This window comes from Elaeis guineensis, chromosome 7 (genome assembly GCF_000442705.2).
Source record: "Elaeis guineensis isolate ETL-2024a chromosome 7, EG11, whole genome shotgun sequence".
Classification (NCBI taxonomy): domain Eukaryota; kingdom Viridiplantae; phylum Streptophyta; class Magnoliopsida; order Arecales; family Arecaceae; genus Elaeis; species Elaeis guineensis.
Window position 1 is genome coordinate 91,319,484 of NC_025999.2, and position 56,858 is coordinate 91,376,341.

At 40.6% G+C, this 56,858-nt stretch overlaps 4 protein-coding genes across 4 annotated transcripts; 1 reads left to right on the forward strand and 3 right to left on the reverse strand.

The window, feature by feature from the left end:
• The first annotated feature begins 6,647 nt into the window (after positions 1 to 6,647).
• On the forward strand, positions 6,648 to 9,557 carry LOC105048476 (G-type lectin S-receptor-like serine/threonine-protein kinase At1g34300). Its single transcript, XM_010927781.4, has one exon. It carries the CDS (start codon positions 6,855 to 6,857, stop codon positions 9,228 to 9,230), a length of 2,376 nt encoding a protein of 791 aa, XP_010926083.1. The 5' UTR covers positions 6,648 to 6,854; the 3' UTR covers positions 9,231 to 9,557.
• Positions 9,558 to 19,529: 9,972 nt separating this feature from the next.
• Positions 19,530 to 26,783, reverse strand: LOC105048477 (protein RGF1 INDUCIBLE TRANSCRIPTION FACTOR 1). Its single transcript, XM_010927783.4, has 6 exons — positions 25,488 to 26,783; positions 25,099 to 25,369; positions 21,880 to 22,474; positions 20,875 to 21,183; positions 20,241 to 20,387; positions 19,530 to 20,062 (listed from the first exon to the last, which is right to left on the reverse strand). Exons 3-6 carry the CDS (start codon positions 21,880 to 21,882, stop codon positions 19,847 to 19,849), a joined length of 675 nt encoding a protein of 224 aa, XP_010926085.1. The 5' UTR covers positions 21,883 to 22,474; positions 25,099 to 25,369; positions 25,488 to 26,783; the 3' UTR covers positions 19,530 to 19,846.
• A 13,970-nt stretch (positions 26,784 to 40,753) lies between these two features.
• LOC105048478 (probable methyltransferase At1g29790) lies at positions 40,754 to 43,554 on the reverse strand. The gene has a single exon (XM_073260174.1). The coding sequence runs from the start codon at positions 43,552 to 43,554 to the stop codon at positions 42,403 to 42,405; it is 1,152 nt and encodes a 383-aa protein (XP_073116275.1). The 3' UTR covers positions 40,754 to 42,402.
• Positions 43,555 to 47,139: 3,585 nt separating this feature from the next.
• Positions 47,140 to 50,361, reverse strand: LOC140859040 (protein POLLEN DEFECTIVE IN GUIDANCE 1-like; the record flags this gene model as incomplete). Its single annotated transcript, XM_073260175.1, has 4 exons — positions 47,140 to 47,686; positions 47,777 to 47,845; positions 50,016 to 50,138; positions 50,254 to 50,361. Coding segments are annotated over 4 exons (501 nt in total), but the record flags the coding sequence as incomplete, so codon positions are not given.
• Between the last annotated feature and the right edge of the window lie 6,497 nt (positions 50,362 to 56,858).

A 56,858-nucleotide genomic window follows, 5' to 3' on the forward strand; every position in this document is an offset into this window, starting at 1 on the left:
AAATATTACATTATCATAAAAAATTTATTCTTGATCCGATTAGAAAGCGTAAGTTTTACTTACTGGGCTAGTGTAGCTCATATTCTTTTTGTTTTCTTTTTGTTTGAACAGAGGAATAAGGTTAGGATCGGTAAAAAGAATTCAGATTTGGAGATCTGCGATGCAAGCTTGAAAATTTTGTAGATGAGGTTTAGATATATAATGATAGTAAATAATTATAGATTTTGAGATATGGATTTGTATTTGATTTTGGATTTAGATGCTCTGAACCAATATTGGTTTAATTATCTGATGAATAAAGAAATTGAATCTTTTATTTGATGGATTTTAAATGATTATGATGGATTGGTTTCGTGTTATCGTGGGCTCTATCCCTCGGTAGCATGGTCGTATTATATTTCCGATTTGGAGCGTGACATATAGAGCCTGTAAGAAGAGAAGAGGCCTGTAAATTGACATTTATCATATCTCGAGATAAAAGAGAGGCAATATTGTCAGAAGTGAAAGCCGTTGAACGAGGTCCCTTTCAAACGATAGAACCATTAAGTAGGAACTAAGGGCTAGCCAACATAGCTGTTGCTTGCTGTTTGTATGTGGTAGGCCCTAGTCAACTACTGCCCTATCATCTCTTTAGCTTATCTCTTGTCAATGCTAGCATCTTTTGATAAATGATGCCATTCTTGGCTCACAAAATGAAGCTCCATCTCTATTCATTAGTTCCATGCTAAGATGTAGAATTGAATCAAGAGATCTTCAATTTGATTATTTTTATTTTTATTTTTATTTTCCACATTGCAATTCTTTTTAGTGAGAACTTGCTGTAAAGACTCCAGGGGAATGCATTATAAGGACTCAAAAGAATTTCCTGGTCCGGCAATTTTTTTTGGAGCAAATGGAAAAAGGAACTCCTAGTGCTTCTTAGTTATTTGTCTCTTTTTCGATCGAATGAATAGGACCCAACAATAAATGCTTCAATATTCAAGGATCGAATTCCCCCGCCAATCACTACCGTGGTTCTTAACCTTGACTGCTAGCTTATTAGACATTTCATTGCACAAGCAAAGTACTACTTGTGAATTTTCTAAAGTAGATGAAATAGGAGTTGTGATGACGGAATGTGAAAGAATAAAGTTTAAAAATGAAATGATGAGATTTTAACAGGAAATATGAGGTTTGATGTTGCGAAATACGTGTTGTTGGTTGGTAAGCAGTGGGGAGCGAGGTTTTTCCATGCCAAGTAGGGATAACGCCATGGTATGCACTCAAATGTAGGAGTCACCCTTCATTAACAAGCATGCATTTTTGCATTAGTGTTTGTGGTCCTTGATGAATCATAACGAATTGTAGATTTCCATGATCATATATCTGTCATGTCTCAAATCCAGAATATAATACGGTCATGCTATCAAAAGATCCAGCCCTCGATAATATGAAGCCTATTAATCATAATCAACTGAAATCCATCATAAATAAAATATAATAAAAGATTCGATTCCATAATACATCAAATAATTAAACCAAGATCGGTTTAGAGCATCTAAATCCAAAATCAAATACCAAACCCATATCTCAAAATTCATAAATAGTCAAATACAAATTCATGATTACTTAATAGACTAAGTTCAACTATAAAATTTGCAAGCTTGCTATGCAGATCTCCAAGCCTGAATCTTTCTCGGTCCTAACCTTATTTCTCTATAAAAAAAAAAAAAAGATATGAGGTATGATAGCTCAGTAAGTAGAACCCATGCTTTCTTATTGGATCAAGTATAAAATTTTTTATGATAATACAATATTTAAAAAATGATAGATATTACAAAAATAAATATTTTACAGAGCATATAATAAAATAAATCATAAATCAATCATGCATATATAAATCATGAACATTTCATAAACATGATTCGTAAATTATTCTTGTCAGGTATTCATATCATATTTCAAAATATTGCTCACAGACATTCATATTAAGATCACTATTATATCTGTGACAGGGCTATGTTTCTTAATCGATAGAGTTTTTATTTCGTGTGCCAACTTTATACTCATTGACGGGACTATGTTTCTTATGGATACTAGCTCCGGGTGTCGACCTTCCTATAGAAATTTATTCATAGCTATTTGAGAGCCTTTGAAATCTTTATATCTTTTTCTTAAAATATATATATATACATAGATAGAAAAACGATAAAATTCATGCTTCATAAATATGCTATTTTCATAAAACATATTTATGGAATCAATGATTATAATAAAATATATTTTTTTATATTACATATGCTGATCCTTATTTTATAAAAAATATGATTTCATCAACAAAAAGTCATATGCATGAAAAATATGAAAATTTAAAAATAAATAAGGAGCGCAAGATCCACTTACCTTGTTCGCTCTAGATCTTCAGACTTTGTTAGAAGAATTGGCTAATCCAATTAAAATATTAAAAATATAATTAATTTTTTATTTGATAAATTTAATAATTAAATCATAAAAAAAATTGTTGATTGGATGGTTAGTCCAATAAGCTATCCGGACATTAAAATAATTCAAGGCCTCCTAGCTGAAGATCAGATCTAAGCAACTCGATCAAGAAATTATGGAGTACAGATTGGATCAAGATTAAGATTGATCAAGAGAGTTCATCAATAGTGAGTTTTAAAAGATCTAAACATGGTTAGGATGGATTGACATGCGGCACATATATCAAAACGATTTTAGATTATTTTGTCGAAGTCAATATGGATCCCTAAAAGAGAAAGATATGACTCGATAAGAGATCCATAGATCTTCTTAGAGAAAAAAAGTAGGCGAAGAGAGAGAAAATTGAGAGAGAATCTTCGTATTCCTCAATGAAGAATTTACGATCAAGATCATCAAAGATCATATCATAGTGACTTCATAGGGATTAATGGTGATCAGATCTATAAATATATGATAAGGGACAGAGTAGAATCGACAAACTATATAGATATCAAAGCAAGTCTGGATCTCTTTGAAAAGATCATCTTAGGTTTATACTGACACCTATAGATTAAATAGAGAGAGAAAGAGAGTAGAGAGAGAAATTTTAGAGAGAGAAGGAGAGAGAAATTTTCTTTCTCCTTTTTTTTTTCTTTTCTTCTTTTTCCTTTTCTTTTCTTTTTTTTTTTTTGGCCAAACATGGAGGAATATGGGTAGGGGTTGGCGGTTCTTGGTCGGAAGACTAGCAGCGGACGGTGGTAGCAGGCGGCCAACGGTGATGGGACAAATGATAGCTAATGGCGAGGATTGGCCGGCGAAGAAGATCATGGGAAAATCATGAAAAATAGGGGATCCAGAGGTTTTTCTTCATTTTTTTTAGGCCATTGGCTGCTCGCCAGCAACCATGGCTTTACTGTGGAGGCTCATGGAAGGCCAAGGTGACGAGCCATGGGTGCGGCCCCAAGTGCAGCGGCATCGATGGCCGAAAAAAGAGAGAGAGGGCTTGATCAAAATAGGAAAAAACATGATCTTCTTCTTTAGTGGCTTTTTCGATGAATCTGACGGCCGATGGCTATGCGTAATAACACAAGAAGAAGGAAAAGAAGGAGAGGGAGAAGGGTCAGGCTTATCTCGGGCTCTGATGACATCTCCGACGAGAATTTTGAATGGGCATAAAGATGGCATCCACGGCTTCAACAGAAGAAACCAAAGAAGACGGATAGGAAAAAAGGCCGGTGTTCATCGTGAACAACTTTGGAGGAGGGAGGGAATTTATAGGGTGGAGAGGAGGCCGAATTCTTTTCGGATTTGCCTTCCTCTCTGATGGATTTGCACAGAAGAAGACTCCTGCTAGGGGTGTTTAATATATATATTTTTTTGTTTATTATTATTATTTTTGTTTTTTTTTAATATCCCAAGATTTGTGCAAGGGGGTGGGGGTTTTTGGAGCTGGTATCACAGTACTTGTGGTGAGCAACAAGCATTTTAATTGGTGGCGATGCTATCTAGCTGCGAGGTTTTGCATCCGCGAGGCGTTTTGCTAGGAAGGATTAAAGCTTGGCTTGGATGCATGCAGCTCGAGATCCAGGCAATACTACAAAGGTGATGTCTCAGCACATATCACTCATTCCCAAGTTCCTGTCTTCTGTCCATTTAGTCTCCGGTCCTCACCTTCTTCATATTTGCTAGGTTAAGAAGGTTGTTGAAGAAGGTTGACTTAGAATTAAAACACCTGGCTCAAAATCAAACACAAAAAAGCAGTTGATATGGTCAGACCGGAGAAAAATAGACGTGTTTCTAACTCGTGAACTGTGAGGACTGGTTCCAAAGTCTACGCCTATAACCAGTAGTTCTCTTTGTTTTTTTTTTTCCTTAGTCGGATGAGAGTTGGACTTTAAAATGAGAACAAGATTTTAAAATGAGAAAAAAATAAGTGACTTCCATTCTAACAGTTTGATTAGAAGGAGTTTCATTTTTATTTTAATTTTGAAAGAAATAAAAATCTTCCCATTTCCCCAAATTCAATTTCTTCTCTCCTTTAGTATTCAAATTCTATTTCGATTCCAGTATCAAATGCGTGGGATGATATGAACATTTCGATTTCTATTTCAATTTCGATTTTAATCATGAATCAAATGCACCGCCGATTGACTTACAAATTAACTAAAACGTGCCGCTTGAGTTATCCCCAAATTTTGATTATGCTTTCAAACCATGTGAGCACAAAACCACGGATGAATGACCACCACCTTAGAAGACCGGTTGTAATCTATCCACCCAACATAATTTCTCTTAAGTGTGTTTACTTTGAGGGAGTAAGGCTCTAGAATAGAAATGAATATGAGTAATTCTTATTCTAACCATTTGATTGCAAGAAGTTTCATTCTCATTCTAATTTCAAAAAAATATAAGAATACTCCAATCCTTGAAAATCTAATCCCAATTCTTATTCTAAATATTCAAATTTCATTTTGATTCCGGTTCCAACCATGAACCAAATATATTGAAGAATATGGTTATTCTAATTTTCTTTCTAATCCATCCCAATTTTGATTCAGATTTTAAGTTGAATAGTCAATCAAATGCACCATAAGCCACAAACGCATGGTCTCCACCGTAGATGACAGGTGCCAACACGTCATATGGTCCACACCGAGTTATATGTGGATGTAGTTTCAAAACTGGACAACTCATTAAATTAACCCTTTGGAATCTCTAGAAAAGGAGACCAATTCTTTCGTTGACCCTGCAGAGATCGGTGCAGAACGGCAAGACCAAATTGAAACCAACCACAGCATGACACAAACCAAATCTGAACGTTAGCAGCCTGGCATCGCACAAGGAGATCCACGCTGCACCGATTTGCTGTGACTCACCGAACAGCGGATCAGCCCGTATGTGTGATCTTTCCCCGTCAAAGCATAAGATAGAACCAAATGGCCCATATGTCCGTTTCCGCTGGGCGTTAGAGACAAGGCAGTGGGTTTCCCACTTGCCCGATCGCCGTCGTAGTACAGTCACACCCCTTGCAAGATTTTTTCGCGCAGGCCCTCAACCACGTATTCCCCTCCTCCATGGGACTGGTGCGTTTGAGAAGTTATAATGAAGTGTGAGACAAGACCTTCGAAAAATCAATAGCACCGAGCACCAATAACAAGCAATAGAAGTTGATATGGAGAGAGAAATTTCACTTCGGTTCAGTCGGTGCATGGATGTGATGTCTCGGACGTGGCTGATCTTTGGTTATGATCTATCCGAATTACTTTCCCAACTACCCCAACCTCATATTTTTAATAAATTTTATTTTTGAACTGCTACCCAAATTGCGCGGGCTAGAGAATCCATGATCACTGAGATAATAAATAAATATCATCAGATACAACAAAAGATAACAAACATATCTCGCACAGAAGATAACAAATACATGTTACCAGATAAGATATGAGATAACAATCATATCTCACTAAATAAAACAGGAGATGCGCCCCATAAGATAAAGAATAACAATCTGATTCTCCTTCCTCCTCATGCATCACAGTTTGTATCTATAAATAAAGATCTATAGGAGACCTCTAAATATACTCTCAATGCTCCCACATTCACTCATTCCCTGCTTCTGATTTTTTGACTTGAATGTCAGAGAGTCTCCATCAGAGCCAATTTTGATTAGGGATTTATTTTGCAAATTCAATCATCGTTTGTTAGTACTAGCCACATCTATTCTCCAACCTAGCCGATCTCAAGAGACCAGTGGCAATAGATTCATCACCACCAACAAGACTATTTCTTACTAATCTATAAGCCATAAGTAATTTCTACATAAATCATAAACAATTCAAGTAAATTCCATCCAATTTTGAGCTTTCAGTAGACCATCCAAAATCATGTTTAGAAGAATCATTTGGCCGCTGATTAAATACATAACTGATATGATATCAAAAGAGATGCTCTTGATACACAATGCTATCACAAGCCACCCTAATATTGCTTTCCCTAGTTGAAAGGATACTTCTATTAACAATTTTATGAATACTATTAAAAACTAAATATTCTTCAACCAAACCATAAGTACAGCCACATTTCGACGGTCACTTGAAGCTATCTAGCAACGCAATTGCTAAGGTTGCCCTATGGGAAGGTAAGAACACGGATGAAAGGGTTGGGAAGGTAAATTCGCTGGGGGTAGTTCGACCGCGACGTCAACGGGCCGGTCCTCCCCGCCATGGGGGCGGCTGACCAATACATATCCCCATTCCATGGTCTTCTCTCTTTTTGGGTTTAAGTTCCATGGTTTTCTCTTCGTCGCAGAAAAAAGCCCATGGTCTCCTCGTCCACCAATTAATATTAATTTCTGAGGGTATAAGAAGCCAGCAGCTTCATCAAAACGCTAAACCATGGCTCCTCTTCCGGTTCCCATCCTTATCCTCTCCGTCCTCCTCCTCCTCAGCTTCCATCCACCAGCCAAAGCCCAAAAGCTGATTAATTACTTCTCCGCTGCTAATTCCCCCTGGTTTCCCTCAAACAACAGCATCCTCGTCTCCCCGAAACAAACCTTCGCTGCCGGCTTCATCAACTCCTCTTCCGACAGCTACTTCTTCGGGGTGTGGGTCCAACAGTCATCTAATAAAACTGTGGTCTGGTCTCTGAACCGCCCCAGACCGGTCGGCAACTCATCTTGCCTCGCCATCTCCCCCTCCGGCGTCCTCTCCCTTAATGACTCCTCCGGCAGCAATCTCTGGAAGAAAGCCGTCGGAGGTTCCCGGCTGGTCCTCCAAGAGACCGGCGAGCTGCGCTTCGGCAAGTGGACCAGCTTTGACTCCCCCACCGACACCGTCCTCACCAACCAGCCGCTACCTCCGAACCGTACAACGCTGAGATCCGGCAACTACCAGCTCGTAAACGCAACGAGCCTCGTCTTCAATGGCGCCGACACATTCTGGGCGGCGACCGACGTCATCCGCAACCTCTCATCCGACGGGCACCTGCTCATGGACAATGCGCAAAATTACATCATGGCAGACATGGGACTGTCGGTGCTCCGAAGGCTTACTCTGGACGTCGACGGCAACCTCAGGGTCTATAGCCTTGGAAGGCACGGCCAGTGGGACGTGGTCTGGCAGGCGATCCTGGAGCTCTGCACCATCCATGGCACCTGCGGGGTCAATGCCATCTGCGAGCCCCTCGGGTCGAACGGCACAACCTGCTCCTGCCCACCGGGCTACGAAAAGTCCAGCAACCTCAGGGACTGCCAAAGGAAAATACCAAGCCTGGTGCAGAGCCAATTTTTGCGGCTGGACTTTGTGAGCTTCCGTGACCGGCCCGGCACGGACGACCCGAAACCGACACCGCTCAATTTAGAGACCTGCAAGTCGAGATGCCTGGACAACGCCAGCTGCGTCGCGTTCAGCTACAAATATACCGGCCAGCAGGATTGCGTCATCCTCCACAACCAGCTCATCGATGGGTACTGGTCGCCGGCGACGGAGCTCGCAACATTCCTCCGGGTGTCGAGCTCTGAGACAGACGTGTCCAACTTCACGGCGATGATTTCCATGATCGAGACGGTGTGCCCGGTCCGGGTCAGCCTCCCCGTCCCTCCCAAGGCGTCCAAGACCACCGCCAGGAACGTGTCAATTATTGCCACCCTGTTCACCCTGGAGCTCCTTGCCGGGATACTGTCCTTCTGGGCCTTCCTTCGCAAGTACTCCAAGTACAGGGACATGGCCCGGACCTTCGGGTTGGAACTCCTGCCCGGAGGAGGGCCCAAGCGGTTCTCCTATGCCGAGCTGAAGGCCGCCACCAATGACTTCTCCAATGTGATCGGCAGCGGCGGGTACGGCGTGGTCTACAAGGGGCAGCTCCCGGACCGCCGTGTTATCGCCGTCAAGCGCCTCAGGAACGTCGGCGGTGGCGAAGCGGAATTCTGGGCCGAGGTCACCATCATTGCGAGGATGCACCACCTGAACCTTGTCCGCATGTGGGGCTTCTGCGCCGAGAAGGAGCAGCGGATGCTCGTCTATGAGTACATCCCCAATGGCTCCCTCGACAAATTCCTCTTTCCCAATGAAGAAGTATTGGGCGATGACACGACCGAGGAGTCGAAGAAGCGGCTCATCACTCCAAGGCCTCTTCTTGACTGGAACATCAGGTACAGGATTGCACTTGGAGTGGCCAGAGCGATTGCTTACCTTCATGAAGAGTGCCTCGAGTGGGTTCTGCACTGTGACATCAAGCCGGGGAACATACTGCTTGAGGACGACTTCTGCCCGAAGGTATCGGACTTTGGCCTCTCAAAGCTGACCAACAAGAAGGACAAGGTGACCATGTCTCGGATCCGAGGAACCAGAGGATACCTGGCTCCAGAGTGGGTGATCCATAGGGAGCCGATCACTGCGAAGGCCGATGTCTATAGCTTTGGCATGGTGCTACTGGAAATTGTGACGGGGGTCAGGAACAGCGGATTCCGGCGATCTTCGCTGGAAAGCGAGGACTGGTACTTCCCCAAGTGGGCATTTGAGAAGGTGTATATGGAGCGGAAGGTGGAAGATATTCTGGACTCCCGAATAGCGGACAGTTACGATGATCGAATGCATTTCGAGTTGGTGGAACGCATGGTGAAGACAGCAATATGGTGCTTGCAGGATCGAGCAGAGATGAGGCCTTCCATGGGGAAGGTGGCAAAGATGCTGGAGGGGACGGTGGAGATTACGGAACCAGTGAGGCCAGCTATTTTCTGCGTCCCAGAGGAGAAAGCTCCATCAGAACTATGAGAATCCATCTGTGTAGAAGAAATGGATGGAATTCTGGAATTAAATGAATGGCTATAAAGGAGAACTGGTTATGCTATGATCTGAAATGAATTCAGAGTTTGGAATTATATTCAGCCCCCGAAACTGGGCTCTGTTATGTATAATTATATTTCAGTGGGTAAGTCTGTTTCAGTAGATTGTAGTAGTTTGGAATAATATTCAGAGTAGCCAGAAAACTGGGCTATGTTATGTATAATTATATTTCAGTGGGTAATTCTGTTTCAGTAGATTGTAGTATTTTGGAATAATATTCAGAGTATCCAGAAAACTGGGGTATGTTATGTATAATTATATTTCAGTGGGTCATTCTGTTTCAGTAGATTGTACTGCAATGCATTTGAACTTTCTTGTAGGACTGGCCTGAAATTTTATAGCATTCTGCAAGCAAAATTGCTACTAATGAAAAAGAATTGAAACTGAAGGCATATTAAGATAACAGCCGTCTTACCAGATTGTTAGGCATATTTTAGTCAGAAAAAACGATTAAGATAAAGAAGCACATCTGAGATAGCAGAAGTTCTAGATTGCCAGCATGACACTCGAAGAAAGCAACACTTAAAGAGGACATTTTAATTTGCTCTTGGTTCCTATCTAGGTCCTCTAAAATGTTCCCTCAAATCGCTTCTTTGACGTCGGTCCAAGACTTCCACATGCCCCCAGCTGCTATATACACTTCAACCAGGTTCCAACATCCCACCCTAGCCTGAGGCTGCACAAGGGTTTCTTGCTTAGTTTTTCGAAATGAAAGAAAAGATCGTGCGGAGCCTGACATGAAGACCAAGTGTTAGCAAGTGCTTGTCTGTCAAACCACTCCACTATATATAATATTCATGAAGTTTTGCACGTTAGATTGGTTACTGGTAGGAGGATTCATGAAGATTTGCAAGGAAGATTGGTTACTGGCAAGAGGGAGAGAGAAAAGAAACACTGAAGACCGCAAACCAACCATAGCAAGTTTGTGGCCGGTACAAGACCAAGGGGGAAAACAACTAAGACATGGCAGAATCATAGAGCAAAGTCAGGCCCTCCCAAAATTAGCAGCAGCTTTTTCTTTTTTTAAAAAAAAAATGTTTGAAAGAGAGGCAAAAGGCACCCTGCTTTTGAAGAGAAAGATTACAAGTGTGTACAAAATTAGCAGCAGCCATTATAGACAAACATTAACTGGCAGCTTACCACATTTTAAGTCGAGGAAAGCACCAATCGCTCTTCTAAGGTATAATCCAAACAAATTTTGTTTGCTAAATCCCAGCAATTACCAGTGAAGGAATCAAGGCGTTATAGACACATTGCTAAATGCTGCACATGTGCAAACTAAAGGATGAACACAGCATTTCCCTTGCTGCACCAGTAATTGCACCCTGAACATCCAAATCGCCTTGAGAGATTCACCACTTATGAGCAAATTACTAAAGGAACTATTGTTTGCTACAAATGATTGGAGGTCTACCTAACCAGAAATAACATCTGCAGTATTTCAATCCATCACCCACTCTGAACCGGATCCCGTGCCAATCGGCCAAAGGTACAAGTAGGTACGCCTCCATACCAAACTGTAGCAGGCCTAAACCAACATGGAAATGAGGGATAAAGCGGAAAGGATAAGAGAGAGATAAAGAGAGAAGGGAGGGAGGGAAAGGAAGGTCAGTAGAGATTGAGAGCAGAGAGAGGAGAAGGGAGAGAAAAAGAGGGAGGGGAAGGCAGCAAGAGGACCTCTGGATGGCCTAAAACAGTCCGTGGCCGCCGTGGGTTCCAAACAGGAGGTATTTTTTAAAAAAGCCAATATCCAGTGAAGCCGTATTTTGAACCCATAGTAGCTGTAGGCTATTTTAGATTGTCTGGCAGCCACTCGGCGGCCTCTCCATCACCTTCCCCTCCCTCCTTCTCTCCCTTCTCTCTCTCTTCTTTCGTTTCACGAAGGCTTCAGCGGGCCACCATCGGCCTTTTCCTTCCCCTTCTCTCTCTCTCTCTTCCTCTCTTTCTTTCTCTCTCACTTCGTTTTCGCTGGCTTTTTAAATCGAACGTCTAAACCACACCAATTAGCTGTTGGTACGGTTTGGTATATCTCGAATTATTTGGTTAAGAACAGTTCGGCAAACTCTATTTCAACCTATGACAGTTAGTGACTAGAAGTTACTAGATGGCACAACTCTCTTGGAATCACTTCCAACCTCAATCATTTCTGCATGCAAGTTCTCAGGTATCTAAAATCTAGCAAGGACAACTCCAACAACATCAATGGAATCAAACCCAACATAGATTTGAGCAGCTATCATGAAAAAATATTTCACCTAGAACTTGATCATTGGAAAAGCTTCTGATCAATGTCAGCTTATTAACTCATCTGGAAGAGTTTCGATATCTACCGCTCACCAGCTCAACAGTTCTGATCAAATTTTCATGAACTATAAGCGATACAGAAAAAGAAAAGGGTAGAAAAAGCACAGGGTGAACAAGATAGAGAGGTAGGAGAGCATGGTCATGGAGACAAACCCCAGGAAAATGGCTAAATCCACTTTAGTTGATTTTAGATCAAATCAACCTTAAAGCGTAATGGACTGATAGTTCTTGATTTTTTTTTTCTTTTTTAATTCAATCAGGCCTTACAACCACCAACCAGAGAGCAACTATCAAATGTTTCTTAGCTATGCCTATGTTTAAGTCCTCGTGAACAGCAGCTGTGGCATCCGACTTTGCCCCTTTTAGTGCCTCATACACAACCCATCTCAGGGCACTTGTAACAACGCACCACCATCAGCACCGTATGAAACACTTGTAACCTTCCTCAATAGAAGGTTATTCACACTATAAAATCCACGGCAGACATGGTCAGTTGGGTCCTCAATGTCTCACCTTCTATCAACAGTTAAATGAGTGAAAGGAACCACTGTTAGTTACAAACTTAAAAAATGTTGTTGCCTATATACACAACACTTCTTTCTTCTTCTCCCTAATGTCCACAACTGGATCAAAGCATGTATCTCAGTTAAATTTTTCACAGCTCCTTCCCTGACTTCTTGTAATTACATGCATTACCAGTGTGCATCTGCACTTCACACTTTCCTTCAAGCTCTAACATTGCTCACGGAATCAAGCTGACAACATATTTGTGAACTAGGATCCAAGGGACTAGTGAAAATCAGTCTTCCTACTGCAGGGATCAAGGTAGCAACTGACGCCACCCACTTTGAGGGGATGTTGACTATGACGAAAAACTCAATACTAAGCACTGACTGAAGCATGAAGGGAAGCAAGATATCCAAAATAGAGGCTTGCCTTTTGTTTTTTCAATAGAGCTGGCATCTTAGGACACTGATGATCATTTTGAATCATAAGGGAAGGGTAAGGTCAAGCTGATCATTCAGATTCTCTTTCCTGTAATTCTTTATATCATTCAGAGATAATGGAGAGATTTGTATACTTTGATTTCAGCCTTAAAAACTATGGTAGGTAAAAATAACTCATTTAACACAGTGTATAGTCAATAAGAGGGCTTGCATCTAGAACCCTTTTAAGAATGCCTACTCAAAAAGAGTATCAAGATGGCAATTTAAAATTTTCATAATAAAATAAAAGCATCAACTTTATTTGCACATGACTCCTGCTAGTCTAAATATTTGTACGTCTTGCACCAGTATAAATGCTGAGTCTTTTAAAGAGGTATTTTGCAGAACTAATACCTGGTAAATTAAAACATGTCCATAAAATAGCGATAGCACTTCTTAATTAAAATAGGCCAAAAATAAGAGGATGTTAATTCACAGGCATGAGTCTCCGGCATTTGTATTAGACTGGGTTTTTTAACCAATGACCTGCTAGAGTTCTCATGCAGTCCAAACGCATGATGTGTAAACATTAGCGCACCTACAAAGCCGCTACAGACATTGATTCTTGAGAACATGGGCAACAGTTTCTGAAACCAAAATATAGAAGTACCGGTGATGTTTTTAGTGACACTGAGAAGTTGAAAATTTCTAGACCTACCTTGTTTTGAGGATTGGCAACCACTATTTAACCTCAACTGCTTAAGATACAAAATTTTGCATGGACTATTTGCTTTATATCAGCTGTTCAAATAGCAAGAGAAACATTGTTAACAATAAAAATGTTAAAAAAAAATATTTTTTCCTTTTGCAAGGAGAAATATCTAGACTGAAACATTTCATCTCAGAAATGTTAGATAATGCAAAATTTAGTAACATTTATTCAGCTTTGAGTACAAGAGATTGACGCATAGTATTTCACAGAACTGAGATACAAAATAATCCATCATCTTCATAAATACAGTACTAAAAGCTACCATAATAATAAGTAATTAAGCACTCAAACAGGTTCAAAACTACATGAACTTCACAGAAGGCATATATAACATCCATCATCTTTAACTATTTGTCGTAGTATATAAGACTATTTAAATATTGAATAATAACCTTTAGGTACAGAAAAGTATGCTGATAGCAATATCATTATAGAAATATTTAAGCAGTTGAGGGGTTTTGTTTTTTATTAAAAAAAAGAAGTAAATGCAGGAGGACCTGCTAGGCAGAAAATTAGTTTTGGATGCAGTGCCTCATCCAATTGATTGTGACCACTGAGATATTTTCTGGTTCATAAGAAGTTGAGGAGGTTGGACAACACAAATTACAAACTTCGAAATAACAAAATTTACCATCTTGTTGTGATATGGGAGTACCATAATCATGCTATGATTATCCAATCATTTGAGAGATTCCATTCTTTAGCTGCTCCAAAACTGTAGGTCTCATCTCTTCATTCCAAAACTTAGCATTAGAAAGTCCCGGTCCAGATAACCAGATCAACTTTTTTCCGCCATGATGAATAGCCATGGAGTGAAGCATTATGGTTTCTTTTCAGAGAGGTTGGGAAAAACACAATCTCATTGTGTCTCCATGCATATGTTTTTTACTTTCGTTCGATGGAAGTGTTGGAACATGGAAATCAGATGGCTTCCATAATATAACAGCCATTCTTTCTTCAATCATGAGGATCCTCATCAATTAGATGTAGCAATATGCAAAAGGTGCATTACCATCAACTTACAGCTAATTATGAAGGTAGACTTGCTTGAAGAAAGCAATGAGAATTCTAATGTGGTGCTGATTGCATCAAACTACCAAGGACAATTTATTACTATCATGATCCATTGAAGCACATAAATCATTATGTTACTATTGTTAGTTATTCTGCGTGCAATAGTTATTGCAAAAATTTTTATTAAAGCCGACCAAAAATGTAAAAAAATAGCTGATATAACTTGCTTGGTCAATTGAATTAATAAATTTCCATATTAAGTGTGTATCATACAGTACCAACAGTAGTAAAAATAAAAAAATAATTAAAAAAATAATTAAAAAAAAACAGAAGAAGAAGCTAAACTTATAAGAGTGACTACGTTAAATCAACCAAAAATCTGACTCATTGCTGACTTGTGAGAAAATATTTCTAGTTTGAATGCTCAAAATGATCATTAAGAAGAGAATAATCAAGAAAAGTTGGTGTCTCATGAAAAATTTGATTGAGCAGCATTGCCAGATGATCATTTGGGTGTGCAGAGGTAGGAATATTTGGTCCTGAATTATCAAGGATAATATCATAGATGTAGGTGTTAAAGACCATGTATCTATACATGATGTGCCATAACAAACTTCATAAGTTGTAGCTAGCATAACCTCCACTATTAACAGAATTTGGGGGGCATATACTGCTAGCCAATAAAACTGCTCGCAGTTCTTAGAATTGAATGCACAATTAGTTGTTACCCTAGACTTGATAGAATCATAATCTGGCCATATCTCTATCTTAATAAAGTCAAAGGAATCCAAGCCTGCTAAAATATAGTCGAGGCAAGGCTTGAGACCGAAATATAAAGGCAATAGAGTAAGCTTGCCTTTGACTTGATACAAGAATAAACCGGCTGGAGATCAAGTTAATGCCAGATGAAGGTTTTGTTAAAATGGGCATGATTTCAGTAAAATTAAAATTGATAAAGTACAAGCATAAAAATTGAGACTGTTTCTAGGCTTCAGGAAGGACACAGCTATGGAAGATTGTCAGACAAAAAATATAGCAGTGGAGAGGTTTTGATGTAAACAAACAATGAAGTTGCAGAATCGGAGGAAAGCTGATAGCCAAAGTACATGGTCTTTGGCTTTCTTGGGAGACAATTGCTTCTCTGTCCAGTTATCTGCTACCGAACCAATCCAGAGAGGACATCTGAAAAATAGACAGAAATTACAGTTAGAAGCATTTCAGGGTTATAGGTGTTGAAGCGAGTTAGCTTGATGAAAAAGGGTTTAAGGTGAAAGCATTAGGTCTAAGGTCAAAGTGACAGTATGCATAATAAGTAAAATAAGATCAGAGGTCAGTGTAGGTTTTTAAGGGTTTTAACACTGGCTACTGTAGACTTAAGTATACACATCTAAAACCAGATCTAGGTGATCATAGAAAACTAAGAAATGAGGTGGTGAAAGAAACAAGAGGAAACAGGGTAAGGAGACATAATGCACGAGCATGTTCAACAAATTCTGATCTTAAAGATCCACAATCATACAATAGCTGACCTCATATTAAAGATGCAGGGGCTGGCCACTTACTAAGGGAATTGAATCTTTTAACAGCTCCCGAAGGAAAAAGAGCAAAGGGACAAAAGTCAAAAGATTATATGATATCTAACTCCTACAAAAGATGTGCATAGTCTCTAAATTTAACAAATGCATGTGCAAAACTTAAAATGGCCAAAGCTTGTATCTTCCAGCTTCAGTTCAACACAAATTTGGAGAAGGACAACCTTGGACTCCTACTAATGAATGCTGGAAGTGACACCTATGCATTAGCATTAGCCATCTCAATTTTAGTGGCCTAGAGATACTGTATAAAACTAGCATAGGAGATTGTACCATCTATCAGACTCAAACCATGTTTATGAACATTGCAACCTTGGGATGCAACAAAGATGTCCATTTCCATAAAGTAGATTATTGATGGCTTATGGAAGCAACACTATTGAAGAGCAGTATGAAGCCTGAGGTAACTCACAATGATAAGATGGCACATTGTTCATTGTATTGGCCTTATGAGAATGTATACTGAAAAGCTAAAAGTATTTCATTGGGGAGATGGTTTCTATTCTCAGAGTGAAGAGGCAAAGTGAGGACTAGTCACTCGGTTTTGCAGCCTACAAAAGTTCTCAAAATTTTTTGTATTATCTGCAATGTGGCTACAACATATACAATTTGTAGAGCAATGTGGCTAAGAAGGCTCGAAGGGTTCTACCATCTCCAAGATTAGTCAACTATCATGTACCTGGACTACAGAGGAACTGTATTAGTTGCTGAAAATCCGGGGTAGCACAAGGGAAACAATAGCACCAATTTCTACTTAAGGGATTATGTGAAGCCAAAATCAGTATAATTCCATATACAAAGTTCAGTTAACAAATGGTAAAGTTATTCACTGCAGCCCTCCCAACTAATGTATTCAGAAAGTGAAGATTAATATTTGGCACTTTGGCAACAAGTGGCTTCAGATTCAAGGGCCCGTGCTAGAAGTACAAACAAGTTTCAAGTCTAGACTTACAGCTTTAAGAAGTTTGGATCGCACATTATAAAATCAACGTGAGAAGCTTTAAAATTAAGTGTTGCAGCTCCCATAAGGCTAAAATGACATTAAGATTTTGACAGTTTAGGGTGTTATTCAGGGAGTCAGCTCCAAGTCCCGGAGCATTAAACTTATCTCCAGAACTGAGCATAAGAAAGATGAAGTTGTAGTGAGAGCCATAACAGCTCTTGTATTTCAGGACAATAAAATTTTCTAGCCAGTAAACTCCAGGAAAAGAAGTAAGTTTTCAGTGATACTCTATTCAAACGTAGAAACCTTATGAATCTTTCTCGTTTGTCATATTTTGCGTGCGTTGGTTTAATCCCATACAAAATAGTAGCGTACCAAGCCAACTCCCCTTGTCATCCATGTCCTTGAACCCTAAGCGTCAAAGTCTTCATACCCTAAAATCAGATCAACAATTTCAGTTAATTCATAGATTATCTACCTTTAAATTTATAATCTTTTTCATCTCCCCTAGTGGATCTTCTTTTCCTTATTCATCATCACAGCTATACAAGATCCATAACCAAAACCACATAATATGGTTAACCATGCATATTACCTTTTATCATAACTTCAATCAAATACACAATGAGATTGGATGAACAAACAGCTTTGTATGTTAGATATGCACCTGAATTTAAGGAAGAAACTCACATATGTTAGAAATGTCTTCAAAACATAGTCATCTGTCAGCTTTGCAGAGACTTTCAGCATAGAGTATGCTGGACAAAACAAGAAGACATTACAAGCAAAACAGAGTAAAATAATTGAAACAGGAAATCCATCGTCCTAGACGACTCACCTCGGGACGACGAGACTCCTACACGACAGAGCTAGGATTCTTGACATTACAAGCCTTTTTCGAAAGCTTTGATCCATATACTGCACTCGACGTTGGCATCGTCAATAAAAAGGCGCAACTATTCTTTTAGGGAAAAAAGGTTGATAGCTATTAGGTGTGAGTAAGCGAAGATAGAACTGAAGATGCTTGATAGAATGAATGTAATTAAAGAAAAAACTGTACCTTTGATTTCTTGCTCTTGCGATCTCATTGGAAGATACCGGAGGGTTAGGACCGGTGACCAGGACGGAATGATACCAATTGAAAAAAACAGATCTAAAATTTTAGGGTTAGATGTCAAAATTTTTTTTAAGATTAGATAGTAAAAAAATAAAATAAATTAAAATTTATTTTATAAAATTAAAAAAAATTTTAATTTAAAATTTTATTATATAATTATTATATAATATTAAATTAAAAATTAAAATATAAAGAGTAAGAATTATATGTTGATCATATTAATATGTTTCTATATTACATTTAATGTATGTAAAATATAATAGATCAGGTCTAATACTTTGTAAGTTAGACGTTCTAACTTTACTGATTCGGATTTGAGGATGATGTTGCGAGCCGCACACGCGTCCGATCTCTAAAAATTATCCACACGAGTCCACGAATCACGATCAAAAATTCTGATCTAAGAAATCAGCATAGTATGATCCTTCTTTCATGGTCGATCAGATTCTTAGTATGATGTGAGATACTTTCAAAAAAACTCACAGATGGAGCAAGAGAAGAGATGAACTCAGCAATTCTAGAAGAATTTTTTCTTAACTAGATATTTAATTTAGACAATAGTACTATCATATCTTTCTATTTAAAATAATTTTTTTTAAAATAAAAAAAATAAAAAAAAAATTTAGAGGATGAAAGAGAGACGAGGAATTCCTAGAATCAGAATTGCCCAATTGAGCAACCGCATACGTATGTATGATTAGAGACAGCATATCAAAGAATCTCTCGATCTATTGATCCACCGATCTGCCTCTGGACCAAATAACGGCGGCCCCGCCGAATTCTTCAACTCATCAGCCATGCCACGTCATTTACTCTCCCGCCATCCCGCCGCCAACTCCTCCGTAACTGCCTCTCCTTGTCCCGCCATGTGTTCAATTGCGAGCTCTTCCACGCGAAAACTGTTGAGAATGAACCGACGATCGCGATAAGCTGAGCTGGCGGACAAGATCACCGGGGTTCTCTGGAGCGAAGACGAAAACGCCGTAACTGCCAAGGATACCGCTGCAGCTATTAAAGTCCGCCAGCTAGCAAAAGCACCGACGTGATTGGACGATTCGCGGCCTCTTTTTGTGCGGCCCAAATCCAGATTTTTATACCGGACATGGAACAAAGATTTAGGGACCAAAAAGAAAAAAAGAAAAAAAAAAAAGGGTTGACGACGGCTACCGTGACGCTGGCAAACGGGCGGACTAATGCCTCCGGCGGGAGACATGGACGGACCGATGCCCGTCCTTCAAATCCCGAGCCGGCACCCTGGAGCCCGGATGTGAAATTAGAGCTTGTCCATTAAACGGGCAAGTTCACATGCTTATCGATCCAGCCCGAGTCTGAGTATTGTTTTGTTTTTTATGTTTTTGTTTCTTGATATCAAGGATAGGCGCTTCTTATAGGTACTGACCGGTCATGGGGAAAAGCAACAAAAGATAGGAAGAATAGTGCTAAGCGGAAAAGAAAAGGAGGGAACTCTAATCCTATCGCCAACCAGTCTTAGTATAACTTTTCGTTACCCGCACGAGCTGGGGGCATTTCATCCGATTAAGTTAAATTTCACATGGCAATGAGCCAAAAATCTTATCAAATTATAAGAATTGGAAAACTGTTTCAACAATAACAAGGCTCTCCCACGCTTATGCTGTACAATGAAATTATATGCGCAGGGAGGGACCCACCGGAGGCGCATGGAATGCACAAAATGCTAAATTACATGCACAGGGACGGACCCACTGGAGATGCATGGAACTAGCGGGCTCGATTCGCTGTCCAATATTTGCATACCACATCTGATAGATTATTCTATCCCCTTTTTTCTTGGATGGAAACTAATGATTCGCTATTAATTATTTTGAGATGAAAAGGAAGGTGCCATGATTCCAGTTCAGTTCATGGGAGCCCGCCGGGGGTTCCCTTTCCTCCGGTGAATGATGGCCTTGGGAGATAATGCGTCCGTGCAACGGCCACGGCTCCCCTCGCTGGAATCAGAAGACAAGCCATAGGCCTCGATGTCCGTCATCAGATGGTCGAAGAGTGACTCAGTTTGGGTGCTTCCAGTGCTCCCATCGTCAGCTCCAACTGATGGTGCAACTTTAGAAACCTGAAAATAGAAAATTATGTTTTTATTTATTTATTTATTTATTTATATTATTATTACTTTTAGAAAATTATATGTTAAGTACGATATTTTTATACTTTCCTTCAACTCAATGAAATGATGCAAGGTTACATGGCATGAAATAAAGTGACCGAAATACTGAGATGAGATGAGACTATACCTTGCAGGCAAGGGAGCAGTAGCGATTGGGCTCGGTGAGAGCCCAACCGCAGATCCGGCAGTTGGCGCCGCCGGGGTGCATCCTGGTCGCCTTGCAGTTCTTCCTGGGGTTCAGAAGCAGCACCTTGGCGCTATTCACCGTATACGGCTAAACGCAGCAAAGATTAAAAATTATGTCACTAGAACAGTCATTGCGACATTTCCATAACAAATTATAAAAATACTCATTACATTCCCTTTTTAATCATTTTCTTGTTGGTAAAAAAAAAAAATCGAGTCGGCGTGCTTTTTAAGGAATAACTTAACCCTCTCGGAGACATGGAGAAAAGCACTATAAAAATAATATTATAATTGAAAACATCAGATTTTATTTTAGATATTCCAGCGAGCTGAAAATAAGCACTCTCCTTCGTTGAAATCGAAGGGGACACGTTCAAAAAACCGGTAGATTGAAGAAACTTGAAAAAATGCCTAAAAATTAACTTAAAAATTCCCTTTTTTTTTTCATATTAAAAATAAAAGAAAACTAGAATACCGAATACATAAAAATAATCAGAAAAAGAAAAAAGTACTACATAATATATTAGAATAAATTAGATTAGATTGGATGAGGAGAGAGAAGGTGATGAAATCACCTGGACTTTGGAGCAGTCGATGAGCTTCTGCATGTCCGTGATGCGGATCACGTCCTGGTAGACATACCGCCGGATCTGGAGCAGACGGTGGCCGCGGTGCACCGAGGAGAAGGCCAGGCAGTGGGGGCACATGCACCGGTTGCAGTCAATACAGTAAGTGTTCTCCTCGCTCTTCCTCAGGTCCTTGTGAGCGTCGCACAGGCCGAAGAACTTGGTGTTCAGCAGCGGCTCCAGCCATGAAGGCTTCCTCCGCTCCCTGCTTTTCCTCTCCTTCTCCAGATTGATCTTGTAGTGGAACGCGTACCCCACCTTCATATCCGTCGTCATCACAACCAAAAATTAGATCACAAATACTACGAAGAATAATTTCGATCTACGAAAATTTATAACAAGATTTTGAGATTAGAATAATTAATTCATCATTCCATACCTCTTTCGAAAGGATTTAGAATAAAATTAAAAATAGGAAACAGAATAAGAATTGCCGACTCAGGAATAGATTACATAAATAGCGGAGATGAAGATTTTTTCTCAAAAGTTTAAAAAAACTCCCCATTCTTCACCATCGGGTAACGATCAAGATTGATACTAGAAAAAAAGATCAAACAATAAGCAAGTGAAGAACAGACGAAACAGGAATTAATTTAGACGATTTTTTTTTTTCAAAAATGCTAGAAAACTTACCACAAGCAATGAAGATTAAAAAAAACGTCATTTCTTCGCCATTAAGAAACGATCGAGGTTAAAATCAACGAAAAACAAACGAGAAATAAGCAATTGGAAAAGTATACACAAAGAGCTTGGACGGGAAATAAGATCAAAATTTGTGGATAAAATCATAATCAACAATGAAATTAAAACAATTCACCGTTCTACTCCTCCAACAGACAATCTAGACATAACACACTGATAAAAAAGTATGGCCTAATTTAGAGTGAAAAATAAGGTATAAACAAAGACAGATAGAAAGCTGATGAGAAAATTGTGCAAACGCCGAGTAATTACCATTTTTCCCCTCTCTCTCCTCTATCTTTTTGACGGCGCCGCGAGGAGAAAAAAAAGGAGAGAATAAAAAGCTGAGTGATGGAGTCGCGTGCGCGGGCCGCGTGGCGAGGGGACGTTAATATAGGGGAGCAGGAAGGGAATGCCGTGTGATCCGGGCCCACCATCTCGGCCAACGGGGATTCTGACATCTGTGAAGGATCTGGACCTTTGGAGAGAAAAGGCGTGGACGAGAGCCGTCGGATGATGGGCCTGGGATCCCCCGTGAGGCATGTCGAAAACCCTAAAAGGGCGGCCCACATGTGTTGCGTTACGACTCACGTGTCGCCGCTGAAACTTTGGGTGTTGCTGTTTCCCGCCATCCCAAGCGGAACTCTCGCGCTTCAACTGGCGTTCCTGCGTGTGCTGGAGGCGCGGCATTGGCGCTGCCCACCTCACACCCCACATGACTCATCCTTATCGAACCAGCAGCCACCAATCACAACTATCCATTTCTCTAGATTCCAGTCATGGAGGGATACATGAAAAACTATTTCCTATACTATATACTCTCTGTGACCTTGCACGTCACCAACCACAATCATTTGTTCTTATGGCACTGCAGAAAGATACATGAGGAATCGGTATCAGTTTTTGCTTAGCTTGGCATTCAATTCTATGCACATTTTAGTACGGCAGTAACTCTTTTGGCTTAGCACGCCATCAAAACCTTGTAGCACAATCCAAGTTAGCCAAGGGAAGAAAGAATACATGGGGTGTACTTCGAAAGTGATTTGGAAGTTTTTCTTCCATTTTCTTTCCCCACTATATTTCTAGATTAAAATCCTTACTATCTACATATGTATGTGTGTATGTTTGTATGTATATATATTTATATATACACATACACATAGAGAGAGAGAGAGAGAGAGAGAGAGATTTAAACTCAGGTCGATCGGATCTGAGCCTAAATCAAATCAAACTCTTCGTCCATTGGATCGGTGGGGATCTTGATGAGTGGCTTTTTAGCTAATGGAGGGGCTCTTACAACCGTTTGGCTGAGGTGACTTTGTAAAAAAAAAAGCTCGTTTATGAAGGATGGGATTGTATCTCACGTACGCACACAGGACTGCTGTTTCAAATGACACACCCCATTGTGTTTCTTTCTTCTCCTCCCTCTTTTCTTCTCTCTTATTTCAAATCTTCTCCACAACACCTCTTCTAACAAAACATAAAAGAAAATAATTCTCTGCCGTTGCCCTCCCTCCCAAATCCCATCTCCTCTCTTCCTTTCCTCCCTTTTCTCTTTTGATTTGGAGGAGAACCCTAAGCATCTCCCGATACCCTTTCCTCTCTCTTGATTTAGAGGAGGAGCTTCATGCCACTATCGATGCTCCCTCTCCACCTCACCACCGTCACTTAGATGAGAATCTTCACCCCACCACTGCCACTATTTAGAGGAAAAGCTCTATTCCACCACCACCGCCATTTAGAGGAGAAGCTCCACCCCTACTTATCAGCCATCATCTTCTCCCAAAACCTCCGCTCATCGGCCATCCTCTTCTCCTCCTAAATCCTCCACCTATCGATCTGAGCTCTCTTCTTCTCTCCTAACCCCACCATCATCGGTTCTTGCTCTTGGGACTTTTCCAAACTCCACCTCTACCACCCCATCACCATCGACCTTCTTGGGACTTCCTCAAACCCCATCTCATCACCACCGATCCTTTTACTCGAGACTTCCACCACCATCTTACCACCGCGGATCCTTTTTCTGGGGATTTTCCTAAACCTCACCTCACCGCTGCCCATCCTTCTTCTCGGGACTTCCACAAACCCCACCCCACTACTGCTGGCTCTTTTTCTCGAGACTTTCCCAAACCCCATCACTGCCAACCCACCGCTGCTGACCCAGTTCTAATGCTTCAGGAGTTCCCCAACCCCACTGCCGCTCGACTTCATCCAAATATATTCTAATAATATTATATAAATATTCTAATAATAATATGAATATCTTTAGATAAAGTCGGACGGCGGTGGGGTTGGAGAACTCCTGAAATATTGAAATTGGGCAAATGGCGATGGGGTGGTAGCTGTCGAGAAGACACTACAATAGAAAAAGATATTTATGATGCAAACAAAGCATCGCAAATAATAATTTTTCATCGTAAATAATTATTTACAATGAAACTTTCATCGCTAATAATTCATTGCTAAAAATAGGATCGTAGATAATATTTTACGATGAAAAAATAATTTTATCTCTAATAATTATTTTTTTGAGATGAATTTTTTTTGTCACAATTTTTTTTTTATTTTTTAAATTATTTATGATGAAACAATTATATCGTAAATAGATAAATTTGCAACAAAAATATTTTATCATAAATAATTTTAAAATTTTTTGTTAAATTAAAAAAATAAATTATTTGCAACGGAAGATTTTCATCATAAATAAGTTTATTTGCGATGGATATTCTATCGTAAATAATTTCATCGCTAATTAAAATATAATATTTTTTAAAATAATTTATAAATATATATTTTTTAATTTATATTTTTAATATTTCATATTTATAATCTATAAAATAAAAATAAAAAATTCACACAATAAATTCATAAATAAATTTGATCATTTTATTATATTAAAATATAATTATAAAAAAATAAATTTAATAATTATAAGAGATCCAAAATAAAAATAAAAATATACAAAAATAAGTCGTTGGCTATCAAGCATCAGTATTTGGAGAGAAAAAAATGGATGGAGCATGATGGACCGGCCTGCTGCTGCCTCACCAGCTCCATCATCTGTTCTATCTACACCATCCACTCCATCATCTGCATCTGAAATGACTAGTAGGAGTCGACGTATGCAGCCAACTCATCAGCTCGCTGTGCAGTCAACTCATCAGCTCACTGTCGATCCTCAGCAACCCACTATCGATCCTCAGTAGTTAGTCTTTGTATCTCCATTAGTCGGACATCACAGGCAGCATGAACGTCAGCCTTGAACGAGCATGAGGATAGAAAAGCTCTGATCCTATACCCTAATCTCCTAATATAATAAGATCTCGTACCAAGCACTTGATCACAAATCTCATCATCTGTGGGTGCGATCGAGCCCTCAAGGATAGATTGGGATCGCATCTCTATCATACGATTCTAAAAATTAAAGTTATAATTATTCTAAATTTGTACTAAAAATTAAAATGTCAATAAAAAATAATTGAAAAAACTTACATAAAGCTTCTGGCTCCCCGTCGTCCACTCCCCTGACCGTCACTGGTGGGTCCACTGGTAGATCTCGAACCTACCAAGAAGCTCACCAGTCTCTACATCTCTCTACAATTTGAAAATAATTAATAAAAAAATTTTTAAATAGTTAAAGAGTTAAAATATGCTAAACATAAATTATTTATCATCTGCTATATATGGCGAGCGAATAGCCTCAAATCCCACAGTGCGAGACGGTATGTCTCGTCTAATTCATGGTATTTCAAAAACATCGATCCTGTACAGTTAATAGTCAAATTAGTAAGTAACTAACTGAATTTAAGAATAAATGATTCAATTATTAAACTCTAAAAAAAAAAATTGGATGCTTAAGTTGATATGGCGGATCTTCATACCTGTGGCATATGACAGCTCAGTCCTCGATACTGATGTTGTCATATGGCTGCTGCTGTGCTGCCTCCACCCTTTGGTTCTCCACTACAACATATCAGTGGTGATGAATGCGATGTCGGTAATTTTTGAAACACAAGCATAGATGGTCATCCACAGCTCGTCGCACGTAATCGTATGCAAAATCAATAATATCAAATACAGCCTACCAATAACAAATATTATAAGAATATAATGCTAATTAAATATTTTACTAAATATTATTTTCCCTGTTAATGACTATAGAAGACCTCCATCTGAGCCAGTATAACGTGACGCCAATCGGAGAGCGTCACAGGGGCATAGCTGCGGCATATGATTCCTTACAAGCTTTGCAAATTGTTCAAAGACCCTTCTACCTCATTAATATTGTGTTCATGATCAGAACTGCCTTTAATTAGATGCATTAGTACTCATGGATACATTTGAGTGAAAACCCTGATATAAATCATCCAATAGTGAACCTAACAAATTGTTTAAAGACCCTTCTACCTCATTAATATTGTGTTCATGATCAGAACTGCCTTTAATTAAATGCATTAGTACTCATGGATACATTTGAGCGAAAATCCTGATATAAATCATCCAATAGTGAACCTATACCACAATATTCGACAGGTTCAGCAGCATCACTATCATCTTCAATATCGTCATTGTCGCGTATAACTTCATTCGGATCATCCTTCTCATGCCATATCCAGTGAGTATACTTTTTGTCCATACCATAACGTAGTAGATACTTTTTAACAAGTGATATGTGATGATATACCATATTGGCACATCTCTTGCATAGATACTTTATCCTACCGGTACTGTCAGCCTTATGCCGTGCAAACTCAATAAAATTTTGAACACCTTTTCGATATTTAGACAAAAAAATATTTCTAGTATTCATCCAATTTTTGTTGATATCCATCTAACAATAAAGAAAATCATTAACAATAAAGAAAATATCCCTGGTATTCATCTGAATCGAATCTCGATCCGGATCACGAATCGAATCTTGAACCAAATCTCAGATCAGATTTCGACCCATATTTCGATTCGGATTCACTATCTATAGATTTTGTATATACAAATACAAGACAATTGCTTTATAATTATTTTATCATTTAAAATGACTTACATAATAAATGCATCCTATCACCAACTAATAGGTAAAGATCGATCCTATCCCTTTCAAAAATGTATCACTTTTATTGTTGCCATAGCTTTGTTCTATATTCCATATCCGAAGAAAATCTGGCAGCATCTTCTTGTAGTTCTCCAAATATATGATATAGATGGATCATATTGTAACCACATCTAATATGTACCCGAAGAATAAATGAGATAACTGTAATTGAAACTTTTTATAATAGAACAAAGAATACTATGATAATAATAAAAAATTAATGTATTTCTGAATTGTCCAAATCGGGGCATTCAAAAGTCATTCATAGAGTCAGTTTTGGAGACTCTGGGACTGACTCTTGAATGAGAGTCTAAGGTTACATCAATGCATGCATTAAATCACAAACATGCATCTCTTTATGAAAATAAAGAGATGTATGCGAATCCAGATAAATTTTTCATCTGGATCCTGACCTCAATCCGACCAGGATCGTGATCTGGAGCCCGGATCAGATCCCGATCTGGATCCGACCCAAATCTCGGATCGGATCTGAGTCGAACCAAATCAGATCCGGACTGCATCCCGAATTGAATCTCAGATTCGGCTAATCCTAATTAAAACATTAAATCATAGTCACAATAAAATACAGGGACTAAACAAGCAATAGCAATCCAAATAAAATAAATAAGATATGTAAATACGGACAAAATAAAGTCCGTCAGGCTTTTGCTCATTGCGAAAAATTTTCCACTGCTACCTCCCGTAGGAATCTGGGCCATGTCTTAGGCATATTTGACTTAGAGGCTATCGGTTGGGGTCTAGCTTTAAAAACTCTCCGGACTTGCTCGAAGAAGCTCTTTCTATTTCGTGAGAGAATACCGATCTTAGGTAGCGAGGAGGAGACTGAGCGAGGGCAAAACGGATTTAATAGGTTATTAATTTTTGAAGACTAACAACGAATACTAACCTTTTCGAGGCTTCTGGTGGAACGGAATGAAAAGAAAAATTACGGATTTCATAGAAAAGGGCAGTCCCTACTACCATAGTGGGGAATAGGATGCTTGCGAGCCTTTCCGAATCCACTATTACTTTGGGGCCTATGTATTCAGGAGCTGAGGGTGCCTCCCGATCAAAGCATAGTTCCAATCCAATCAGTTCATTAAATTATAACAAGCATTAAATTATTTTTTTAAAATAATATTTTATTATTATTTTAAAAATATAATTATTTTTATTATAAAAAATAATTTATTTTTAAATATTTTTAAATATTTTATTTTATTTATCATTATTAATTTTTAATACTAATTATTATTATTTTTATTAATAAATTATTATTTTTAAAAAATAATTCTTTTATTTTTTTCTCCTTTCTTCTTTCGCATGCCACAACCCTCCCCCACCACCACCACTGCTGCTTCCCAGCCCGTCACCACCATCCCCCACCCCCCACAGCACCCCTCAGCCCCTCAGCCACCACGGCCCCCATCCTCCACCCCACCCCGCCCCACCCCCACCCCCTTGGCCTGCCCCGCTTGCGACCCCCATGGCCTCCTCATCCTTCGCCCCACCCCTTGGCTCACTCTGCTCGTGGCCCCCACCCCTCATCCTCCCCCCTACCCAGCATCACCCCCACCTTACTGGCCCGCTCCGCTCGTGCCTGCACCCTGTGCGACCCCCACCCCCCATCCTCCACCCCACCCCGCATCACCCCCACCCCTGGCCCGTGTCGCTCGCGGCCCCCACCAACATCCTCCGTCCCACCCCGTATCACCCCCACTTCTTTGGCTTGCTCCGCTCGCACCCCCCAACCCCCGCGGCCGCCACCCACCCCCCATCCTCCACCCCACCCTGCATCACCACCACCTCCCTGGCCCACTCCGCTCGTGCCCCCCACCCCCGCTCCTCCCTTCCCCATGGAGCTAAAAAAAAAGATTTACCTCACGACGGCAGTGACGACAGAGAGGAAGATCGATGGTGACAGAGGTGATGATGGGGGCTCGCTCGTCGACCAGTGGAAGCCTAGGAGGGGGGAGAGGGTTTCGCGCTAGAGAGGGAGAGGGTTTTACGGGAAGTGATGGGCGGATGGAAGTGACGGACGTGTTTTTAATAGAACTTTTAGCGATGCAATATTTTCATCGCTAAAATAATTATTAGCAACAAAAATTCTTTTTCCATCGCTAATAATTTTCATCAAATTTTTTTCTAAAAATTTTTCCCTTTAAAAAAGTTTAATCAAAAAAAATTCTCAAAAAAATAATTTATGATGAAAATCAAAATTTTCATTGCTAATAATAGTTATTCACAACACAAACAAAATTTACGTCGCAAATAATCTATCATTTATTTTTTTTAAATTTTTAATTTTTCATCGATTATTTACAACAAAAACTTTGCATTGCAAATAATTTAATATTTATGATGTAAAACGTATTTGCATCATAAATAATACTTATTTACGACATAATTTTTGTATCGATAATAATTTACTCATTTATTTTTTTTAAAAAAATTGATATTTTATTGATTATTTTGAGATAAAAATTTTGCATCGTAAATAACTTAATATTTACAATGCAAGATTTGTTTCTATCACAAATATGAATAATTTGCGACGGTAATTTTTGTAGCAAATACTTCCATCACAAAAATCCTATTTTTTTATAGTATATTTTTTTTCTATTTTTCTTTGAACATGGTATAATTTTGAATTTAAAATCCATCTTTATCATTCATTATCTAAATAATTATCGTTAGAATATCTTCACAAATGACTGCCTCGATCCGATAGAAAAATGTATCGTATAATATATCTTCACAATATGGTATAATTAATGGTTCACAAATGACTGCCACCTTCTCTCCGACCTCGATCGAATCGAGCAGTAACAGCAAGTCCAAACCGAAGATTTTCATGCTGATGAAGATCCTCTGACACTCAAGTCAGATTCAGAGAATAATAGGAGCAGCAATGAATTCTCTGAAAGAGATTAATTAGCTTACCTTGATCCTTCGGGCTTTGGTTGCTTACATAGAAGACTATCGAACAGCTGGTCATACAGCTGTATGAAGATTGTGAGATCTTGAGATTGCAGAGCAGTTCAACATGCTATAACGGGCAAGATATTTTAGCTCCTAATCGCTCCCATGGAATGAGGAGGTCGTTAATAGCAATATACTGAGTTGAGAATTTGAATGTCCTCATTAAATAACCTCAAAAACTATGCCTGACCTTTTGGCCTTCTTGAGTTGGATGAGTGGTGCCACCTTATGGTACATGAAGGTCCCACTTATTAATTACATAGGCTTTCAATCAGGAGCTAAGAGTGTGAAAAGATTTTAGCCTTCATATGCTCTCATGTGGGGGTATTTATTATTTTTGGCCTTTTCTATATGGTGTGGATGGTTGCCATGGCATGAAGATGGCTAAGTATAGAATATCTCAGTTTGGTATGAAAATGACCAAATATACCTCAACTCAGTATAAATAAAGCTCAAGATAGCTCTTATCAGCATAAATGAAGCTCAAGATAGCTCTTCTCAATATAAATGAAGCTCATGATAGCTCAACTCATAATAGGATAGTTCATCTCAGCATAGATATAGCTCAGGATAGCTCAGCTTATATCATGATAGCTCATCTCAGCATAGATATAGGTTTTCATAGCAAGCATATGGCTTGACATGCCTCTTTACAATAAGTATATGGCTCAGCATGCCTCTTCACAACAAGCACATGGCTCAACATGCCTTCAAATCTACATCCCAGATATGAATCAAAAGCATCTATAATACTACCATAATACTACCCCTTACTCTTGAGTCTGAGAATCAGACAAAATGAGTACTGCTGAAATGATATCTCAGGTCAAGGACATCTATCCACACATCCCATTAAGGCATCTGTTCCTCATTTAATGCGGACAGTGAAAGCAGCTAAAGAAAAGCTTGAATTTTGAGCTGATCTAAGGCCTTTTGAGCTTAGGCCGATCTAAGGCCATACGAGCGGCATGTTCGCTCTGCTCTTCATATGAGGGCATCCTGTGCTGCTCTTCACATGAGCATCTTGTGCTCTGCTTTTCTTCGTACGAGAGGCAGCGTGTGTCCATAGGCAGCATGCGCACTTCTCATCTTTACGCAAGAGGCAGCGTGTGTACTTCTCGCGATTGCAAACTGAAGATCTTAGAAATTAGCCCATCGTAGGTTCCTTGGGGTCGCCCTCCGCTTCTTGCCCGACTTCGGCTCTGATGGGGTCTTGTAAATTAACCCCACCTCCAAGTCATCGAAGATTGGTTATTAATCATTGAGGATCCTTATGGTTAGCCCTCATCTATTAGACAAAGTTTTGATCAGAGAAATTCTTCACAGCAAAAGAAGTTTAGGCCATTCCTGATGCTTAAGCAAGCAGGAATTAGTGAATCTGAGCATTTATATTAATATATAATGACACAATATTATAATATCACTGATGATATATGTGCAGGTTAGCCGAGTTCTATGGTTTAAGGAGTGGAGTCCCATCGAGTTGCTTGAGCCGATAGAACTTCAGACATACTACCTCGTCCATCTGATAAGGGCCTTTCCAATTGGATGATAACTTTTCCTGCTCAGTGGATTGTAAAACTTTGACTCACTATAATACCATGTCACCAACTCGAAATTCCTTGATTTTGATTCAGGTATTGTTGTACCTAGCCATCCTCTGACGATAGGCAGCCATTCTGACAGCGACACGCTCCCTACTTTCTTCAATCAAGTCGAGGTTGGCTCGAAGCCATACGGAGTTAGTATCTTCATTATATTCCTCAATACTGAGGGAAAGGAGCCTAAATTTCATAGGAATGATTGCTTCAATCCCGAATGCAAGGTTGAAAAGAATCTCGCCCATTGGGAGCCTCTGAGTGGTCTGATAGGCCCACAGCATATGAAGCTCGTCTATCCAAGACCCTCCCGTTCGATCTATTTTGACCTTCAAGCCTTACAGAAGAGTTCTATTGGTCACCTCCACCTCTCCATTCACCTGCAGGTGGCCAACTGAGATAAAGCAGTGCTCTATTCCATATTCTCTGCAAAATTTATAAAGTCGGGCACCACTAAACTATCTGTCATTTTCTGTGATCAGTACTCAGAGAAAATTATAATGACAGATGATTGATTTTCAAACAAAATCTTTTACTCTCATCTCGAATATACGAGCTAGGGGCTTGGCTTCGACCCACTTCATAAAATAATCAATGGCCAGTAGGAGGAACTTGCGCTGACCGAATGCGAGGGAGAAAAGACTAAAAATATCCATCCCCCACTAAGCAAATGGCCACAGGGTGCTCATGGGAGTTAGGAGTGCTGTCGGTTGATGCTGAATATTGGAGATCCTCTAGCAACGATCGTATTTTCTGATGAAAGCACATGTATCCTACTGCATAGGGGGTCAATAGTAGCCTTGTTGAAAGATTTTGTAAGAGAGGGACCTACCCCCCAAGTAGCTTCTATAAATTTCTTCGTGGACCTCCCGTAGCATATAATCTATCTCGGATAGGTGCAGATATTTCAAGAGAGGCAGAGAGAATGACCGTTTGTATAGTTTGTTATCATATAAGACATAGCGGACAGCCTATTTGCTTATCTTCCGGACCTCTTTGCTATCAGTGGATAGCTCACTTGACCTAAGGTACTTGAGCAGAGGATCAATCCAGCAGGATTCTTCATCAACTTGCTGGACAACGAGAGGCTCCTCAAAGGTCGAGACTTTGAGCACCTCGAAGTAGGTCCCGTTCTTCAAATCAGTAGGCAACAAGGCTGCTAGCTTTGATAGCACATCTGCCCTAACGTTGTCTGCTCTGGAGACCTGTTGAATATCAAAGCTTAAGAAGGTCGACGTGAAGTTCTTTATCTTTTGAAGATATTTTTTCATATTTTTCTCTCGAGCCTCGTACTCGCCTTTAATTTGTCCAACTGCCCGTGGGAGTTACTGAAGACCTTCAAATGTTGGGCCCCTGCTTCTCCAACCACTTTGAGACTGACGATCAGAGCTTCATATTTTATATTATTATGGGTAGCTGAAAACTCAAAGTGCAGTGTGTACCCCACGATATCTCCTTCAGGACTGGTCAAAATAAGCCCAGCCCCTATTCCTGTTGTATTTGATAAACCGTCAGCATGTAGTATCCACAGTTCATTCGGAGTGGACCCTGTATCTGCCTCTTCCACTATCGAGCTTTCCTTGATTTTTTAGCTTTGGCCTCCTCTCAAGACCTCCGTAGCCTTTGAGCTTTCTCCATTCAGAATGGTATACTCGAGAATAAAGTCCGCCAGCATCTGGACCTTGATAGCAGGTCTTGGATGGTACTGCAGGTCTTGAGATATCCGGACGGTGGAGAACGGCCTTGATCAGTTGATCCATGAGTAGTCACTATGTGAGCCTGAAAATAAGGCCGCAACTTCCTCACCGTGACAACCAGTATAAAAATCAACTTCTCGAGCTTCAAGCATTTGATCTCCACATCGTGAATGACTTTGCTGATATAGTATATGGGCTTCTAAACCCATCCTTCTTTTCGAACAAGCACTGAGCTAATTGCTACTGGAGAAACAGTGATATACAACAACAATTTCTCACTGAACTGAGGTTTCGAGAGCAATGGTGGAGAGCTGAGATACTGTTTCAATTCCTCAAATACCTTCTGATATTCGACAGTCCACTAAAAATCTTTCGACTGTCTGAGGGTCTGAAAGAAAGGAAGACATCTCTCGACCGATCTAGAGACAAAGCAGTTGAGCAAGACGACTTTACCAGTAAGATGCTGCACTTCCCCAATGGTTTTTGACGGCATCATTTCAAGAACCGCTTTGATCTTCTTGAGATTTACTTCAATGCCTCTTCATGAAATCATAAATCGAAAAAATTTACTGACAGTGACTCCGAAGGCATATTTCGCTGGATTCAGCTTCATCCTGGACTGACGAAGAGTGTCAAAGATCTCCTGCTGAGCTAATTTTTGAAAATTTTATCCACCAACCACTGATAGGTAGTCTCCATATTTTTTAAGTCAAAGGGTATCACCTTATAACAGAAAAGCCTATGGTCAGTAACAAAGGTTGTTTGCTCCTCATCTTCAGGTACCATCCGAATTTGATTGTAATCGACGAAGGTATCTATGAAGCTGAAGAGCTCATGCCAAGAAGTGGCATCCACCAGCTGGTCGATCCGGAGAAGTAGGTAGCTATCTTTGAGACAGGCTTTATTTAAGTCGACGAAGTCGATGCACATGTGCCACTTTCCGTTTGCCTTCTTGACTAGCATGATATTTGCCAGTCAATCCAGATACAAGACCTTCCTAATGAAGCTAACTTTGAGAAACTTATCCACCTCCTCGGCTATAGCTCTCTGGTACTTCGGGGCGAAACTTCACTATGTACAAGCCGGATGATGGTTGCATGACCATCGAAACAACAAAACAGCTAGAAATCATTCAATTTTCGAGAGAATCATTAGTACCTGCAGTCAAATCAACCACAAAATCAGAGCTCGAGATAACATGTTCTAACGTGTCAGGCCACGTGTCAAGTCATGTGATGGGCCACCTTAGACTTAGGAGTGGGGGACAACTGTTGGGGCAATCGGATCTGTTCCCTCTAATTTAATATCAGCTTTCTGACTTATGTCGGTCATCTCGATTATGGATCGGTGACAGACGATGGATCGTCAAAGCCAAGCCACAAAGGGAGATCCGATTCGACTACAACTTCTATGAGTCTCAATATCCGACTTTCTATCGACACCAAAAAACAAATAGCCGACTATTAACCAGCAAGCCGACCGACTGTCGATAACATTCGATTGACTTTTCTGACAAATATGACATAACGACTTGATCAACTGCATAACACTAACCAATCGGTATTTCAGAGTTACTGACCGATGGTCAGTCAGAATATCAATAGCACTGACATACAGTCGGTGTGCCATGCATACTGACATAAAGTCCGCATATCAGAAACCGTTGGTGCATAAAATGCGTAACGACTATATATACCACAATCATCAATGGGCATTAACTGCCTACCCTACGATCGCATAATACCAGAATAAATAGGACCCACATGTCTAACCGTTACAAACGGTTACCAATAATTCATCTATATACAAGGAGGTAAATGAACAGTATTGATAAGATACTTCTGGACTAATACTCTGTCAATTTAGATATTCTACTTTCTGTTCGACCATTCTCCACTGACTTAAGCATCAGAAGATCTCCACCGGATCAACTTCGATCAGTGTGGACTTCTTTTATAGGTGCTTTTCACCAACGTCAGGTGCTTCACAGGACTGACTGCAACATAGGACATAATATAATTCTGAGTGGGATCTTTTTTACAGTTGCTTATTTTATGGTTATCGAATCATCTATTTTCAAATGGCATACTATATATGAGCTGGTAATACCTTAGATGACTTGTTATGAAAATATTAGCTTATGGTAATGCAAATTGCTAATTGGACTCTCATTTAGGCTGCCATACTTGCAACAGACAAGAACTTGTGGTCGATGATGTTTCATCTTTTCAGATGTGTTGGATTTTAAATCTCTAATAATTTAGATCGCAGTTGGATCTCATTTTAATGGACTCATCTGAAAGAAAAGGATCCAAAAGTAATTTTCTTAATTCTTACATTAAAAGCTAAATTGCCCAATTTTTTAGTTACTAATGGTTGATGGAACATTTACCTTTCAAATTGAAGGGGAATGGATATGGAACATACATGTGTCCTTATGACTCGAAAATGAAAAAATACTATTTAGTTGGTTACTGCTATTAGAAAAGAAATGATTAGATCAAATTTGATGATAGGTTATTTGGAGTTCTTATATTATTAAACTGAGAGAATTTATGCTATCATCATATGTACCAACTTTCTCATTTTCTCGTCTGTGCCATTTAATCGTACTTTGTAACCCAAACCACTCAATTATTTCTTCTTGTTTGTCGTGTATTAGAATACAAAATTTTATTATTTCTATTCCATATTTTTATTTTAGAGTCTCAATTATGATATCTTTTGATTCATATAGTTATATTGAAACTAAAGTTTAGTTGTCTGATATAATCTTTTTCGGCCAAAATTTGAAGCTACCTCACCTAAAGGAGTTTTAGCCATTCCTCTCTTGAGGCATTAAGTCTAAGTTGGGTTGCTTTATTAGTTCTATTAATTCCTAAGTTATTGATATTATGCTTTCCAGGTATTTGACTAAGGCAACATTTTTGGACAGCATATAGTTTTGTCATGGATGATGTAAAAGGAGACCACTGGTCTGCAATGCTTTGGAGGGATTCTTGCAGATGATCAAGTTTTGCTCGGTAGTTTATTTTTTGAGAGGATTTTTTTCATTATTTTTGTTGGGATATACCGGCTGATCCCTATACGCCAACTTATCCTCGGAACGGTCCGACCGACGTCCGACTCTACCCACCGGACGGACAGATGACTCCGACAATGGCTGCCGACAATATCCGGTCAAAAGTATACCGACCAAACAGGCCAATACTATTTCCAACCGGCTGAGCGGCCGAACCCATATCATCGACTCACTGTCAGAGGTGGCAGCCGACATCCGACTTCCACAAGACACCAGATCAGCCGACGGTATTTTCGAGTCATCACCCGACATCCTGGCAACCAAATACCAACATATAATCGGCCAGTCCGTCCAAACGCCGTACAACCGTCATGGGCTATTGTCCTGCCAAGAACATGCTGTACGACCGCCATGGGGCGTTGTCCTGCGAAGTACATGGGTTAATTTTAATGACCTGACAACCCACGATGATTTGATAGCCCTCGACGATTTGACAACTAATTAATGGCTACACAATTAATGGTTGGACCATACCGCATTCTACTATAAAACGGAGTAAGACAATGATTTTGGTAAGCTCTCTCTCTCGCTGAGCCCCTAGTTTTTCCACTGTTGCCTAGTCCTCTCTGACTTAAGCATCGAAGGGTCCCCGTCGGAGACATCTCCGGTCAGTGAGAACTTTCCTTGCAGGTGCGCGTCCCCAGAGATCAGGCGATGAGGAGATTGGCCGCAACAGATTTGACGCGCCAGAAAGATAAAACAGCGAGCTCCATAGAGCTTGAAAAATCTCTCGAGATGACAAAAATCAAGGCTCAGCGATCGAGAGCTACCGGATCGACGAGGTATTATTTCCGTCAGGAAGAGACCCCTCCTTTATCCTCCATGGTGGAATCCAGCTATCCGTATCTTGTGGTGACCACGGAGGCACAGATTGCGGTGATCGTGCGGCAAATGACTGTTCTGATGGACGCAGTCAAAAATCTCCAACAACAACCGACCCAGTTGCCGCAACCACCGACGGAACAACCAGCGACGCACCCGATGCTGTCCAAAAATAGCAACCGACGCCCGCGTCAACTTTCGTCTCCTCCTCAAGAGCAGCCGTCTCAGCACTCCCACCGAGAAGAAGGGAGGCGGCCACGACACGACACCCATCGATCTGAAACATCGATCTGGAGCGAGCGAGAAAGGAGAAGCGACCGCGAACATCGTCCGCCTCCCTCTTAAATTCGTCGGGAGGTTCGACTCTTAGGGTTTCTCAACACCGATGGTTGGACGACTACGAACGTAAGTTCGAAGAAATCGACCGTCGGCTTGTCCAGCTCCAGATGGATGGTCAGAAGTCTTCAAACGACGTCGACTTCCGAACCACCCAACCTCTCTCTCGATTTATCCACGACGAACCAATCCCTAGTCAGTTCAAGATGCCTCATATGGAGCCTTATGATGGCTCCACCGACCCAATTGACCATCTGGAGAGCTACAAGGCTCTCATGATAATTCAAAGGGCAACCGATGCCCTCCTCTGCATCGGCTTCCCCGCCATACTTCCTAAAGCTGCCAGAACCTGGTACTCCGACCTCCGCTCAGGAGGTATCCACTCCTTCGGGCAGCTCGAGCATTCTTTCGTGGTATATTTCAGCACCAGCCGAAAATCGCCACGAACCTCGGACAGTCTTTTCTCCTTCCTGTAGAGAGAAAATGAGACACTCCGACACTTTGTGGTCCGATTCAACGTGGCCACACTTGAGGTTCGGGACCTCAACGAAGACATGACTATCTCAACCATGAAGAGAGGGCTAAGGGAGTCCCGATTCATATATTTCTTGGACAAGACTCTCCTCCGAACATATGCCGAATTGCTGGAACGCGCGTAGAAATACATGCGCGCGGACGAAGGAGCTTCCGACCGGCATCTGACCGAGAGCAAGGGCCAAAAGGAGAAGCGAAAAAAAAATCAGATTCCTGCTGAACCCAGCAGGCCCTCGACCGATAAATGGGTCTTGCCCCGATGACGGAGCCCGAGATCGTCCCAACGGCAGAGTCCAAAATCGACATATCGCAGGTATGACTCCTATACCCCTCTCTCCGCTCCTCGTGCGCAGATCCTAATAGAGACCGAAGGAGCAGAATATCGACGATCTGACGACAAGGGAATTGACCGCAACAGTTTTGTATGATCATATTGGGAAACTTCGTACCAACATAATTAGTTTGCTGTTTATCTTACAAGGATCAGGTAAAACAATATCTACTATAGCACTTATCCTGATGAAAAGATATCTATTATGCCGATCTTGTTTCATAATAGATAAACAAAATGAATTTGAAACTTTGAATTTTGATGATGATAGTGATAATGATCATGATGTCTTTGAGCATAATTTTTATCAAGTAGCCTCACAATTCAAGCTATTCTATGCCTTCTAAACCTTTGATCATGATAGATTCAAAATGAAAGCTATTCTAACAATTACTAAGCTTTAAATCCATATAATAACTTTCATCCAAAAGCATACAGGTTAACTAAGCTTCAGCCTTCCAAAGATAATAAAGAAACCTATCATATCATAATTTATTTTACCTGACGAGGCATTGCAACCTCAACTCCAGTGTCTCCAGCTCCTCAGCCAATGGCTCATAATCCATCAATCATAGTTGTGTGCAAATCAATTCTAACCACATTATCAGATTGTAGAATGCCATTGGTGTTGAAGACAACTTGACCTAGGTATTTCGGATAAAACTATTTTCCCTTGCTTACTAATCATCACAAAACTTGAACTATGAGGCTGCTCGATAAGATTATGCTCAAAAACATCATCGTCAGCCTCAGCATCATCATCCAGATTCAAAGCTTCAAATTCATTTTGTTTATCTAATATGACGGAATAAGATCTACATAATGAAGATCTTTCCATTAAGATAAGTGCTATAGTAGATATCATTTTACCCAATCCTTGTAAGATAGACAGAAAGCCAAATACGTAATGAGTAGTAGAAATAAAATAATAAACATGAAGAAAAGAAAATTAAATTAAATTCATACGAGATAGTCAAATATTGTATCTATATGATAAATGAATCGATGAGTGATATGATGGCACCACTGCATGAATGGGTCATAAAAGTTTATAGCAGCATCAACCATTGCACCATCTATGAGATGATCTCACCGATACTCCTATAATTGAATGAAGTACTGATGAGTGATGCTCCAGTCTTGATCTACTCAACTTTTAAGATCAATGTGATGTAGCATAACATACATATCATAATCGATTGGAATAGGCTACTGGATTCCAAACTGACGCAATACTGTATTAACGTAATGCTACTCTACGATATGGAAATATAAAAGTGGTGTCCAGCTTCGCCATATATCTTGTCCACTAAAATAATAATCTAGTAGCTCTATAAAGATCTAAGGAGTATATGATTGCTGTATCACTTTTGTATAAACATGATGAAATGTAAGCATTTAAAATATTCCCATTTCCAACTACATTTGAAGGGGAAAAAAAGGAGAAGTGGGGAGCAGAGGGACCAATCGTGGGCTGAACTCATGATTTCAAAGTGAAATCATGGATTTCATGACAGATCAGCACCATATGACATTTGAAATTATGGGTTTGATCTATGATTTCACATGTGGTATCCAACTCATCCAAACTATGGTATATCTATAATTAAGTTTTACATAAGGATATTTTAGAAATTAAATATTAAAAAGATAATATTTTTAAAAAATTCAAATTTCGTTCCAACCTTAAAAAAAATTGTCCCCACTTTTTTTTATAAAAAAAATCCTCATGGTCATCAAGCATAAACGGGATACAAATTTGGATCCAGTGATTTATGTAATTTTCATATAGAGTAAGGCAATATAAGATTTTCTTTTAAAATATTATTTTTTATAATGAAGATATTTTAAATATTTATATTTTATACTCTTGAGATCTTTATAGAGCTATCAGATTATTACTTTAATAGACATGATATATAGCAAAGTTAGGTGCCACTTTTATGTTTTAATATCGTAGAGTAACACAACGTTGATAGAGTATTGCGCTAGTTCGGAATCCGATAGTCTATTCTAATCGATTATGACATAAATACTAGGCTACATCACACTGATCTTAGAGGATGAGTGGATTAAGATTGGAAGATCATTTATCAACCTTTCATTCAGTTGACGAAAATCAGCAAAATCATGTTTTAGATGGTATACCGTAGTTGATGATGATATTGACTTTTATGACCCTTATATGCCGTGATATCATCGCATTACTCATCGATTCATTTATCGTACTTGGATGCAATATTTAACTATCTAATATGAGCTTAATTTTATTTTCTTATTTTTCTTCATATTTATTATTTTATTTTATATTGCTTATTATGTACTTGTCTGTATCAGAATAACTGTCAGACAATAATTCATAATCTTGCTCATCTAAATTTTATGTCCACATCTGGACATGTCATCCAGAATATGCACATCATTCCTTAATGTTGTCGGTGAGTATAGTTATATCTCTATGGTTGTCCATAATCATAGCCTTGGCACATCATATGACACCTCTTCATCTTTTCTCATCCATCATGGTCGGGAGCATCTCCTCCTTTGCATTGACAAGGAAGCCCACTATCTCTCCATTTTCAATTCCAGAGTTTTCTATACATTCACTTCATATATATATATATATATATATATATATATATATATATGTTATATCTCTATGGTTGTCCATAATCATAGCCTTGGCACATCATATGACACCTCTTCATCTTTTCTCATCCATCATGGTCGGGAGCATCTCCTCCTTTGCATTGACAAGGAAGCCCACTATCTCTCCATTTTCAATTCCAGAGTTTTCTATACATTCACTTCATATATATATATATATATATCATTGGCCACATATATATGCATGATGATATGATCCGCCAGTTCCAGTGCTTGAGGAGATTGCTGCATATTTTGAATTTACAGCAGACAAAATGAACCATCAAGAAGTTCCATAGGTTGTATGGATGAGAGAGTTACACGAGAGACTATCATGCAAAAAAGGAACATCAGGAGCCAAGTGAAGCTGAATCAATACATCATTGAAAGCAACATGTACAAGGAAGAGACGGCCACCATGCAGAATATGATTTTTATGTTTTATTATATTTCTATCTTGCGTCAGCGGTTTTATGCGTGGTATCTTATGTCATCTCCATAAATAAGTTTAAAATGCGAATATTTTGAAAATTAAGTTCAAAAATATCACATTTTAAAAAATTTCAACGAAATTTGACATTTATTTATTTTTTAGTTCCATGTGAACCCAACGAGAGTAGGATGATCATGCTTCTCCTTCCACCTCGTAACTAGTTCTACGGATCCTTGGATGGACCTCCGCATTTTTCTTTTTTCCCTGAATAGATTGACTGTGCCGCTCACCCAATTGATCATTGACTTTAGCTGATAGAACTCACACGGGAGTCCAAATCTCCAAGGCAAATCATGGAGAGAACAGCTACTGGACTGTTTTGATGGTCTTTCACTCCACAGCTACTAAAACGAAACATTACCATATCAATAATTTTTTGTTCCTTAAATTATAATTTTTAGTGATTGCATATGAAAATTTTTGTTCCTTAAGCTGCCACCAGAGTTTCCTCTGGCTTCCCCTTGTATAGAAATAGTTCACCATGCTTTCCCCAGCAACATCTCCTCGGTTCTTAGAGAAGACAAGAACGTAGTCGGCTAGAAAACGAAGTTAGGCCTTCAGGCATAAAGATTGCTGATGTTTACCAGAAAAAAGAAAGCATAAGATTACTGATCCCACTAAAACAGCTTCTAGTACAGAGTACCGAATAAACCGACCCGCCAAAAAAAAAAAAAATTCCACCAACCCACAACCCCCTTTTCCAGCCACGAAACGATGACACTCTTGCCGCCAACATTTTCAGAGTCAACATTGGCCGAAACTTAGGCATACACCAACCAACCTCAGACCCATCTTTGTGCCTTATCCACTTAAAACCATAGTAGCATGTTCACGCTATTAACTGCTCGAACCTCAAATAAAAAGCAATCTAATTCTCAAAACATCCAAATGAAACCACCCGTAGATAGGAACCACAATGTTCCCATTTCTTGTCTTCTTATTGAAATCAATTAAAATATGTTGAAAAGGTCATCTAACTTATCCATAGGATTCATCATGTTAAATGCCAGGTATATTGGTAGGGGGGGGAAAAAAATACTCAGTGGATAATTAATAAGACTAAGGAAGAAAAAAAAAATTTCTCATGCTCTGATTATAACTTAATTAAACTCTTTGCTGGACTGAAACCTAACCAAAAAAAGAAAGAGAGAGAGAGAGAGAAATAAAAGAAAGATGAGCTTAATTGTTACCAAGAGTTGTTCAATGGCTTCTCTAGCAAAGCCGAGATGTACATCTCCCTGAGCTCCGGCCCCCGGTCGAGCTTCCTTCCCACCTCCCACCTCGCCTTCTTGAACCCGACGCTCTCGATCACCGGCACGTACTCCTCCATCTGCTCCTCCACAAAGAAGAAATGATCCAGCCAGAACAAACCCCCGGGCCTCAACACCCTGTACACATCAAACATAACAAAATGCAGCAACGTGGTCGGGATCCAGTTGCTGAGCACGTGCATGGAGTGCACGATGTCCAAAGTGTTGTCGAAAAACGGCAGCCTCTGCGAGATACTGATGTAGAGCGGCACCACCCCTCTGGCGGCAATGAAGCTGTTGAATGGGCCGTTTAGATTCATGGAGGTGGTGACCATGGTGACGTTGCGTTCTTTCATGCGCACCGCGAAGGTCCCGGAGCCGCCACCGATGTCGAGGCCGATGCGGATGGAGCCCGGGGGATTCGCGGCGGCGAGGACTTCGTCGATGGTGAAATCGAGGGGATTGGATGAGGGGGTGACCCAGCGGTGCTTCTCCCGGCCGTCGAGGTCGAAGCAGTCCTTGCAGTCGTCGAAGGACTTGGAGTGCTTCCGGTCGACGAGGCATGCGAAGGATTTGCAGGAGTAGGCGGACCAGTGGACGGAGTTGTCGGGGGGGAGGGACCAGAGGGAGAGGGGGAGGGGGAGGGGGGGAGAGGGGTGGGGAGGGGCGGCGGGGCGGCAGCGGCGGCGGGGGAGGGGTTCGCAGCCTCGGAGGAGGAGCTTCTGGGCGAGGAGCTCGTCGTCGGGGCAGGAGCCGTTGACGGGGTAGGAGAGGAAGGCGGCGAGGTCGGAGGGGAAGAGGGGGCAGGGGAGGCCGACGGGGGGGTGGAGGGTGGCGGAGTCGAAGTTGTGGTTGTGACCGAAGGGGAGGGGCTGGGGGGAGGTGAAGGCCAGGAATTCGGAGGGGAGGGAGGGGTTAGAGGGTGGAGAGGAGGAGAGTAAGATGGAAGGGGTTTGGAGGGAAGGGGAACAAGAGGTTGAGCGGGAGGAGAAGAGGAAGAAGGTGAGGAGGTTGGAGGAGACGAGGAGGAGGAGCAAGAGGAGGAGGTGGAAGAGGGAGAGGTGGTGGTGGGGTGAGAGGGAGTCCATGGGCATTTAGGTGTGTTGCGAGATGTGTGATCTCTTCCCCCCTCTCTCTCTCTATATCCGCTTTCTCTAGTGCACCAAGGTGGCAATCCGTATATAAAGGCTGTTGGGCAGAACTCGTGAGCGTTGGGACTAAACGAGCCGAATGGCCTACCTCCATTTGACCGTTTGATTTTGGGATGGTAGGTCACCTTCTTGTTTTGAGAACTTTAAGGGAAATGTAACGGCCAAGTTCAATGCAGATGGATCGAATATTGTGCAGCACTCTTTTTTCAAAAATTTTCCGTTTTCAAAAATTTTCCGTATAATCCAACAAATATAATTAATTCTGCGGTCAATATTGCGTGCACCTTAAGCTGATTAGTGATTACACCTCCATATTGTAATTAGTCTGCCACAGTCAAATCCGGATTATCTATAATATGCAGCGAAGCATATCTTAAAAGCCAAGTTTTCTGGCTCTCGCTAGCTTCTAACTATCATCTTCGCCACAGGAGGGCGAAAAACGCTAGCCAGCGTGGTAGCATGTTCATTAAATTACCCATTGGGATTTAAAAACGCTTTTGCAACAAAGCTTAAAGTTTTTTTTGAAATAAACGAAGCTTAAGGTTTAAAACAACGTTTAAGAAAGGAAAATACATCCTAATTTAACTGGGTTCAAACGTTACGGTCCTCTTGCGAGGTGGGAGTAAAGATAATGTTTATTTATTTAATATAATAAGATTCAGCAAGCTCATACCACATGGGATACACTGAAAACAGCTTTAAAGACACATTGTATAATATTGAGGATTAGGTCGGCAACCATCACGCTTGTCCTCGACAGTTGCCCCTACCATTTGAATCCGGGCTCACCAACGCAAAGTCAAAATCCAGCATGGGGAATTGTAACAAAACAGAGACTATGGGAAACAGAGAGGTGCCGCAGCAAGTCGGACACGAGAGTAAGAAACGGAGCCTTTTTCCTAAGTAATATAAAAAAAAAATTTAATTATCAAAATAATTTAAATTTAAATTTATTTGTCGATTTAATACACAAATAATAAAACATCATTTTGAATAATATTTTATCATTGCACATCACCCCCTATTCTCTCCATTTTTCACGTGGACTAGAAGAGGAAAATAAAAATAAAAACACCGTTTGGAATGACATTTTTAAAAATACCGTATCATTTGACACTTTTAATTATTCCTCTCAAAAAAAAAAAAAAAATAGTAAAAAATTTAAAATTAAAATTTTAAATTTATAAAAAAAATAAAAATTATAATTTTGATAAAAAAATTATCATTTCAAATTAGTATCCTCATTTCAAATTATCTTTTAAAAAAATTATAAAAAAAAATTATAAAAAAAAATTAAAAATATCATAAAAAATATTAAAAAGAAATAGAAATTATAATTCAAAATATTAAGAAAATAAAAATTTTAATTTTAATTTAAATAAAAATCATCATTTCAAATTATCACGTCAATCCCACAAGCCTCTTATCCATTCTCGTTCGATCCCGACGGGCAGAACAACTCAAAAGATAAAGAAGTATCGTTAATTTCTTCATGCTCGTTCCAAGCCAGAATTTGGACTTAATCAATTCATTTGTAAAAGGGAGCCCTAAGAGAATTATCTTGGACCAGCCTGTAAACAAACAAAAAATCCATGGGTATTTGAACCCGAGTATCCAGGAAAAAGCAGAATCTTTGATGGAAGACCTTCGTTATGTCACCAGATCTCGGATCCTCATTTTGGTCAACCAGCTGTAGAAGCTTTTACTCGAGGGGGTGCTATCGGCCTTCTAGTCAAAAAACAACGTCGATGAAGATGTATAGGTGCACTATTATGTGGTGGGGATTGCAATTTTCCATGAATTTTTCATTTTTCACTCAACGATGGAACTTTGCTTATTTTTTTTTTTAAGGATCGACGAACCAAATGATATTTCTGTTCCAATTTCTGCCGCTTTTTCTCCTTCTGAATCAAACTTTTTCTTGAAGTTTCTCCTCCAAAAATAACCTCCCCGATCGGAGAACGCATTAGATATTTACCTAAACTAGTAGGTCCTTGGGCAGACCCCACATTAGCTCCACCACAAAACAATTTATAAATTTTTATTTTTTTCTTATTTTTTTAATAATTTTTTAATTTTTTTTATGATATTTTTTAAAAAAATTATAATTTTGAATAAATTTTTAAAAATAAAAATTTTAATTAAAATAAAAATAAATTTAAATTATTTTCTTTATTTAAAATTAATTTTTTTAAAAAATATATGTAAAAAAATATCTAAAAAAATCTTAAAAATTTTAAAAAATAAAGAATACCATAAAAAAATGAGAAAGAAATCAGAAAAAATAAAAATTATAATTTTGAATATAAAGAAATAAAAATATTAATTTTAATTCAAATAAAAACCATCATTTCGAATTACTTTTCCCATTTCAAAATATCTTTTTAAAAAAATATCTGAAAAAAATTGTTGAAAGAAAAATAAAAATATCATAAAAAAATTTAAAAGAAATATAAATTATAATTCTAAATTTTAAAAAAATAAAAGAAATATAATTCTAAATTTTAGAATTATAATTTATATTTTTTTCAAATTCTTTTTTTATGATATTCTTATTTTTTTCAACAATTTTTTTCAGATATTTTTTTACAAAGATATTTTGAAATGGAGAAAATAATTTGAAATGATAGTTTTTATTTGAATTAAAATTAAAATTTTTATTTTTTCTGATTTCTTTCTCATTTTTTTTATGATATTCTTTATTTTTTTAAATTTTTAAGATTTTTTTAAATATTTTTTTTACATATTTTTTTAAAAAAAATTAATTTTAAATGAAAAAAATTAAATTTATTTTTTATTTTAATTAAAATTAAAATTTTTATTTTTAAAAATTTATTCAAAATTATAATTTTTATTTTTTTATTTTTAATAATTTTTTAATTTTTTTATGATATTTTTTTTTAAAAATTAATTTTAAAAGGAGATTGTAATTTGAAATGATGATTTTTATTTGAATTAAAATTAAAATTTTTATTTTCTTAATATTTTAAATTAGAATTTTTATTTCTTTTCAATACTTTTTTATGATATTTTAATTTTTTTTATAATTATTTTTTTTGATTTTTTTTAAAAAATAATTTGAAATGAAGATACTAATTTGAAATGATAATTTTTATTTTTATCAAAATTATAATTTTTATTTTTTTATAAATTTAAAATTTTAATTTTAATTTTTTTATTTTTTTTGGAGGAGAATAATTAAAAGCGCGAAATGATATGGTATTTTTAAAAACGCCGTTTGGAATGACGTTTTTAGAAACGCCATTCCAAATAACGATTCTATTTTTTTTTTCTTAGCCTAGTCTACATGAAAAATAGAGGGGAATGGAGGATGACGTGGCATGATAAAACGTCATTCAAAATAATATTTTATCATTTCTACATCAAATTGATAAATAAATTTAAATTTAAATTATTTTGATAATTATTTTTTTTTTTTTTTCATATTACCTCCTAAGGGCGTGTAAGAAACGACCCCGGTGAAAATAGTACCATATTTTGAAAATGTAGCCTGTAAAAGAATTCATAAAATCATACCGTTTCATTCAGGTAAACAGAGGTAAAATGAAAGGGAGATCTGCCAGATTTCAGGACTATTTCCGTTTTATCATCACCTGGGATTTGCAGCCATATAAAAGCAAAATTCAAGCAAGATGCTGGGCGTTTGATCTCAATGGATACAAGGATTGGAGCACAGAGGTACATTTTGATTTGCATAATTTATGCACAACTTAATATGAAGGCAAGAAACTGCTCCGTCTGGTGAGCACCTCTATCTGTAGGCTGGTGATGTTGCATTGCTTGATGGAACCCTCATCATAAACCCCAGGCTAGAGAACTTCCACTCAGATCAGACCAAGCAAAGGTATCAGTCCACATGTTGTTTGCTCTCAAGCCGCTGATTAATGTACCAAGTGGCAAGGCGGCGAAGACTCAGTCCTACAAGCATCTTGCAAATGGCAAGCATGATGTAGGTCAGGCTTGACCAGAAGATGATCCAGAATATCCTCCATGGGAGTGGACCATAGGGAAGAACAATCGCATAGACTGGAGTTAGAACTCGGATGACCTGCAGCAACATAGAGAATAGTTCTCTGATATATAAACACAACCAACTAGTAGTCATCGATGGATCAACATACTGGTTGCAGTGACCTACCACACTGGCTGGTGCAAGAGGAATGAAAGTAAGGTCTTTCCGATGCTCATTAGGCTTCTCATTCAGAGTCTGAACAAGATCACAGAAAACAAACCATGAGCTGTGTATTCTTGGTAGAGGCAGAAGAATCTACTAGTTCAAGATTCTTTAAAACAGGAAAGCAACAAAAAATGCATAGCCAACTAAAGACCAAGAAAGATTCATTCAACATAGATGGAAAAGGCACAATTTTGCTCATTCTGAACCAACTACCTCAATTTAATACACCAGCAGTAGATGCAAATCCACAAGAGCAGTAAATTTTGGCTAATGCTCATCTGATTCTTGCACTAAGAACATAAAAGTCAAAAGAGGCAAGCGGTGCAGGTTGGAGTATTAATCAACATGAAAGATTTGCTGATGTGACTTGGTAATGGTAAAAATTGATGCCTTAACCAAGAATATCAAATAAGCGTTGTTATTTTGCCGGGTCAAAGTTGCACATGCTAAAACCATCTCAGTTGGTTCTCAGCGTGCCACGTCTCCAATATATAACTTACATGCGTACTCAAAGTTGCTTTCATCCTCTGTTTATTGTACCATACATCAACCTTAACATTCTCATACATACAACACTTGGCTTTTATATTTAGAACCCTTAAATTGTGGAACATTTAAAACCATACAATGTAGAATGACATATTGCTCTAAGACTTTCCTTTCTAGCCTTATAGACATGCTAATCACATAAGTGTACTTCTAAAACATATTTTCATCTCACTCTACATTATTTTATATAATATATTTAAAATTAAGAGGAGGACTGGAAATAATATTCTTTGACCATCAGTTTCAATTAGAAGCCAGCTTCTTTTTTCACTTTTATTTCCACTTTTTAAAAGCTTTCCCCCGATAATTGCAATGTAGCATTTACCATAGAAAGCATTGTCACTTCTAAATATCCATAACAAATTCACCTACAATGATAGAAAAGTTGAAACCTAGATTAGTAAGCATTGAATGGTTTGTTCCTTTTGATGAAGTTTTTTAAAATTTTTTCTTATTGAGAAAAGGGGACGTTGACCTGGTCCATTCATTGGCATATTAATAACCACCAGATTAGTTGGCTGTTACTAACAGTTTATTGGATCTTTTTGGAGTTCAGGTCTTTCCGGATTATTGTCTCAGGCAAAAGATTCAGACGATATACAAAGACAGAGTTATGTATTAGCAGATTACATCTCATCTTTTCCCGCAAGAATATAACCTCCAACTACTTTCTGGCAAATGCGCAAATTGGTTTCCTAAGACTGGTGTTGATTTTCAAAAAAAAAAAAAACTACTATATTTTTCTTTTCCAGATATGCAATCTCATATAATTAATTTTATGAACCAAAATGATAAGTTGGAGTCCATCACATGGACAACTTTGTCAACCTCCTCAATATCAAACGTTTTGTTTCATCAAAAAAATCTAGCACTGCTCTTCTAGAATGGATTAGTTTCTTGGTCTGCACTGAACATTATCAAGATTTTTCTTCTCTTATACATATAATCTCTGTGTGCGTGCGTGCGTGTGTGTGTGTGTAACTAATCATTGCACTTTAAATTGAGGATAGCTGGGTATTAGTTATAAAAATCCTGCCCAAAACAGAAAATGAGAATAGTGCTGGGAATCTTGTATGAGCCCTGAGACGCATTCTGCTCCCTAGTCCAGAATTACGCTGCGAACAACTCTGCCCAAACTACTCACAACCTGCTTTCCTGCATCAATTTCTTGTCAAAGAGGGGAGATAGCACAGACAGCTAACCAGAATTTGGAAGTAAACCATGTCCTCTCAATGCACTGATCTCCATTCACTAACTTCAGCCAAATATTAATTTTAAATATCCACGAGGTACTGGTTTTGCTTGCATAGGAACATACATGCAGTGCAATTGGTGCAACCTAAAACTAATATTTCCAAAATTAACCAGAAGTATAAAGAACTTGCCCTAGTTTTATCAAGATGTTCTCACTAAAAGTTTTTGAAGTAATTATTATGCATGTCTATGTCATGTTGTCTGTTCATAACTACATATACACTTAAAAAGGTTTACGCTTAAGAAAATATAACTCCATCATATATATTACAGCCGATTTAGCTTCAAAGCTGGATATGTTACGAAAATATTCTACAGCCCGAAAAGGAAGAATGAAGTAATTAATTTTAGGATGGATACATGCAGAAAAATTTAGTAGAAGAAATTGCAGATTTACCTGTTTGCAAAGGTCCTCTAGAAACTCTGAGTATGCACTGGGTTTTATTTCATTAAATTTCGCAAGAAATGAATGCTTGATTGTGTCAATAAATGTTTCACACAAATAAACCTGGAGGACATCCTGGGGGATTAAATATTAAAAAAAATTAGCCGTGATATAAGCTCAATAAGACAAGTTCTAATGCATTCACTCTTTTGGTAATCAAAACCATACTTATAGTAAAATACAAACTTACGATAGCAAAACTCTCAAACCAGGGTCCCTCAGCCTCCAAGATATTCTGAGATAGCACAAACAACACATAAGTTGTTATGTGGAACCTCTCAATGATATCTGGATATAAGAATCAACAGTGAAAAAGGTAAGATCCATGATTTCAGAAATCAGATTATTTATTTTAACAGACACACACACACACACACATATAGGTACATAGACAATCTCGGTCTCTAACCTAATAATCAAGTTGGTGTCCAAATAGACCGTTTTAATAGCATGATACTACATTTTACCATAACCTAATCATCAAAATCTAGTGAATTAAATCCACACATATTTTAACATATGTAGATCATGATCCATCAAGTGGATTTTCAATTTATATGTCCTGTCATATGTTTTGCTACACTAGTACAGTTAATATCATTCATTTTCATAACAACTTGATGCATAGATTAAAGGCCACCAAAGTACATGAATTTTGCTTTCTAGACCTTTTTCTATAATGTAGATTATAAGTTGGATGGCCTATAGGTGATTTTAAAATCATTAACTCCTTGTTCAAGGAGTTATAGTAAATTGTGTAGCATGACTATGTACGTATAGATATAGATATATGCGTATGCATGCATGCATGTAGTGTATGTATATGTATGGATGTATTATGTACATATCCATATCTATGTGTACATGTATGTGTATGTGTACATATATATATATATATATATATATATATATATATATATATATATATAGAGAGAGAGAGAGAGAGAGAGAGAGAGAGAGTGACTATTTCCTTCCAAAAGGATAAAGGCCTCAATCCTACTGATGCAAAATCAGTGATGGACAATTTAATTTGAAATTGACACAATTGATCATTATCTATATCCTCAAAAGTACCTATAAACCAAAAATCATGTGTTTGACCTCCTACTAATGCATCAACTGGGCACAAAAAATGGATGGTAGTAGTAATCTTAGCATTCACTATATGACCAGGCACTAATTGATAATCCACAATGTTGATTATGATATACACATCATATAACATGTATGAACCAGCATCCAATATATTTAGATACTGCCATATTATAAATCATGCAAAACATCATATCAAGCCATTAAAACAGTTTATTTTTGGACCATTTGATGCATAGGCAAATGATTTCTGTTGGTGCAGAAATCTGTTCGCGCCGGGGAAGCTGGAGTCGGAGAAGCCGCGGTCGCCGTCGCCGGGACCTGCAAGGGAAGTCTAAACCGGAGGTGGGGTTGCTCCGGCAAGACCCTCCGACGCTCAAGTCAGTTCTCTGCCTCAACAAGAATGGAGTGCTCGAACGGAGAATTTAGCAGAGTTTTGAGATAGAAAAGAGGGCTTCGAGAATAACGTATCTGGGTCCCCTTTTATAGGCGGGGGAGGCAACGGGCCGATGGCGACGTTTGTAACCGTCTGGTAGTGGGCCGCCCGCAGTCAGGGGAATTGATTGCAAAAGATAGTGGGGTAGACGCGTGGGCATCATCGTGGCTTGCCACGTGGAATCTGTTACGCTGGGTGGAGCAGCATCCGTTGTCGTGACTTGCCAGCAGCTGGGAGAATCGCATGGAATCCGTCGCAGGGGGTGGAGCAGATTCGTGGCCGTTACTGCGGCCTGCCAGGGGGTAGTGGAGCTGTGCAGAACCTGCTACGAGAGGTGGAGCAGGGCGGCGACGGCTGCTGTGGCCTGTCAGGGAATGATGAAACTGTGCGGAATCCGTCATAAAAAGTGGAGCAGGATCGCGGGTGGAGCCCGGCTCCCGTAGGAGTCCGGGCGGAACCATTCTGACGTCGGCGGTGGAGCCCGGCTCCCGTAGGAGCCCGGGCGGAACCATTCTGATGTCGGCGGTGGAGCCCGGTTCCCGTAGGAGTCCGGGCGGAACCATTCTGACGTCGGCGGTGGAGCCCGGCTCCCGTAGGAGCCCGGGCGGAACCATTCTGACGTCGGCGGTGGAGCCCGGCTCCCGTAGGAGTCCGGGCAGAACCATTCTGACGTCGGCGGTGGAGCCCGGCTCCCGTAGGAGTCCGGGCGGAACCATTCTGATGTCGGCGGTGGAGCCCGACTCCCGTAGGAGTCCGGGCGGAACCACTCTGATGTCGGCGGTGGAGCCCGGCTCCCGTAGGAGTCCGGGCGGAACCATTCTGATGTCGGCGGTGGAGCCCGGCTCCCGTAGGAGTCCGGGCGGAACCATTCTGATGTCGGCGGTGGAGCCCGGCTCCCGTAGGAGTCCGGGCGGAACCATTCTGATGTCGGCTCTGCTGAGGGTTTCAGCCGTGGGTATTTTATACCCAACACCAGTCCCCCTACTTCCGAGTTTGAATTTCAAACGAAGGAAGTACAGAGAGGGAGAGAGACATAGCTGAAACCGTCCCTTCGAATTCTGCGCACTGCCGCCTCCGGATATTTTGGCATTAAATGAGCGCGTGCCGGGGTCTTTTCGAGATGGGGCGATACGAGGGGGCGCTTCGAGAATCCCGCAGGTACACTGGCCCAGGTACGGCGTAATTATGGCCCTGCCAACCGCCAGCCGTCTTTAGTCATCTGCCGCGGGGAGTGGGACACGTGTCGAGCGCGGACTGGCCTGGGGGGATTCGAGATCATTATGGCGCCGGATCTCAGGGTCTATTTAAACCCGTCCTCCTCCCTTCAGGCGTCCTATTCCATTTCTGATTTTCGCCGGCGTCTGTCATCTCCCTGAGAGTCTGCTCTCGCGAACGCCCTTTCGAGCCGTAGGCGCCTTCCGTCTCTCGCCCCCCGGGTCCTCAGAGCAAGATAGGTTAGTGCCCACCTTCTTTTCACCGCCTAGGGATCTTTCGTCTTTTCATTCTCTTCGTGTCTTCCTCCGAGTTGACCTTTGGCGTTTCGTTCTCCTCTCGATTTGCCTTCTAGGGCCCTTTAGGTTTTTCCCCCAAGAAAAAATGTCTTCTGAATCTTCTGTCCCCGTAAGTTCTGGGAGTTCTTCTGCTTCGAACCCCCAGGCCCCCGTTTCCGCGGATGAACCCGCGCTCGGGGCAGGGCCTCGCCCGGTTTTCGCGCCGGGCGCCATCTCGTGTTCGTCGACTCCGGACGAACTTCTCCTGATAAGGGCTCGATACGGGGTCCCTGCGGAGTACGACCTGGAGCTCCCTGGCCCCTCTGATAGGGCCAGCGCTCCCCCTCCTGGCCGCTTTTGCCTGTACCAGGAGGCCTTTCGTGCCGGGCTTCGGCTTCCGCTCCCAAACTTTGTCGCCGCCTTCTTCCGCTTTTTAGATATTTCACTTGCTTCTGTTGCCCCGAATTCCTTTAGGTTTTTGATAGGATTTCTCTCTCTCTGCCATATAGCCGAGGTCCAGCCATCCCTCTCCTTATTCAGGCATTTCTACACCTTCAAACGCCATCCTTCAGCGAAGGACTGGTGGTACTTCTCCCCTCAGTTCGGTAAGAAGGGGTTGCTGAAGGGCGCCCCTTCTTCGATTCACAACTGGAAGGGGAAATTCCTCTTTGTCTACTGCCCGACCTTAGAACTAGGTCTGCCCCGTTGGGGGGCTCTGAGGGATTCCGTCCGCCGGGCTCCCAGCCTGGGAGAGGACGACCTCCAGGCCGCCCAAAAGCTTCTGAGCTACCCCGCTCCTTCCCTTCCTAACCTTCTGAGGGAGCCGCTTCTTTTCAACATCGGCCTGAGCCCCCAGGATCCAGCAAGTATTTACCTTTTCTCGCCTTCTTTTTGTTTATTTTTTCTCTCCTCTCCCTTTTCTTTTTTTTTTTCTTTTTTTTTTTTTTTTTTTTGACTCCGGACTGATCGATGTTGCTTCTTTTTCTTCTTCTTCTCTCCCCCCTCTTTTTTTTTTTTTTTTTTTTTTTTTTTAGCAATGGACGCCGAAGCCACGCGGATGCTCGCCAAGTCCATGAGAGCCCAGAAGAGGAAGGGCGCGACGACCTCCGGCTCAGCGAAGAGGGCCAAGGTGGGAGAGTCGAGCTTGGTCGCGCCCGTCCAGGCGACCCCGGCCATTGACATTCCTTCGGATGCCGAACTAGTGGTCCCCCGGGCTCCCTCAAGGAGCCCGCCGACCGAGGTCCCCATTCCGGAGGTCCGCCCCGCAGAGGCGCCCGCTGTGGGGAAGAGAAGGAAATCGGTGGCCCGTAGGGCGAGCGGCCACCGAACTGCCGCAGACGAGTCCGTCTGCTCCGAGGGGGGATCGGAGAACCCCTTCAACGACAAGGCTCTGATCAGGCGGCTGCTCGACGGCTGCATTCTGCCCGATGTCGTGGAGAGGATCGACCATGCCGATCCCGATCAGCGGGCCTGGGATACTCTGGGATCCTTTCTTGAGGTAAGCGGATGTTTATTTGCATGATTATTCGGTCTTTGTTGTAATTCTCTATCCGTCCTTGCAGATCGGGCACCAGCTCTTCGCCTATGTCGAGGCGTCGGGCCGCGCGAGAAGGGACCTTCTCCGGGCGGAGGAGCGCTGCCGGGACGAGGCTGCCCATCTTCAAGCGAAGACGACCGAGGTGGCCGCCCTCCGGGAGGCCCTGGAGAGAGAGAGACAGGATCGGGAAGAGGAAAGACAAGCCCGGGAGGAGGAGAGACAAGCCCGGGAGGCGGAGAGACGGAGCCTGGAGGAGTCGGTGAGGAAGGCGGAGGCCGAGGTCGCCCATCTGGCCGAGCAAACTCCGGTTCTGGTTTCGGAGGCCAGGACCCTTGCGGTGGAGGAGTTCAAGGCCTCCGCGGAGATGAGGGAGCTGAACGTCCAGTTCGGCCTGGAGGCATTTACCAAAGGGTTTGAGCTTTGCCGGGAGAAGGTGGCCAGCAGATATCCCGATCTTGGCCTCGAATTCTTGGAGGAGTCCGACGACGAGGCCGGCCCCTCGCCCGCCGCTACAGCAGTTGCACCCCCCGCGCCGAACTCTCCACCCCCGCTCCCGAGGTCTGAGACCTCCGACCTTGTATCTTTCTTTTGTTGTCATGCTTCCTTTTCATTTGTCTTCAAGATCACATAAAGCCGAATTTCTTTTTGTGGATGATTTTTTCTTCCCTCTGCTCCTTTCCGGCCTTTCTTCTCGTAACGAATCGGTCTTTGACGCTTGCCTCGTCCGATGGCAGTATCTCGCTGAAGCACTCCCCTTGCCCCTGGGGGTCCCGCTGAAGTCCACCATCCGACGGTTGAAAAAGGAGGTCCTCCACTTGACGAGGAAGCTGAAGAAGTCGGAAGGCGAGCTCCGTCAGGCGAAAAAATGCTACTCCGAGGCCGCTGCCGAGGCCGCCCACTTCAGGAGTATTCAAGTGAAGGCGATCATGGACTACAGTCGGAGGAAGGCAAGCTTCACAGAAGAGCTTGAGGAATGTAAGAAGAGCGCCAGTGACCGAACTTGGGCTCAAGAAGCCAGGATCAGCGCCTTTAAAGTGGAGCTGTCGGCTGCCAAGAGGAGGATCGGCCAGCTGGAAGGAAACTCATCCCGGCTCACGGCGCGGGATGAGCAGATATGGTCACAAAAGTTTCCGACCTCCAGAAGCAGCTTCAAGATGCCGAGATGAGCCACGATGTGCAGCGGGCCAGCTGGCGTCGACAGGTAGAGGAGTACAAGGGGAGATTCCATCGATCGGCGGACGAGGTGGTTCGTCTCCAGAGGCAGCTGGTTACTAGGGCGCAGCTTGCTAACGCCCAAGATAACGAAGAGCTCCAAGCCCTGAGAGGCACTGTCGAAGGGATTTCTGCCTCACTTGGGGAGAAGACGGCCGAGCTACAACAAGTGAAAATCCAGCTGGGACTTGAGCGGAAGGCCGTCGCGGACGCAGAGGCGGAGTCCGAGGTTTTGCGGAAGTGGCATCGGGAAGCGGAGGCTGAGAGCTGGCGACTCCGTCAGGCGCTCCAGGATATGCTGCAGAAGAAGGAAGAACTAGAGGAAACCGTGGATAGCTTGAGGCAGTCTTGGTTGGGGGATGGTGGTGATCACCCTAGGTTAGAGGGAGCAGGACCTCTTAGAGTTCTTTTGTAGACACTCCCTTTTTGTAGCTGCCTTCCCTTTTTTTTTTTTGTCGTTTTGTCCCTCCTTCTCTGGCCGTCCTGGTCCTGTAGTACATATATCGGAAATGAGAAAAAGGCATTTTGTGTTACCTTGTCCGCGCGTAGCACTAATATTGTCGTTCGTTGACCCTTTCTCGTTGTTTGGCCTGTTTGGCTTAAAGGTCGTCGTGAGTAAGGGCTCTTCCTTCCATCCGATCTCGTCATGTGGCCGAGCCTCGCCACCGTTTTTAACCCTTGCTGGTGAAGTAGCGGATGGAGCCGGCTTTCTTAGGAGCCCGGGCGAAGTCTTTCTTGGGAGCTGAACCCGGCTCCCGTAGGAGTCCGGGCTAAGCTTTCCTGGTGGCTGAACCCGGGTCCCTTAGGAGTCCGGGTGAAGTTTACCTGTTGGGGGCGGTACCCCGGCTCCCGTAGGAGTCCGGGTGAAGCTTCCCTGGGCGTGGAACCCGGCTCCCGTAGGAGGTCCGGGGTGGAGCATTCCCTGGGCGGTGGAAACCGGCTCCCCGTAGGAGTCCGGGTGAAGCTTTACCTTGGCGGCGGACCCGGCTCCCGTAGGAGTCCGGGTGAAGCTTCCCTGTGCGGTGGAA

What these genes read in the sequence shown, in the direction of transcription:
- LOC105048477 (XM_010927783.4), bottom strand. An exon ending in TCGACTGCTCCAAAGTCCAG is followed by an intron (nt 20,388 to 20,874) that starts GTGATTTCATCA and finishes TGCTGCGTTTAG; the next exon opens with CCGTATACGGTGAATAGCGC. An exon ending in ACTGCTCCCTTGCCTGCAAG is followed by an intron (nt 20,063 to 20,240) that starts GTATAGTCTCAT and finishes TTCTATTTTCAG; the next exon opens with GTTTCTAAAGTTGCACCATC.
- LOC105048478 (XM_073260174.1), bottom strand. Translation starts at nt 43,554, where the DNA reads ATGGACTCCCTCTCACCCCACCACCACCTCTCCCTCTTCCACCTCCTC.
- LOC105048476 (XM_010927781.4), top strand. Translation starts at nt 6,855, where the DNA reads ATGGCTCCTCTTCCGGTTCCCATCCTTATCCTCTCCGTCCTCCTCCTC.